The following is a 71,183-nucleotide window of genomic DNA, read 5'->3' on the forward strand; positions in this document are numbered from 1 at the left end:
TTACTGTGCCCTTTCTTTATAGAGTCCAGTCTGGCATTTAAAATAGAACTCAATGAAGCAAGTTGGAGTAGCCAGACATCCATCTACCCTACAGCAAGAACTTGTAGCAATAATTCAAACTGCCTTGCATCTTACATTATGCAAATAAATATTTTGGACTTAGTACATCCAGTGAGCCGGGGTGGGGAAACTGTTGCCTGAACACATGGGGGTTCACAAGGTGTTCTTTTTGCCGAGTTTTCAGATGATCATCCCTCTTACACAGATCCGTCTCTTTCCACTGCCATTGCAAGTTTATATCCTATATTCTCTAACCCTGGCTTCTGACCCACACCCTCTGTCCATCTTTGTTACTGTAATAATGACCCAGTCCTGTTTTATCAGGAAGTGCTCCAGAGTGAAGCGCACAAGCAAAACTGAGCTAAGTGCTTCTATCTAGAAGGACTTTTATCCTGTTGTAGGAAGGACTTTTATTCTTTATCCCTGATAGTAACGGCTAGAGCATTCCTAGGAAGAGAATGTCATCAGTGGTACACTGGGAGAACACTCCTTATAGCCTTTCTGCACATACGATTGATTGCTTAAATCTAACCACATCTTTGTATAAAAGAGTTATTTACATTTGGAACACAGGCCATGCACCAGTGACCATCCCTTCTAAATAATGTCTCATGACTGTATTTACTTGCAATTCATTCAGTTTGTCTCACGCCACAGATTGATCTCATATGTCTTCATGTTCAGTGAACTGTCCAGCAAACAATTGGAAGACAGCAGTAAACAAGCTGCACTCACATATGATCCTGAATTGTGCTAGACACAAACATGAGGTTTTAATTAATACATTTGTTGTTGTCATAGACTGGGTCTCCAACATTGCATGTCTTACAGAGGAAGGTGGTTCCTCATTGTAGAGTTATAAACTGCTCCACACATTGTAGTTATGAAAAAAACAGTAGGAGAGAAACAGTATTACAACTGATGGCACATCAGGCCACTTTTGACCTTGAATGCTTAGTGTCATGCATACATTCCTGGCACCAAATCACGCATCAGCTACTTCCCCCTACCCTTTTAATGAAAGATGAGAAAATGAAATCAAGAACCAAGCCTTGAGTGACTAAAATAAAATGGATGCTTAGGAAGAAGACAATCAATAAAATTGAAAGGTGGAAAATTCAAAACTGATAGTTGAAAATACTTAAAAAAAACAAAAACAAAAAAACCCCACAATTATTTTGTGGAAATAATTGCCACAAGATATCATTGAGGCTTAGAGTTTAGCAGGTTTCAAAAAGGTAAGACATTTATACGGATAATAAGAATAGGAATAATAAGAATAGGAATTGCCAGACTGGATCACGCTCAAGGTCCATTTAGCCCAGTATCCTGTCTCTGATAATAGTCAGATCCAGATGCTTCAGAGGAAGGGGCAAGATACTTCCTAATCCCTAGCAATTACAGATTTGGTTTAAGACAGGAAGCATGAGGTTTAATAAAATATGCATTTTAATACTGCTAATTGCAAGGTCATACATGTAGGGACTAAAAACATAGGTTACACATACAGTCCCCCATCCTATATCTTGGAAGGCTGTGAACCAGAAAAACATTTAGGGATCATGGTCAGCGGTAAAAGTTAGCTGGTACGGTCCAGTATGGCATACCATCAAGAGTCGATATGCCGTGCCAGACTGGCAATTTAAAGGGCTTGGAGCTCCTGGCAGCGGCTGGAGCCCCGAGTCCTTTAAATCACCCCCTAGCCCTGGGGCTCCCAGCTGCCTCTGCGGCTAATAGCTCTGGGGGTGATTTAAAGATTTAAAGGGCTGCCCGAGCCCCAGGGATTTAAAGGCCCCACCTCTTCCAGTTGAGGCCCCACCCCTTGCTCAGGATTCCAGAGTACCAGTAGGTCCTTTAAGTTACTTTCACCCCTAGTCATGGTGGATTACCAGCTGAACATGAACTCACTGTATAATATGGGGACTAAGAGAGCAAATGGAATCCTTGAGTGTACAAGCAGGAGAATATTGAGTAGTAGTAGGGAGGTGATATTACCTCTTATAAAATGGTAGTAAGACCATTATTGGTATACCGTGTTCCTCTCTAGTGGCCATGCTTTTAAAAGAATGTTGGGAAATTAGAGAAGGCTCAGAAAAGAGCTGCTACAAGAATAGATTCAAGATCTGAAAAACATGTCTTACTAAAAAACTCAAAACTAAGAAAGCTCAATCTGTGTAGGTTAACAGAAAGAAGGTTAAGAAGTGATTTGATCACTGCTTATTAGAGAAAGTACCTATGTGGAGAAAGAATTTATGATAGTACAAGGCTCTTTAATACAGTAGACAAAGGCATAACAAGATCCAGTGTCTGGAAGCTGAAACTAGACCAATCTAAACTAGAAATAAGGCACTGTTTAATTTTTTTTTATTACTTTTTTTTGGCAGTGCAGGTAGTTAACCACTGGAATAATTTACCTCGGGATGTGACGGATTCTCCATCTTCTTCTGTGCTGGGCCCTATGTGTATTCCACACATGGGAACACGTGCGCACCATGTGGCTGAATCTGGAAGTTTTTCCAAGCAGAGTCCATTGACCTGCACATGTGTAGTATCTTCCCTTGTACTGCCGACCGAGGATATAAGGGGTGGTGCAGATCATAGTGGAAGTCTTTCTAAAAGATATGCTATGACTCAAATGGAAGTTATAGGCTTGAAGCAGAAACCACTTGGTGAAATTCCAAGGTCTGTGTAATGCAGGAGGCCAGAGTAGATAAACATAGTGTTCAATCTGGCCTTAAAATAATATATGAATATTCCTTCAAAAATTTGTTTGCATGAATGAATTAATCTGGATACTCTTGCTATCCATATAAATGTCCAGTCCCTTTTCGAATCTTGCTAAGTTTTTAGCCTCAATAACCAGAGTTGTTCTAGTAAATACTAAGAGGGGAGGAAAAAAATACCAAGAGTTTTGGAAGGGATTTAAACCCTCAAATTTCAGGGTATAAGCCAGGGGTCAGCAACTTTTCACAAGTGCTGTGCTGAGTCTTCATTTATTCACTCTCATTTAAGGTTTCGCGTGCCAGTAATACATTTTAACATTTTTAGAAGATCTTTTTCTATAAGTTTGTAATATATAATTAAGCTATTGTTGTATGTAAAGTAAATAAGGTTTTAAAATGTTTAAGAAGCTTCATTTAAAATTAAATTAAAATGCAGAACCCCCCGGACCAGTGGCCAGGACGCAAGCAGCGTGAGTACCACTGAAAATCAGCTTACGTGCCGCCTTCGGCACGCGTGCCATAGGTTGCCTACCGCTGGTATAAGCCAATCTCAATTTATTAGGGTTACGGAGGAGAACTTTCTCTAGTGATAAGTTATCCCACAACATGGATTGTTGTACCTTTTTCTGAAGCAGCCAGTGCTGGCAACTGTCAGTGACAAGATCCCAGACCAGATGGACCATTGATATAATCCAGTTTGGCAATTCCTGTGAACTCTGAAATATTTTTACCAAAATGGTAACCTATTTCTAAAACGATCACATTCTCTGTCAAGCGTTTACCCTTCATGCAAGAGTAGTAATAAAACACACTTGACGACAGAAGATCTAACAATTTAAGTCACAGCCCCAGAAGTCAAACTTTTGTGGTTTTAGAGTTTGGTTCCTACAAACACCATATGGGCCACTTCTTCCTCCGAGGTATATCATCTTTTCTCTTCATCTCCACATCTAGTGCACTTAGAGACCAATGCAACTCTGTCCATGGGGAATGGATTGCACCTATCTTGGAGTAGACAATATTTTACCAAAAGATTTTACTTGTAGCTAACGCTGCTCCATTAATTTTAATAATAGCTTACAGTCTGCTTCCAAGATATTGTGGCCCCTCTCTGTGTACTTTACCATAGATGGGTATTTTAATCAGGGTGTCAGGATCTTGGCAGCATTTTACACTCCGGCTGATGCCACAAAAAAAATTACAGCTAATGTTCCCTACCTCTTTCTAGCTTGTGTTAATGCTGTTGGTAAGTAATATACATGCCCCCATGGGTCTCAAAGATGGTGGAGATAATGCTTTTTAAAGTGTGGGTGGGTGGCTTAGCACTGAGCTGTCCAGAGGACAAAACAGGAGAAAGTTGTGTAATATGAAAGCATGTGTTTCTAACGGGGGTGGGGGGGAGGGAGGGCGGCCTGGAGTATACCCTTTTGTCCTTCCTTGTCCTTCCCCAATTTCCATCGCCAAAGCAAGCTACATTAAAGCTTTACACTGCCAAATATTCTGGTAAGAGTGGCTCTTTGGGAACCCCAGACCCTGGGTTGATATTTTTGCAGCTTGAAGTTCTGAGAGAAACTAATAGTGACTAATAAAGCCAAAGAGAGCACCATCCCATCCAAGCCCTTCCAGTTGCTCCTTTCTGCTATGGAATGTGTCGTTACTATCAGGGATGATCCCACTGCACCTTTCAATTCTTGAACCTTGGACCAATCACTTAACCTTTTTAGCTCATTATCTCTGCTTGTGAAAGCAATGCATTGTGGGTATTTTTGGTTTTTTCTTTTTAATTATATTTCTCCGTGTTTACTTTGATCAGAATTGATTGACTGGTTTTCCTGAGGTGTTGCATCGGTTCTTTAAGATGCTGAATAATAATACTTTGCATGCTTGTGTGATCAGCCAAATCTTATCGCATGTCTAATGTGCAGGGTAAAAACAGGTGATGTATGGATATCAGAAACAGTCATGCAGCCTTGTAAAACTCAACATACAGAATTATACACAGCTTTCTCCAAAGTGCTTCTGACTTAGGTGGATTCTAGCCCTTGTGAGACTGCTTCTAAAGGGCTTCTTTAGTCCACATGCAACCCACTCCATGAAGCCAGTCTTACCATGTGTTTAGGGAGTAACTAAAGTAATTCCAGGATCATAACGAGCGTGAAGGCTCCTAAACCCATGTTTCTCTTCTTCAGGGCATCAGGTCTTTCTGAGTCTATTTTTATTATACAATATAAAGGCTGTTTCCCCCTCACCCTATGCATACTGTCCTGTCCCTCTCCCCCTCCCCCCCTGCATGCCATGGAGGATGATATGGGGCCGCATGGGTACGTGCGCACACACATTCTCTTGCTGATTCGCTCCTGCCAGAAAGCCCAGGTTGTGGATTCATACATCACCTGCCTGTGTAAAACGCATGTGCATGCTGCCGTCCTCAATAACCGGAATGTGTTTTCTGTTCTTTTTGTTTTTGTTTTGTTTTTGTTTTTTGTTTTTGTGTGGATTTTCTGCAGTGTGGTTTACCAGGACGGATTTTACGGTGCTGACCTCTATGTAAGTACACACACCGGAGCCTTCTCATCCCCAACCTTCGACAAGCCAGCCTTTTTTTTGGTTGTTGTTGTTTGTTTGGTTGGTTGGTTGGTTTGATTTGTTTTTGTTTTTTTTAAATATCATTTTCTTTAATTTTCTTCTTCCTTGTGGATATATATATTATATATTTAAGAATGCAAGCATGCTTCTCTGTCACTGCGCTTGCCCCTGGGTGCAAGACCTAAGCCTATGGGTTTCCTGATCATTGCCAGGGTCAGTTTACTGGGTGTCCTCTCCCCACATGCACACTGCTACTAATCAACCTGAGAGATGATTAGCAAATTAAAATTTCTCTCAATACTTCTCTCATTTGCATAATTTGGATATAAAAATAACAGGACTGGTTTAGCCTCAGACGTTCCCTTTCCCTTTCCCTCTCCCCTCCCCCTTCTTCTCCCCTCTTGGGGCCCTTTCAGGCTTGATTTGTGCACCATGAACAAGCTAACTGAGCTCTGTGTTTACAAAAGCTCATGTACCATTGGGGCTGGCGAAGACATGGGGCTCATTAAAAATGGAGTCTGAGATACTGGAGTGAAGGTTGACGTCTCATTTTGCTAGTTGAAATAGTACCTAACTAGAATAAGAGTTCTCTTTCTTCTCCCTAGGGGAGTTGTAGAGCACGTATATGTGAGGATGTTTAGATGGAAGAGTCAGCAGCCTCCTGCTTCCTGGTAAATTTCTCAAGCACCGCAAAAGGCTTTGCCCTATCATGTGATTCACCAGCATATCGGTATCCAGAATTCCTAGCGCACTGATGTTTGAAATGATTGAGGGTGGTGTTCCTAGAACAGAGTTGGGCAGGGGGTTCCTGATTGGTAGGTGAGGAGAGCAGTTTTCCTTTGGATGGAAAGTTCCATTATAACAATCACACTATAGGAATGTGCTCTCCAGACCAAAGAACTTTAAATTCACTGTCCCCACCCTCACCCTGCTCAGACTATCAGACTCCAGCAAAGCTGTCCCTTAAATAGGTAATTTTGTCTTGTTTGTGGATATAGTGACCAGAATAGCTGAACTTGGTTTCCATGCTACTTAGGAGATGGTGCCCCTAACATCCAAAGATATACATCTAGAGGTTGGTTCCTGGGTAATGGATAGGGTTAACTTTGGGCTTCTCTGGTCTATATGGAGCTTCAGACCTTATAAAGACACTTTTCTCAACCCAACAGTTAGAAAACATTCTGTCTAAATACTGAGGAACTTAGTATTATGCATATACTTTACCTGCCTGCAAGTAAACTCTCTCACACATGCTCTCATGTGTATATGCCTGCACACACCCATGCACATTAATTTCCTGATTCACACAGGTGCTCCTGCACATATGCTCACCTAGAAATTGATCTGCCTGGTCAAGTGTTCCATGATAATACTTCTTCAGGATGTAGGAAAGAGTTTTGGTTTTTTCTGTCACTCCTAAAGCCTTACTCTAGTCTATATAGATCAGCGAGTTTGGAGCTGACCATACAGTGACTAAGCAGGTAAATGGCAGCTATTCTGTGCTTGGTGGCTTCTCTTCCACAGTCTGGCACATTAAAGCCTCGTTGAGATGGAAATGTTGACTGGGGTTATCCCCTGATTCTTTTCAGAAAGTTCCTTCAGATCTTTAACTTGCACCTTTGATGCATAAAAGGGGCTCATTTAACATCTTAATACCTTGACAGTAACTTTAATAGGACAGAGAATCCCCACACCCACCTCATGTTGCACTCCAGTTTCAGCATTTAATGTGTCTAAGCTCTAAAAAGGGACTAGAACCTGCAGATAAAACCATTTATTTGGCATCTTGCTATAACAGTTCAGGTCCCACTAATGGGGAAAACAGGAATGCAATATAGGGCATCTCTGAAGATAGGTTGGTCAGGTTCATCTCTATATTTTTTATTGCTAGAGTTCTCAAGAGAGATGCATCTCAGCCAAACTTCTAAGTTACCCCACTTTCCACTCTGGACGGACACAGATTGAATGGGGTGCTGATGCCTCATATCCCACTGGATTGTATTCGTTTAGTTGCTATATGAGTGCTGTCCTAAGTTATCGGATGAAGGAACAGGGTTCTTCAGCCACTGAGTGCTGATTTGGGAAGAGAATTCCCTACCTCTTGGGGTGGTGGAAGTTAAGGTGAAGAGCCCTCACACCTGCTGAACTGGTAGGAGTGGGCTGAGGAAAAGCAGGCGGGAGAAGGACCTCCAGCTGGCAGGATGGGGTGAGTAGGGGGAGAAGAGGATTGTTCCAGACTTTGGCTGCTCTTCCTTCCCACACAGGTATCATACGCTTTGATTTGGTTTTCCTCTTCCTCCTCCCTCCTCTTCTTTTCTGGGGCAACCATCCTGCTAGCCACTTTCTTTCTGTTCCACCTCTTGTTGGACTCATTCATGTCTGGCAAAATAACTGAATTTATAAAGCAACCTTCCCCAGGGTCAGTGTTGGGGGAAAACAGCTCCATTTTGGCCATGAGGAAAGACGGTGCTTCTCCTACAATGGGGTCAGTCTGGGACAACAAACCACCCATAAAGACCACTTCCATCTATGAAAAGCGTGCTTGCATCCACTGGAAAGAAAAGGCTGGTGAGCCCCTCTGTGGGCTGTGTTTATATGATTGTTTCTTTCCACAGCTGTGTTTTTTGAACTGCTCTTCCTGTGTTCTGTTATAGAATAGTCTTACAGGAACCAATCATTAGCGCTAAAATACCTCAGGTAGGAGTGCCAGTGTGACCTGCCAACCAATCAGATTGTGGATTGCAGTGGAAAAAAACTGAATTATACTAACCATTCCAGCGCCACATTAGAGATGGGAACAGAGGCTTTTTTTAGGACAGTGCAGACTTGTGAGCATGTGATCAAAGCTCCTGCTACCTCTGGGCTGCACATGTTCAGGTTTCATACCAAGTGGCTTTTCATTCTAAAAATTAAGTGGAAGGGTTAACAAAGGTCATGCTTGTCCCATTACTATGTAGGTTCACCTGGTGCAGTGAATGGTGTTGTTCTGTCACCTCTTTCAGTTCACCCCTGCCAATCCACGGTGCTTACCTGCCAGCTTTCTAATACGGAAATCCTAGAAATCAATTCCAGTCCCTTCTACTTTTTAACTTTCAGCTATAGGGGCATTGGGGAATGGAGAAAAGATGCACTAGGCCTAGAAAACAAAGGGTTCCTAAAATTGGACTTGCAACCCCAAAATGGATAGGGTAGTGAGTATATAGACACATCTGCATGGTCTGTCCTTTTTCTTCATGTTTCTGGAAATACCTCTGACACCAAGAGGTATGCACGTGCTCCATAGTACTGAACCTGAGCAACACGCTTCTCTGTTCGCGCACTCGTGTCCTCTACCACTCCAGAGAAAGGGCACTTGCTAATATGCCTGAATAATAAGGCACAGAAAGAGGAGAGGGGAAGCTTGTTGTATGGTGTAATTGGATTTCCTTATAGTCTGTTTAGTTTATGATTACCACATTTGGCTCTTATGTGTGGAAGAGAGAGAGTGGTTTTTTTGTGCTGAAGAGCAGTGTAGGCAACTTGAAAACACTTGCTATCTGCCTTCAGTGGACAGTTGAAATGTTACTTCAGTCAGACAGCAGCTTCACACTAATATCAGTTGTCAAATAATTTTCAGGTACTTGCAGCAACATACTAATACTGAAATAATCCACATTTTCATTTTGGCAAAGGAATCCAAAGGGGAATGTTTTGACTTATCCTTCTGTTGCTGGGTTATGGCTGGTATCTACTTAGCTTGGTCCTCTGGCCCTCAGAAAAGCAGTTTGAGGTCAGGGGACTTCTGCCACACACCTAGGAAAATGCAATCAGAGTGACAGATGAGGGCAATGGAATCAGCCTGTAGGGCCCTCCATATAGCCACAAAAGAGGAGAGGTTCATTAAAGACAACTTCTCTCAGCACTTGAGACATATTGAGAGTAAAAGAACTCAAAGGAATCTAACCTGCACTTTGCCAAAGCAGTGCCTAGACTGTCTTAGTCTGTGTTCACACATCTCCCTCAACTGAGCCAAAATAGCATGCGCTCTAAAGACCCATGCTGTAGAAGGGCCTTCTCTTTGCAACTGATTGCACACTAAATACATACAGCCCTTCTCCTTGCCCCTCCTCCCTTCTTGTGGTAGAGCTTTGTTACTGCCTTGCTGGTAGGGAGGTGTCTGACATCACATTCTCACAAGAAGTCCAGACCCATTCATTTGTTTTGACACAGTTTGAAGGTTTTAAAAAAAAGCTAACTAGATTGAGGGAGATTGCACAACTGCCTTGGGTATTTAGGGACTATGCCATTGAAGGGTAGGCTCTTTAGGGTCCCTCTGCAACACTAGAGAAGTATGGAGCAGCTATTCAGGAGCTGTCTTTTTCATTGGATGACATGAACATGCAAGTTCAGTGAAAATATCCTGTAGCGACGCAATTTAAATAAGCCAGAATCCCTGATGAGAGTGGCATCAGAAATCATTGGGGGTACGCCCCTGCGAATGGGTTAATGGATTAGCTTTTTACTTCAGGCAAAGTTGTATGTGGGCAGGAATAGCAGGATGGAGAAATAGGTGGGATCTGAGATGCATTGACGGAGCTATGTGTGGGTCATGGGTTTGGAAAAGCAGGAGCTGCTGCTGAGGAAGGAAACTCCCACAGAGCTTCCCCTTGCCTTTTACAAGTCCTAAAACTCACCAGAAATTATTAAGGAATGAAAAGGAGTGAGAAATGGGACCTTTTATTTTTCCCGTTTTAGTGTATTCAGACCTGCTTAGGTAATACTAGATATATCCAGATGTCTGAATCCCCAGAAGCAGTCCTTGCTCAGGAACGTATCATAGTGACATTAGTCCCCATTTTTTGTTTTATTTATTGTGCACACAAAGAATATGTAAACCATTCCAGATCAAATAGGTCTGATTATGTGTGTATATACATGTATCCTTTAATTTTTTTTAATTAACAGTAGCTTCCATTTTGCATCAGTGCATGGTTAAGACCAGTACACGTGTCAGCTGTTTCTTAACTTCATTTCTCCAATGAAATATTTCTCTTGTTTTTTGTTTGTTGTGCAGTTGGCTGAAGAAATGTTAACATCTCACTCTAAATCTCTCAGTGGAGTCTCTGTTCCCTTCTCTGATATAACAGATGGGTTATTGCTTGTTATAATTATTAACATCGTGGTGTGGGCTAGGGTTAGGGTGGGAGACATTTTTATTTTGGGGCGGGATGCGGGGATTGTTAAGGTTTGGAATGTTAACTCCAGTGGTGACTGACTGTTTCCGTAATAGCAGGTCGTTGTGGCTGCACGCTCTAGTAATTGAGGCTGTGTACTTCACCGAGCTTGTGGTAGAGCCTAGGACAAACTGCTGTCCCAAGAGAATGCTGGGATAGATAGAACTAGCCAATATGAGTCTGAACGTGGTGATTTTGCTGGTTGTTTTAGCTCCAGATGTCAGCATGCTTAGTTTTTAATTTGATTAATAGATGTTACGCCATTACCTTTCCCACACCTGATTCCAGTCCCTCTGTCCCTTTTCCCGTTATATGACATGTAAGTTAAGAGTATAAATGAAAACCCTTTTTTTGGTTTCAAACTGCATCTTGCTGTTATGTTCACAGTAACCTCCACTCATATTAAACATGGCTCCTGATGTCCCATGGGGCTAGTAAATGTTCGAGAGAGTGAGAATCTGGGCACATTCTGATGCAGGCTGCTCTGCATGTGATACTGACGTGCGGAACTGCGTAAATTTTGCATCTGTCTGAACATTAGACATACCAAGAATTCAGGAATCTCATAAACTAGGAGAGTACAGTGATGGTGTCAATTTGAAGTTTTGCTTGCATTTGCTGGGGAAGGTTAATATGAATGAACTGGGTGTCACTGTACCTCAGGCACCCTCTCTTTCATGTTTGGGGATCAGCAATAAAGTATAAAAACCCAGCAAATTTAGATGGAGGGACTAAAAAACAGCCAGTTAAGAAGAGTGGGAGGGTAAAAGCAGTGACATCACACCATTTAAAGAAGATGATGTAATGTTTAATGAGTGAAGATTTGCAATATGCTGTATCTCATTAACAGGAAGATCCTATCTTACCAATCCACATTATATCTTCATCTCCTCCAGAGTAAGAAAGCATCTGCAAACTTGTCTTCCATTCAGCTCCCCATCCTTCATTCCAAGTACCTCCACTAATGCAGTGGAAACAAAATAAAAGCCATTGCCTATTTTAAAAAAAAAAGAACAAAAACTTTGAGACAAACTTCACAAGGAAAAGGATCATGTATTTCCCCTCAGATTGAATATGAGCTTGAGGTTTTGCTTTTGCCCTCCTCTGGACAAAAAATTTGTTGGCTAATGATGGCAAAGGTGTCATTAACCCTATGTAAGGTCAGCTTTTGGTCCTATACAACTGTGTAAATGTTTAAAACTGTCTCGGGGGTTTTCTGGCTTTAGTAATGTCTCTCTGTGATTCACAAACTGGAGTCACTGGCTATATTGTCCCCATATGGTTAACAAAAGCCATGTTCAAAGTTATACAGTAAATGCAGGTCAAATCCCCATTTCACCAAGCTCATTATCCTGGTTTCTGACAGAAGCCTCTTCAGATGGGCCTCTGTCTCCACTCTGAGTGGAACTATACCTTTCAATCCATAGGTTACCTTCAATTGCCCCATGAAAGATATAGAAAATCACTTGCCTGACAACTCAGGTCTCTCTTAGCCCAGAGAAGGGGGAAAAGGAAGGAACTGCCTGTCTCTACTTTTCAGGAATTCCACTCAGAGACCCACAAATCTACCTTTGGCTCAGGATTTAGGATGAATTTTGCCAGTTCCCTGGGAGCTGCAACTAAATTTCTGAACAACCTCCTGTGATCTGTAGCATCCCAGCATCTTTTAAAAGGATTCTGTGTATTCTCAGAGCAACTATAGCATGGACAACTGCAACAACACAAGCTTCCCTGATGTAATGCCCAGAGTTCCTCAACATGCCTCAGCCTTACTTTTGAAGGGGCCATCCCAAAGTGGAAAAAGGCTAGTGCAGTCTCTCTAAACGTTTAATCCTTGCTGCCTCTGCCGAGAATGCCAGTTAGTTGCACCTGGTTCAGTTTCTGGGAGTTTCACTAACTGATAATTCTTTTGTGTATCTGAACCAGGTGAATATCTAAACTTCTTGTCCCTCTCACAGCAAAGAAACAAAAGCGGGAATTTCCCTGGGTGATATTCTTTCTAAAGTGCATTTTGCTAGAAAAGAGAACACCTTGTTATGTTCCTTTGCCTGCAACCCATACCTCTCTTCTTAGGCAGCTTCCCCCAGCTCTGACAGAGGGGCATATAGGGGTGCAACAGCCAAATGTAGCTCTTTTCTATCCTGGTATTCCCCTCCTCAACACCAACTGTAATTTCCCACACAAATGACCATATGAGATTTCCTTCAGCCTATGCCTTTCACTAAACTGCCTACTAAGGCTCTCCCCAACCCTACTAAGGGCTGGAACATAGAGGGATTAGAGGGTGACTCTCTTGTGATGGATGTAACATGGGAGCTGATGCAGTTTGAAACACTTCCTCTCCTTGTGGTGTGTGTGAGTTTTTTGCTTTCTGTTGGTGGACAGGTGTCTGTAAAGTCAGTTCTCTTTTCTCCTTCAGGGTGGATATGCAGCCTACAGATATGCACAGCCTGCTACTGCAACAGCAGCCACGGCCGCTGCAGCCGCTGCAGCAGCTTACAGCGATGGGTATGTAAGGAGGAATGGGGCAAGCCTGTTGTGCTCAGGGGTTCATGGAGTACTGCTACTCCATTTAAATACTCCTCTACCTCATTACTGTTGCTCATCTCCCCTCTCCCCCCAAAACACACACACACACACTCTCTTAAGAGGAAAATGTCCAGTTGGCCCATTCCAGTCTTGGGCTCTGTAGCTGTCAGATATAAGGGATAGGGCTCTAAGCCTGGTTTCTCCCTTACCCCTTTGGTCTTCTGTCAAAAGAGACAACATGGTTTTATGGCTAGGGCCAGGTACTGAGAGTCAGGAGACATGGTTTATATTCCAATTTCTTTGTTCTGTGACTGTGGCTAAGTCACTGAATCACTCTGTGCCTCAGCTTTCCCATCCGTAAAATGGTAAGAATTACCATGTAAAGTAGTTTGAGATCCTATAATGAAAACTTCTGTATATGTGCAAGGAATTATTCAGATTATTATCAGAGTGCTTGTCATAAGGTCTTTTATCTCCCTGTACAGTGAAAATTGCATATTAATTCAAATGCATGGTGGGACTTTTCAGTTTTACTAGAGCTGGGGGAAATTTTTCAACCAAAACTTTTGGGGGATGGGGGTGTCAAAAAGGCAAATTGAGTGACACTAGAACATTTCATGGATTTGTGTTGGTTTCGCCAAATTGTTTCAGCCAATTCTCCTATCCCCCCATCCCTCCCAAAAATCAGAAAAAATCTAAATGTTTTTTGTTTTGACATTTGAAACTGAAAAGCTTCATTTTTGGTGTTAAAACCACTTTTTATTTTGAAATTTCCTTCCGTTTTGAAAATACAAAAATGTCAAGAAAAACACTTAAAGTCAAAACAGAAGGTTTTGTTTGACCTGAAACTAATTGTTTCAATTTTTTTTGGAATTGCCAGCAGACTGAAAAATCTCTCATTTATCCTCCTCTAAAACTTGCACTCCTATCTTCGTATTCTGGACAATTCCTCTCTCCCTTCCACTTGGCTGCTGTAATCATGGCAGCTGCCCTAATACCAGTAGTTGCCCTCCTCCAAAATCGCACCACTAGTTGTAGCAGAGACACTAAATGTGATGCCAGCTACCCTCACCACCCTCTTGCTAATTGCGAATAGGTCTTTTGTGTATCCCCTCCTTGCAGGCCTTTCTCCGATCCCATCTCATACAATGTATCCATAGATTCTTCTTCGAGTGCTTGCTCATATTCATTCCAAGTAGGTGTGCGCGCGCTGCGTGCACGTTCGTCAGAAGAATTTTCCCCTAGCAACACCCGGCGGGTCGGCAAGCGCCCCCTGGCGTGGCGCCTTTGCGGCACCGTATATATGCCCCTGCCGACCCGGCCGCTCCTCAGTTCCTTCTTGCCGGCTACTCCGACAGTGGGGAGGCGATGTTTACTTTGGTAACCAAGTACGCAAAACTCCGCCTGCGCCACTGCGCAGATCTTATGGTTAGCTTCGGCTTACCGTCACGCAGAGGACAGCTCATGGGACATGGTTGTCACACTCACAGAAAGCGTCCTACACTCCTCCTGATGGTGGCGAAATCCACCCTGGTGCATGCGGGGTTTACCGTTTCACCCAGGACAGCCGTTCAATTTCCTTAACAACGGACGCATCCTCTCTGGGCTGGGAGCTCACATGGTCTGGTCTCGTCGCACAAGGCTTCTGGTCTCGCTCGGGGAGCTGTCGCTGCACATAACATACAGGGAGCTAGAGCCGGTCCGCTCGGCCTGCCAGGCTTTTTTCTCACCTGCGAGGCCGTTCTGTCTTACTGTCACGGACAAACCCACCGCGAGTGACTATAGAAACAAAGAGGGGGGGACAGCGCTCTCTCCCTCTTTGTCAGGAGGCGATGACGCTGTGGGGAATCTGTGTAACCACGGCATCGTCTGGAAGCCTCTTTTCTTCCAGGAGTCAGAACGTCGTTGCGCAGACCGCTCAGCAGGTCCTTTTCTAGCCACGAGTGTTCTTCGTCCGGAATAGTCCATCTCTTTCCTGGGTGCGGGATTCCCCCGAATCGACCTCTTCGCCTCATGCACCACCGGAAGTTGCCCCTGTTCGCTCCTTCGATGGTCTCCGGTCCGCGGCTCTCTGTCGGCGCGTTCCTCCTTACCCTGGTGACGACCTCTCATATGCCTTCCGCCGTTTCCCCTTGGTGCACAAAGTTCCTCGTTAAAGCTCGCGAGGACAAGCGCCCGGCTAAATGTTCATCGCCACTGCGTGGCACTCGCCGCACTGTCCCCACACGCTGGTTGGACTGTCCATACCAGTCTGGATTTCCCTGCCGGGTCCATCTGGATCTTGAATTATCAAAGGACCACGGCAGGCTTCTTTCACCCCGACTACCGGTCCCTCCAACTGACGGTGTGGCTCCTGGCTCGGCTGAGCTAACTGCGGAGCGTGCGCTGTTCCCCCCAGTGCAGAAAGTGCTCTTGGGAAGTAGGAAACTCGCTACCGAGGGTACCTACCTGGCCAACATGAAGAGTGTTTTCTGTGGGTGTCAGTCACGGAGGCACTGTCACCAGCTCAGGTCCCCACAAGTGCATCATTAGAATATCTATGGCACCTTAAACAACAAGGCTTTGCGCTCTCATGCTGCCGCGTTAGGCTAGCGGCCATTTCCTCTTTCATTCCAGGAGGGGCTCTTCCTCCGCCTTCCTCACCCGATGGTCTCGGGTTCTCAAGGGCCTTGGAGTGCCTGGTATCCCCAGGTAACGCTGTCCGCCGGCCCCTCTGGGACCTCAGTCTGGTTCTCTCGAACTAATGGCCCTCCTTCGAAACCTTGGCAACTGCTCTCTGCCTGTATCCTCATACGTGGAAGGTGGCGTTCCTTGTGGCATTGACATCGGCAGGAGACGTTCGGAGCTTTGCGCTCTGGGATTAGCGGACCAGCAGCTTACGATATTCATAAAGACAGGTACAACGTGTCCGCATCTGCGCCTTGTCTGGCTAAGTGGTTCTCCCCATTCCCTAACCAGGATATTTTTCCTTCCAGCTGTTTTACCCAAACCCATTGGTCTCGAGAGAGCAGAGCATGCTTCACTCGTATAGTTCGTCGGCGCTGCATTTTACATTGACCGCACCCAAACCTTTCTCGAAAGTCTAATATTCTGTTCGGTCGCAGGACAGGATGATAAGGTTCAACCCTGTCTCGTATCACACAATATCATCCTGGGTGACGGCCTCATACAAACCAGCTATTGCTCACACTTCTCCAGGACGAGTAACTGCACATTCCACGAGGGCGCAAGCTTCCTCGATTGCCTTCCTAGCCCATGTGCCTATACAAGACATATGTAGTGCAGCCACGTGGTCGTCAGTGCACACCTTTTCTGCCCATTACGCCTTGGTACAGCAGTCCCGGGACGATGCGGCTCTTGGCTTGGCTGTTCTGCATTTGACAGTCTCCAACTCCGACCCCACTGCCTAGGTAAGGCTTGGGATTCACCTACTTGGAATGAATATGAGCAAGCACTCGAAGAAGAAAAGACGGTTACTCACCTTTGTAACTGTTGTTCTTCGAGATGTGTTGCTTATATTCATTCCACACCCGCCCTCCTTCCCCACTGTCGGAGTAGCTGGCAAGAAGGAACTGAGGAGCGGCCGGGTCGGCAGGGGCATATATACGATGCCGCAAAGGCGCCATGCCAGGGGGCCCCTGCCGACCCGCCGGGTGTTGCTAGGGGAAAATTCTTCCGACGAACATGCACGCGGCGCGCGCACACCTACTTGGAATAAATATGAGCAACACATCTCGAAGAACAACAGTTACAAAGGTGAGTAACCGTCTTTTCTCTCCGGAGTGGGGCTGCCTCAAGCAGGTGTGGGTGGGGTCACAACACCATCCCCCAACCCCTTCCTGTGGTGAAAGAGCAATATCTAAATCCCTCTGTGGAGTGACATTTTTTCTTTTCCCCCTTCCCTCAGTTATGGCAGGGTGTACACAGCAGACCCTTATCATGCCCTTGCCCCTGCCGCTAGCTACGGAGTTGGCGCTGTGGTAAGTATGATTTTCTTTCTGTCCTCCTGCCATTTCTCTCATTCCTACTATGGTGAATAGCTGCCCAGGGCACAGGAGCTGCTGGGAGTCTCTATCGACCACCTTTTCTCTTTAGTCAAGAGGCCTCTCACTGCCCCCTTGTCTGTATTGCCTGACATATCTGTTACTGCAGTTGGAGATGAGCCGTGGCGTATTGTTCTGGTGCTTAGGAGGGGGATGGGGAGAGCAATAGGGTGATACCTGTTAGTTTGGCTTTATTATTATTTGTATGACCATAGCGCCTAAGAGCCTAGTCATGGACCATGATTCCATAGTGCTTGGTTTGTACAAACACAGAAATAAAAGCTGGTCCCTGCCCTGAGGCCCTTATGGTCTAACCAGACAGCACAGAAACAGGGTTGGGGGAAGGGGTCTCGCACACAATCAGAGCGAACAATGTGTTGGTGGCAAACAGCATGTTAGTGCTGTGACTCTTTTCCTTATTTTGGTGGGTACAGTTAGGATGGGATAATTTAAAAGAAAGGGCGAGGGGGACATTGAAAGGAAGGGAGATGAGGGGAATAGAGAAGGGGAAGAAGAGGGGAACAGGGGTGATGCTGAGGCAGAGGGACTGGGGGGGGGGAGGGAGAGGGTTGGAGCCAACAGCCAATCAGAACAGGATGGAAAAAGTCCACTCAAACCTGCAGAAAGTTCTGCAAGGATAGGTCTACTATGTAGTGAAAAACCCACAGCCCTGAGTCTCAGAGCCCAGGTCAGCTGACTTGGGCTCCAGGGCTATAAAACTGCAGTGTGGACTTTGGGGCTTAGGCTGGAACCTGAGCTCTGAGACCTTCTCCCCTTGCAGGGTCTCAGAGCCAGGGCTCCAGCCCAAACCTGAATCTCTATTCTGCTGTTTTATAGCCCTGCAGCCCAAATCCTGAGAGCCCGAGTTGGCAGACTTGGGCCAGCCACGGATCTTTTATTGCAGTGTAGACCTAACCATAAGGACCAAAAGTCTTTGATTTGGCTGTTTCTGCCCTTAACCAGCCCTGCTCTGTAGCTTTCTCCCAAGCCCACGCAAGGGGAAGGACAGAGAGAGACACCTGAGTCCTAGTGCCCCAAGACTCTGTGGGTGGTCTCCCCTGCCCAATTCTAAGGGCAGGAGTACCCCCTGGTCCTCACCTTGGCTGCTTCTGCTTCTACTGGATGGAGTCTTTGGAAACGGTTGTGGTAAAGCTTGAAAGTGCAAGGCCTCCTTTCACCACCACTTACCTTAACTTTAAAAACTGTGTTGCATGCAAAGAATACTAATTCTTGGTGGGTGAGGGAGGTAGAATAAGGTCTTGTCTCTCCTGGGCCTCAGAGAGCTGCCAATGGAGCTGTTGTTCCTGGTTCCCCTTGGCACTAGAATGAGGTTGCTGAGGAGCAACACAATGATTGGCAGTGTGCAAGCTGTCAGCTATGGCAGAATGAAAGTCAGGAAAAAATTAGGCCCTCAGTGCCACCTTTGCACCCATTGCCTTCAGTGGGTTTCCACAGGTGTCACTGCTTGGGACTTAGTATATCATTGTTTTGTACAGGAAGGAATAGATTCCAGTTCCATCGCTCAGCTCTGCAGAGCTCAGAGGAATAAAAAGTAGCAAAAGCTTATCTGGTTACTAAAGTCAGATCTGACTCTGATACATGCAGCGAGCAGGTTAGCTAAGGTAGGAGGAGACATTTTTCTGCCCCTGCATTGCTCTGTAAAGCAAAGCAGAACTACATAGGAAAGATGGCAGGTGAATGGACCAAGGACTCTTTGCAGGGAACAGATCTAGATGGCTCGCTTGGCTCTCCTTTATCTTTAGTGCTTCTTGCATTCCTAAATCCCGAGTTCTATATATTTAAGGGCTCTGAGTGGAAAGAAACCCCCTATAGAAAGGAACATGAGAGCCTTTGAGCATTGGAAGCATTGCAGACCAACACTGCGGTGCATGGGGCTGTGGAATTCCTGGGATTGGAACAGCAAGGGTGTTCCAGGTCAGGAGTGAGTAAGGTGACCACATAGAAAGCGTGAAAAATCAGAACAGGGGGTAGGGAGATGAGGTAATAGGTACCTATGTAAGAAAAAGCCCTGAATATCAGGACTGTCCCTATAAAATCGAGACATCTGGTCACTCGAGTGAGATGCTGGGCAAGAGCTGTGGTGGGGGATATGACCTGAAAGACACAGGTTAGACCAGGTCAGGAATGAGGTGTGTGAGCATCTGAAGTGAGTGGAGCAGCTTGCACAGAACTCACCCTCGCCATGTCTGCTTCCAGTCAGTATTGTACCTCTGCTGTTAAGAACTTTGAAATGCAAGCAGGTTCATCCAAAAAGGAAACATAGAATTGCACTCAGAGATCCTTGAAGCTGTTTGGATTGGGAGATTTGCTCAACTCTACTTTCAACTAACTGGTTGTCTGTGAGGCTGTCCCACCTGCGCCTGGTGTGTTTTTTCTGACTTTCCCATCTCATCTGCCAGTGGGAGGCTCCAAAGGTGGTAGATCTACACCCGGACGCACTCTCTCCGATCCCTTTCACGGAGTTTTTGTCATTGCTTTGACTGTTTCTCTCCCCTAGCTCCTAATCCCCTTTTCTTTTCTCCTTTAACTTCTGCAGGCGAGTTTATACCGAGGTGGCTACAGCCGATTTGCCCCCTACTGAAGTGACGTGAGCCCCTGCAAGTGGAACAGCCCCCCAGTTCATGAGGCCTGGCTATTGCAATATTTACTAGTAGAGGAACTCTATAGCAAGATGAGGAGGAAAAACAAAAAAACAAAAGAGAAAATACTTTTTTATACCTCACTATGTTCTTTGAATATGTATTTTTCCTTTAAATTTCTGCCTTTAATTCTTTTGTTCCAAAGATTGTGCTTTTTTTTTCATTTTTTTTTTTTTTAACTGTGGTAAAAAAAAATGCATTTCCGTGTCTTTATGTTGGTGCATTGCTTATCCTAACAATCACGGAAGAGGCAATTAATGATAAGGAAAGATGTTAGGAACCAATATCATGCAATTAATTGTGGACAAAGTTACTTACCTGGGTCTGATGTTTGGCACCTGTGAGACAGGAGGATGTGAGGAAGAGCCTCTTCCTGCTGTGTTTCTGCCTTTTGGATGGACGCGTTGATTGGCTGTGGCTGGAACCCACATGCTGGTGAGAAATAGTTCTTTGTATTTGAAAAGAAGGGAGATGCAGAGACTTCTAGCATTATATCATCACCTGGCATGCACACACTTGGACCGGTTTCAGCAGTGTCGGGACTGTATAGTTGCCCAAACTTTGCCCAAAGACTTCGGCAATTAACTGCAGTAGGGGACAAGACTTTGAAATGAATTCTTTATATCTCTCCCTCCACACACACCTAATCCTAGTTGATTGTTGTCCACTACTGGACTGTAATTGTCTTTCCTTCCTCTGCTTTCTAAGGTCTTTCTCCTTTACTGCCCCTTTTTCTTTTCTTTTCTTGAGGATTGGGTGGTGTGATGCTGCAAACGTGGGCAGTAACGGCAGAGCTTGAAGCAATGATTGAGAGTGCTTGTTTCTCGGACATGAAGGAGTGATTAGATTTATCGAGTGTTTGCAGCTTTATGAGGAAGAAAGCTGGCTGAAGAGCCCTGCATTAGTGCCACAATGAGCTGCTCTGAGGTTCAGCATTCAAGGTCCCTCTCTCTGTTCACCATGAGCCACGTAGGCATTGCTGCAAATAAATCATTAAAGTAGTGTGAAGACAAAAAATGAGTCATGGATCAGCTGCAAAGGGACAGGGGAGTGTGTGTGAGGGGAAGAGAGAGTTTTATTTCAGAATGCTGTTCCTGAAGTGATTTTGGATAGCTCAGATGTCTGGAGGCAGGCAGAAGCCGTTTGTACAAGCTCTGAAGTCATAGGAACCTCCCATCTCCTAGATCTATTTGAGGCCCTTAAATATTTAATCTAGAGCCCCAGTGGCCATTCACCCAGCGTCTCAGTATCCTACAAAGAGCACCTGGACTGCTCAGTCCACATTTACACTACAGACTGTAAGTTTCTAAAGCAGAGAGACTATTTAGAAGGGCTCCGTGGCTCCCAAGGCCATCTTTCTTCTGCTCTTGTAACTAGAGTGATTCTTCTGTTTTTAAAAAGCAGGCATTTTATAGGTTGCTGCAAGGAGTAGCACTGTGGCAGGGAGTCGTTGCTGTCAACAGCCGAGCTTGATTTTAGAACTCAGAGGAATAGTCTCCCCTCTAGTTGTTAGTTATTGCTATGCTCCGAGCAACTCTTGCAATCAAAGGCAGATTCTCTGATGCTTTATCTAACCCTAGACACTAGAGAAACAGAGAAAGAAGCACAATTCCATTTGGCTCCCTTATCTAGCTGAATTGGTACAGGGGTGACTTTTCACTCCCAGAAAGGGCAGTGTGGGGTGTGGATTTGTAGCTAGAGCCTTTCGACTCCTGCCACCATACACTTGCTTCTCTATCAACAGTTGATATCAGAATAGGAAACCAGATGCGTTGAACTTTAAGCATTGTAAGTGAGCAGGGCTGTCTGGGAGGTGCACTGACCCAGCCATGCACAACACACATCTTTGCTCCTCCCCTCAGCACACGTCCTCCCTATGTCGGCAGGGAGGAGGTGCCTGAAGTAAGAAGGATCGGGGAGACATGAGTTAAGCTAGAGACCCTAAAGCTATTGATTCTGTGGAAGAATAGCTAGAACAAGGGGACACCAAACTGCCAGCCTGTTGGCCACTTTTTTTGTTTTTGTTTGTTTTTTGTTTTGTTTTTTCAAGCCAAAGTTTGGTTTGTTGCAGTTATGACAATTTTTGTTGTTTGTATATAAATATTTTAGTTAGATTGAAAACGGAGTGGGGGGAGTGGGGTGTTGGGGCTTTCACAAAATCAAGGAAATGAGGGGACGGTGGGATTTTTGGCTTTTACTGGTTGAGTGGGTAAAAAAAAATTTCCAGTAGAACTTCTAGTGTCATATTGAAGGGAAGCCAATTTCCATCATGTGGCAGATGGGAGTGGGAGACTCCTTTCTGGAGCTGAGATGCACCAAAAGCCGTAAACGGAGTTCATCATAGCCTAGAGTGGTGGGGGGAGTGAAAACAGGATCTCTCTTCTCTTACTCTCAGGAAGGAGAAATTGCTGATGCTGTGGGGCTACAGAATGGGAGAGGGCAAGGGGACACAGCTTGCTTAGCGCTGCAGTGACAGCGGCTTGAGCTTCGGCCCCTTTCATGTGTCTCAGTTCAGCTGGTTCTGACTGTAGCTTTTGAAAGGTCAAGCTCCACTTTCTCAAGAGCCCTCCTGCACCATGGCAATGCAGCATGTGGTTGGTTGCCCCCTTTCATCTCCATCTGTAGGGAGGGCTGAACACACTTCTGCTTTTAAGCAGGGTCTGTGCTTGGCAAATATAACCCAGCTTAGAGCTGAGAATCTGGGTTCTTGTCACAGAAGTGCCTGGGTTTCGCAGAGGGTGGGTCACCTAATGCTTTAGCACCTACTGTCACCAACTTCTGATCCACAAAGGCCAGGCCCCTAATGCATCAGTGGGGGCTGCCCTGGTCTATTAATCTCTGTTCAAGTCCCCTCAGTGTATTAGCACTTGGGTTTCCCTAATTCCTACTCTGTGGTGACTGGGCTGGGGGAAACTAAGCCCTTTGCCCTGCTGACTACAGGAGTTGGTTCTGTAATTTTAGACATTTACCATCCATACAGTCCAGGTGATACTTTCCAAAACCAAGACCTCCCAGACAGCTTTTACCACAGCTGGATTTTTGTAGCAGGGTTGCGCCTATGAATTTTGGGCCATGGCAAGCAAGAGCTCTTCATCCCTTCCTCCGTCCTACTTGGCAAACACAATGACTCTGATTCCACAGATGACATTTAATGAATTGGCTCATGACACGAAGGACCTATTTCCATTCAGATTAGCCAAGCCTTGAGTGTATCAATCTTTGAAGTATCCATTGTCCCAAAAATTGAGGAAGACCTGTATCTCCCTATGCAGAATTAATTATACTCAGGCTTTTTATAGGGATAGAAATGGGGCAGGCTTTTATCACTCAGAACATCGAGTACTTTTGCCCTGTAATGATCAGTGTTCAAGAGTTTCTCTCACACAGACCTTGGCTCAGCTTCTTAACCACTTCAGTCTGGTCTGCCTCCCCCGGTGTTTGTCCCAGTATAACCAGGTTGGTTAGGGGAGTGATTTTAGTGCTATTGTTATACTGGTGCAATCCTAATGCGAGTGCATTTATATTGGTATAAAGGTGCATTATACCAGCATAGCTTATTCCCCTTCCCTCATGGGAATGAGCTATTATCAGTATAAGGCACCTATATATATATAGAATTGCATCCACACTAGGGGTGTTATGTGACTTTAACTACACTGGCATAGGTAAAGCAGTACAACTTTTGTATGTAGACATGCCTTTAGTGTACCAATTACCAACTTCTTATAACCAGCCATTTGTAGGGCAGGCAGGCAGGCATGGAGGTCCTGTCTACAGTAAAGTTCAATCATGTTAGCCAAAACCATGCTTTTAAATTATATTCTTGTTTAGATAGCCCACTGCCATGGGTAGTATGGTCCAGTGGGATGGAGCACTAGGCTGGGAGTGGAAGACTTGAGGTCTGGTCTGGTCTAGTCTAATCTAGTCTAGCTTCTATCGTTGATCCTGCAATGTGACCTTGAGCAGGTCAGTTCACCTTCCTGTGCTTCAGTTTTCCCCATCCACAAAGCAGGGATAGTGATACTTTATCTTCCTTTTGTGAAGCCCTTTGAAACCATGGATGAAGAGTTCTATATGAGATCTAAGTAATGTCTGAAACCCCAATATAGGTAGGGCCTAACTGGTATAAAATGTTTATAAAACTGTTTCATAGCCTAGCAGCTTTCTGGTGAGAATCATTCTTAAATGAGGTCCTGGCTATTGTGGTTTTTTGAGCTCTGCTATGTAGGCATCTAAGGGGCTTTGCAAATCTTCATATATCGCCCTTGTACCCCAGTCCCCAAGGAGAAGACAAGTAGAGAATAGGTGTGGGGAGCACTTAGGAATTCAAGAAGGGAAAAAAATACTGGCTCTGGGGAACTCTTCTTTTGCTGAGTCCAGCTCCAAAGGGAAACCACACGAGCAGCTTGGAAAATAATTTGCTGCTTATGCCCCTTTAATATGGCCACATGTGAGGAGTCCATGCCTTGGCGGAGGGGGAAGTGGTTTTTAAAGAGTGTGTTACTTGTTTGCACTGTTTTAAAATAGGACAAAAAAAACAAACTAGTGAACAAGGTGAACATCCAATGTAAACTTCGGTGTGTTTTTATTTTGTCATGCTCTTGAAAATGTCAAACATTTTGTAGTATACACCAGTGAGACTTGATTCTTTGTTGCATAAAACACTATTTTTTGGTGATGTTACTGTCTGAAAAGCTCCTCCCTCCTTGTCCCCACCCTACTGATCCCCCCCCCCAACTTACTTTATTCTATAATGAAATCACCAGTTGACAAGGCATGCAGGAATGTGATAGCCAGAGTGTGAAATGGGGCCCTTTCCAAGTAGGCTTTGGGTGTCCTCCAGGGTGGAGTCCTTCCTGTAGCTTGCAGTATGCAATATAACACCCCTCCCCAGAACACATACAGGTTACAAAGCAAATTGAACTAAGACGTCCAATGCCAGAATCGGTTTCCACCACTAACAGTCGAGGGGGACATTCCAGAAGTGTTGTAACCACCTGCAGTTGTTGTCCTACCCATGTTTCTGGCAGCAACTGGTGAAAGCTTACACAGAAAGATGACACATAAGGTCAGTGCCAGTGCAGCCAGTCGGCAAAGACTGGTAGCAGAGTAAGAATACGTCAGCCAGAACCTTGCCTCTAAGGAGATTGCTGATGTGTAAAGCCGTCCACCTGAGTATTCACTTGGCTGGCAATCTGCAAAGTGCCAGTGATCTAAGGATTGATTGATCAATAAATCTCTCTTTTGCCAGATTTTTGGGGGTGGGTGGGAGGGGGTCAGTTTGTTGCTTCCCTGAGGAGTGATCTCGTTAAGGGAATCTGGCCTCCCACACAAATAGTCTCAGCTTCGGTCACTTTCTTCTATTTTTCTCTTGACAGTATTTTTTGTGTGCGCGCGTGTTGTAGTTTTGGCAGCTGGGTTTGGCTGCGTTCTCAAGTGACGAAGTAATCCTCTTTTACCCCAGGGGGTATGATTTGTTTTTCTTTTTATGTTATCAATTCTGCTTGTAAATAGCTGGAGAAAAAAAAAAAAAAAAAACCTGGGGCCGATAGCAAACGAGAACCAGGGCTGTAGAGCGATATCGAGCTGGTGGAGAGTTTACTGACCTCACAGGCTGATCTGCCTGAGACTTGGAGCTTTTCAATGCAAGGCTAAAATTTCACGGAACCTCCAGTGGCAACGACTGACTTCGCCCCTTCATGCAGTCTCCCCACCACCTTTCCATTGCCAGGTACCCTCGGGGCATAGGATGCATCAAAACTGGATGCTTTCCTCTCCCCTGGATCATTTCCTAGGACGCCCAAGCTGCTTGTTCAGGGTCCCATTTCTTTGCTGACTCTGGAGAAGCAGTACCTGCATCCCAGGGCTTTGTGACCGTCTCTAACTTCCTGCCCCCCCTCATTAAGTATCATATTGTATAGTAGCTTTCAGACCATACAGTATTCATTGGGTTACTCCTATTATTATCAAGTAGCTGGAATTGTGAAGGTCGGAGTAGTTAGATCTTTAGCTTTTATTCCTTTTTTTTGTATTACTATCCATGTGTATAAATTATTGATCATGTTGCTGGCTTTTATAAACTCTAAGCAAGGGAGGAGCCCTTCCTCACCCTTTGCAAATGGTAATGAAGCACTGTTTTTAAATAAAAGAGAGAAACACCAGTCGGATGTGTCCTGAGTCTGTGTTTATTGGTTCTCTGTGGTGAACATTGTTGGTTTTCTTACCCATTCCCCTTTGCAGAAGAATTTTGCTGTTTTCACTTTGGAGGGCAGAGAGGCTTTTTTAAAAAAATGATAAATGTAAAGCTCAGGAAAGTCAAGCCGAGAATACTGCCAGAATTCAGGAGAAGCTCTCTCAGCTCTGCTAGTGTACCTCAGCCCTGACCTACCGTGTTCATACATTGGGCCCCTAAAGCTGTCCATATCTCCCAGTCCTGTTCTGCAACACTCCCTGCTATCTATATCCTGTATTTTCTTAAGAGCAGAAAAACCCACTCACTGGGGACATGATTTGAGACTTTATTTCACCTGTAAGTAATCCACATCTGAACCCAGTTTTAGAGGGTGAAAGGCTAATAATTCAGCCCATAGCATCTTTAGGGCCATTTGCCTTAAACCTGTGTACCCAGCCACCCTGGCATTTGTGTTAGCATGGCCTCAGCACATGACTCAGAGTCAGCAGTTCTAGGTTCTAATCTTGGCTCTGCATAGATTTCCTGTGGGAGATTGGACAAGTAATTTTAAACTCTCTGATCCTCTTTGCCCATAAAATGAGGATACCTATTATCGCACACAAGTGTTGAGGTTTAAATTCATTCATATTTTATAAAGTGCTTTGAAATAAATGAAAGACATCATGCAAGTGTATTATTATTAGCCCTCGAAATAGATGCGTTTTCCAGGCTAATGATCCTAAGAATGAGGGAGAAATAATAAATCATAGTGCTGGCAGAATTGCGTGTAATTGTAGAAGCTGACAAAGGAGCAAAAGAATACAAGGAGAAATCTGTGGCCAGCAGCGTTAAGGAAAATGAGGAGGAGTATTCTGAAGTACATCAGGAACAAAAGGAATGCTACCAAAGGTATTTGTCCATTTCCAAATGGAAATAGAATTGTCAATAGTAATGTAGGAAGGCAGAAAAGTCCAATAAATATTTCTGTTCTGTGTTTGGACAAGAGCCAGATGATATATTCATATCATTTAATGATCAACTATTTTCCATTCCACCAGTAATTAAGGAGAACGTTAAATAGCAGCTACAAAAGTTAGACTTCTTTAAATCAGGAGATCCAGATAACCTGTATCCAACTGTTTTAAAATAGCTGGGCAAGGAGCACTCTGGGCCATTAATGTTGATTTTTAATAGGTGTTGGAACACCGGGGAAGTTCCAGAGGACTGGAAGTTAAGCCAGCAATGTGCCAATATTTAAAAAAAGATGACCCAAGTAAGTGACAGCCTGACTTTGATTCCAGGTAAGATAATGGAATAGCTGGTACTGGATTTGATTAATGAAGACATAAGAGGGTAAAACAGTTCATGCCAATCAACATGGGTTTATGCTGATATCCTTTTTCTTTATTACAAATGTAGTTGATGAAGGTGGTAGTGTTGGTGTAATGTGCTTGGACTTCTGTGTGGCATTTGACTAATTACCCAACTACATTTTGATTAAGAAACTAGAGCAATACAACATCAACGTGATACATCATACATAGATTTAAAAACTGGCTAACTGATAGGTCTCAAACAGAAAATCATTACTGAGCAGGCATGTTTCTATTGATGTCCCACAGCAATGGTTCTTGGCCCTGTTTCCAGTGACCTGGAAAAAAAAAACCACACTCGACACTGATAAAGTTTGCAGGTGCCCCAAAGATTGAGAGTCGTAAATAATGAAGAGGACAAGTCACTGATACAGAGCATTCTGGATTGCTTGGTAAGCTGGGTGCAAGTGAACAATATATGTTTCAAATATGGCCAAGTATAAGGTCATCAAGGAATAAAGAATGTGGGCCATACACAGTAGGGGGTTCTTCTCTTGGAAAGCGGTTACTTTGGAAAAGACTTGGAGGTGATCAAATACTCCAGCTAAAAGGGCTAATGCTATCCTCAGCTCTGTAAACAGGAATCTCAAGTGGGAGTAGGGAGATATCACCTCTGTATTTGGCACTGGTGTGACTGTTACTGGAATACTGTGTCCAGTTCTGATGCCCACACTTCACTTGAAAAATTAAAAAAGGTTCAGAGAAGAACCACAAAACAATAAAAGGATTAGAAAACATGTCTTATAGACCCAAGGAGCTAAATCTGTCTAGGGTAGCCAAGAGAAGGTTAAGGGCTGAGTTGATCAGTCTAAGTACCTATATGGGAAATAGAAATTTGATAAGAGGGCTCATCAGTCTAGCAGATAAAGGTATAACAAGATCCAATGGATGGAAGCTGAAGCTAGACAAATTCAATATTGAAATAAGGCACATTGTTAAAAAAAAATGTGGGAAATTAATCTGTGGAACAATTTACCATTGGGTTGTGGTGGATTCTCCATCACTGAATTTTTTTAAATTAAGATTGGTGCCTTTCTAAAAGATCGGCTCTAGTTCAGCCACTGCTATTGGACTGGATGAAGGAATTAATTTAGGGAAGTCCTATGGCCTGTGTTAGGCAGGAGGTCAGGCTGGATGAATGCCATGATCCCTTTTGGCCTTTCACATCTATGAATCTACCGCACTGAGATGCCAACTCTTTAATAATAGGTGATGGGCTTGCTTTCACAGCACTTTGGTGCTGCTAGTCTGTCCTCTAGTGGTTGATAGAGAAAATCACAATTATTCCTGATAACAATGATGGCTCTGAAACATTTTGTGGCCCAGTGGGGAGCACCCTTTTCTTTTGTTCTTTTCACAGATAGTGTTTCTGTTCTGAGAGCTCCGTTCTGAGACAAAAAAAGGACTGACTTTGGAGCACTGGCCAGGAGTTACGTCTTTGCCCTATTGGGTTTATTTCTCATGGCTAGTCTCTCTCCAGAATGGTGCAGAGACTGGGTGCATTCTGCACTCTGGCGCCACATGTTCCCAGTTCACGCTCCAGTCCTATTGTCTCAACCTCTGGCTTCATGTTGGCTGTCAACAACATTGGGTTGTATTGTTTGCATTTCATCAGCTGCGAGGGACCCCACTGAGGCCTTGGCTACACTTGCAAGTTGCAGCGCTGGTGAGGGGGTTACAGCGCTGCAACTTAGCAGGTGTCCACACTTACAAAGCTCAGCCAGCGCTGCAACTCCCTGTCTGCAGCGCTGGCTGTACACCTGGATCCGCTACAGGTGTAGCGAATCCAGCACTGCTGATGCAGCACTGCTCATCAGGTGTGGACACTCACCAGTGCTTTTATTGGCCTCCAGGGTATTAGGACTTATCCCAGCATACCTTTTCAGCCTCTCTGGTCACGCTTAGCACTCCACTGCCCTGGGCTCAGGTGACCCGCCTTTAAATGCCCCGGAATTTTAAAAATCCCCTTCCTGTTTGCACAGCCAGGCGTGGAGTGCATCATCAATCAATCAACCTAGTGACCATGCCTCCACGCCCAACGAGCCCAGCATGGAGTACTGCCGAGCTGCAGGATCTATCAGGTTTGGGATGAGGAAGCCAGTTGCAGCCCCAGGCTTGGTATGAGGAACCAGCAAGGAGCCAGTTCCTGGTAAGAAGTTATTATAAGGATGGAAATGTTTTGGGGCAGGGGGCTATGGCTGCCTGCAAGCATGCCTAATGTGGAAAGCCCATTGATTTCCCTGTAGCTGCTCTTTGCTTTCCCAAGTCACAGAAACCCCATGGATTGCAGAGACAAGCAGTCCCCCCTTCCCCTTCCCAGGTGAGCTGCGTGTGCAAGATGGCTCGAGTACCTGCTGTGGCAGATGTGGGTGGAGGGTTCACTCCTATTTTCCTGTAGCTGCTCTTTGCTTTCCCAATCACAGAAACCCCTGGATTGCAGAGACAAGCAAGCCCCCCCCCCTTCCCCTGTGAGCTGCGTGTGCAGATGGCTCTGAGGAGTACCTGCTGTGGCAGATGTGGGTGGAGGTTCAGTGTTATTCCCTGTAGCTGCTCTCTGCTTTCCCAAGTCACAGAAACCCCATGGATTTGCAGAGACAAGCAGCCCCCCCCTTCCCCTTCCCAGGTGAGCTGCGTGTGCAAGATGGCTCTGTGTTATTTCCCTGTAGCTGATCTTAGCTTTCACAACTCACAAACCCCATGGCTTCCAGAGATCAATCATTCCTTCCCCTCCTTCCCAGGTGTGCTGCGTATGCAAGATGGCTCTCTTGTTATTTCCCTGTAGCAGAACCAATCAGACCCCCCCTTCCCTGTGAGCAGCGTGTGTCGAAACTCACCATGTCAATTGTATCACCAGCCACGTCCAGTCTGTGCTATGGTCACAGTGTGTGTAAATGATGCTACAAATACTCTTAAAAACAATGCTGCCTCTGTATTAACAGTTTCTTCTGTGTTTTTTTAAAAGTGACCTTGAGTACTGCTCCACCAGTGCAGACTTCTGAAAGACTGCGAAACTTAAGAAAAAAACCAAAGAAAACGAAGGAAGACATGCTGAAAGCAGTAATGAATGTGTATTCCACAGAAAATAACAGTTACAAGGGTGGAGGGAGAACAGAGCCTAAAAAGGAGGAAGCTGCAAGAAACCACAGATCGGCTGCTAAGCCTCATGAACGCCACACAGACCTCATGCAGTCAATGGTAGACATGCAGGCAGAGCACTACCGTGGCTGCCTCACCACATTCCAAACTCAACCCATTGTGCTCCACTGTTTTCCCAAAACACCTTCTCCAGCATCCTGGTTCTTACCACCACCACTCCCCCAAACCAATACGTTCACCTCACAGCCCTGAACTACGACCCTTACCCTATGCACTCAACCCCCATCACCAGCAGCATATAATCCTCAAGTGCAGCAGGCAGTGCAGAGCCCTCAAGGAAACTATTCAAACTGTGACTGTACTGCTCATCACCGTACCCCCTTCCTGTTTTATGTACTGTATTTTTATAAAGGATTTATTGTCTTTTAAATTTTTATTATTACAGAAAGTTAAACATACTGTACCACAAGTGAAAAATAGGCACTGCAAATAATTGCAACCACTGCAAGTAATTGCTGTGGGCACTGCACTAAACTGCAGTGGTAGGCACCCAACTTACTGTTTGTTCAGCCTCAAAGTGCTCCTTTAAAGGCATCCCTAATCCTTGTAGCACTGTGCTGGGCTCTCTAGTGCCCTGCTCTCTGCTGGTGCAAATTCACCTCCAGGCGTTGAACCTCGGAGGTCCATTCGTCACTGAAGGTTTCACCCTTCCCTTCACAAATATTACGGAGATACAGCATGCGGTTATAATCGCTGGGATGCTGTTTTACCCACGTCTAGCTTCCCGTAGAGACTTCTCCATCTCCCCTTTAAACGGCCAAAAGCACACTCCACAGTCATTCTGCACCGCTCAGCCTGTAGTTGAACCAGTCCTTGCTCCTGTCAAGCTTCTCTGTATACGGTTCATGAGCCAAGGCATTAACGGGTAAGCAGGTCTCCAAGGATCACAATGGGCATTTTGACGTCCCCACTGTGATCTTCCTGTCTGGGAAAAAAGTCCCTGCTTGCAGACTTCCTGAACATGCCACTGTTCCAAAAGAGCGTGCATCATGCACCTTTCCAGGCCATCCTGTGTAGATGTCAGTGAAGCGCCCACGTGATCCACAAGCACCGGGAGAACCATAGAGAATACCCCTTCGATTAATGTACTCGGTTGCCAGGTGGGGTGGTGCCAGAATAGGAATATGCGTTCCATCTATGCCCTCCACAGTTGGGGAAACCCTTTGTGCAAAGCCATCCACAATTTCCTGCACATTCCCCAGGGTCACGGTTCTTCTTAGCAGGATGCGATTAATGGCCTGCAACTTGCATCACCATCTTCCAACGGTCGACTTTCCCACTCCAAACTGGTTTGCGACTGATCGGTAGCTGTCTGGAGTTGCCAGCTTCCAGACTGCAATAGCCACCGCGCTTCTCCAGTGACAGGCAGCTCTCAGTCTCGTGTCCTTGCGCTGCAGGGTTGGGGCGAGCTCAGCACACAGTCCCATGAAAGTGGCTTTTCTCATCCTAAAGTTCTGCAGCCACTGCTCGTCATCCCAGACTTGCAGACGATGTGATCCACCACTCAGTGTTTGTTTCCCGAGCCAAAGGCGGCGTTCCACAGTGCTGAGCACGTCCGTTACTGCACAACAATTTAGTCAGGCGCGTCAGGCGAATCTATTTCATCATCGCTCTCACTGTCCACTTGGAGCATAAGAATAGCTCCACTGCAACGTGATGTGTTGGCAACATCATCAGCAATGTCCTCAGCAGCTCGGGCTCCATTTCTCTTCTGAAATCACGCGACAGACTCACAATGGCACCAAACGGCTGAAAAGGAAGCGATGCACCACGGGTGGTTGGAACAGGAAGCGGAATGACCCGCACCCTTTCGTCCCCTTCCACAACCCACAGCGACAAAATGGGATGAGGTGCTCTGTGGGATAGCTGCCCACAATGCACCACTCACAACAGCGCTGCAACTGGTGCAAGTGTGGACACACTGCAGCGCTGGTCGCTGTCAGTGTGGACACACTGCAGCGCTGGCCGTACACAGCTGTACGAGCACAGCTGTAACTACCAGCGCTGAAAAACTGTCAGTGTAGCCACACCCTTAGAACGTGGGCTCCATTGTGCTAAGTACTCTCCAGACAGAAATGGATTCTACCCCAAAGAGCTTAAAATCTGCAAGAGAGTGCAGAAGTGCACTTGCAAAGACATACTTGGAATTCATGTCTAGATTAGCAGGTTGGAGGTACACACCATCCACCAGCTGGCATTTGGAAAGGCCTGTTCAAGACTGAGTCTGAAAAGGACCGGGATAGACCTGAAGAGAGCATTGTTTCTAACCATGCACACTCCGCTTCTGTTGTTCTTTGGTGAAAGTGGAGGTGGGAGCATTTTCTTGACACCCAAAGTGCAGTTGCCGATATCCCAAGATGTGTGCCGGAAGGCAGGAACTGACCTTTTATGTTGACAAATCATGCGACAGTTGGCTCCTGCTTTGCTGTGAGCTGATCACCCTTGGAATGGTCTTGAGATTTTGTGCACACATGGGGGAGAGGAGATGTGCAGTGCCTGCACTGAGAGCAGCTGTCCCAGTTTGTGGGTACTTTGTCTTTTTAAGGACATGCTGAGTGCTGCACTCTAACTTTAGCACAACGTTACGGATTGACTTGGCTTGTTTTATTAATGGAAGGATATAAATACATCTGTTTTGCATCTGCCTTGTTCTTCCATGTGCAAATGGCAGGCTTTGTCCCGACTAGCTGGTGATTAAACTCGCCATCTTTTCAATCACAAATCACATTTCCATGTGTCAGTAGGAAATGGAAAGCTACAAAGTCACTTTGCTTTGTATGGAAAGTGCAGCTCTTCAGCCTAACTCAGCTGAGAAGCCACTGATTTTGTGGAGCTCTTTAAAAATATCTTCACTTAATCTCAGTTTGTATCAAATTATCTTTTCCATGAATTGACAGTTCTAGCACTACCGATGCACTATACCTCTTGCCCATTCCACACTATTCCACCCCGTCCCCTCTGGCTCAGCTCTAAAAACCCTAGATCTTTGAGTTAAAAGCCGCAGTGCTTTTTAAAATTTTTACTACTACTTGGTTCTCCTCTGTCCACATGGAAGGAATTCAGACTCCATAAATATCTCATGAAATTGATCAAGTACATTTCACATGCGTGAAGCAATTGACAGTTGTCTCAGAGGCCCTGGTTCTACAGAGCACAAAGTCAGTCACATGCTCAACAGCTGCAGGGGTCGCAGCATGCTCATCGTGTGAGGGGAGATGGCACTCTCCCATGACTCAGGAACAACAATGACCAGCTCTGGAATTAGCTGCAGCCTCGAACTCTGTGACTGTTCAGATACAGGGCTTTTGAGGGGAAGGTAGAAAGGGGGGAAAAAATGGGGCAACCCACCCAAAGCTTACAAAAAATGATGGTAAATATGGCACGAGACTCCACATATATTTGTGTCTCAATGACTCAATTCAGTTAACCCATTTTATATTTTAAAAGGAGCAGGAAGGAAGTAGAGGGAGAGGTTCTAGCTGCCAACCTTGCAAACTCACCGTGGGCTCTGGCAGTCAAGCAGAGCTCTTTATGGCTGTGATATAGGCAATAAATATTCTAATTTATTATAATTTAGTTAAGAATACTGTCAACAATGTGTGAACCAGAGTCAAACCCAGCTTGCTGTCCCCTAGTGAGTTGGCTCTGCAGGGGGAGCAGCAATAGAAAGATATGAAAGCTTGATGAAGACAGAAAAAGGTCTTTGAGGACACTCAGAGGATCAAATCCATCTCTGATGTAATTCCAATGATTACTGCTGCCTCTGGTGACTGAGGCTATGTCTACACTACAGATTATGTCGGTATAACTTACGTCTCTCAGGGATGTGAATAATCCACACCTTGAGTGACATACGTTATACCAACCTAAGCACCAGTGTAGACAGTGCTATGTCAGCAGGAGAGCTTCTCCCGTCAGCTTAGAGCATCTTCACCAGAAGAGCTACAGCAATGCAGCTGTACCAGTCCAGGGCCTTCCCCATCAAGTAGTTGTTGCTGGCTATTACTGGACAGCTATGGGCAATATGAAATTATCCATTGCAGCTGCATATTGTCAATAACCGCAGGACCCAAAATGGACACAAACTAATGTGCTAAGCAATTGATACATTTTCGCCCTCAATGGAAATGTTGCTGTAACACTGAGTGCTCCAAGGCATAACCCTGAATGCTCTGAAAACACAATAGTGCCTTGGGAGCCAAATGCAAAGTTTTCCCTTCCCTCCCACCCCTCCTACCCACACGCCTTTTCAGGCCCCATGCATCTGTGTACCCTAGTCTTGAACTCCCAGATCCGTCCAGGCCCTAAGCTCCCCAGAACCTCATGAACACCCCGAGGTGAAATCCTAGCCCCATTGAATGCAATGACAAAACTCACAGTGACTTCACTGGGGCCAGGATTTCACATGCTATGCTTTCCCTACCTGGACCTTGAGCTTTTACAGCCCCCATTCCTGCCTGTGTGCTCTCATGGGCACACGTGCTATGCTCATAGGTCCCGTCCCTGTTTAGACCCCAACCTGTGATGGTGCCCCATCCCTCCCCTGCCAATCAGGGCCCATACCTCCTGCTTTCATTAGCTGTGGACCTGTGCTCCCATGCATAACTCCGACAATCCACATTCTGTATTCCCAGAGCAGGAATTCACTATCTAGGAACAAATCTTATATTTTCTGTATTGTGACTGTTTGCACACGGGCTCGTTGCTGACAAAGAATTAAGTTTTTTCACCCTATTTCTTTGAAAAGTTAATTCACCTGAGAGTTGTGGTCTTGGATTTGGCTAGGTGCTAGACATAATGGTATAGACATTTTGAAACCTGAGGGATCTGGAATGACCCCTTGAGCCATTAGGCAATTCAAGGAAATTTTAACTGCCACAAGCCATCAGGAAATTTCCAATGCATTTGCCATAAAGTATCAGATTTGCCATGTAAACTCAGGATCCCAATAATGTGGACATGCACAATAGACTGGGCACTGTACTTCCCAGAGTGTGGTGTTTTTGTCACAAGTTGATACTATGTTGTTGTTTTTCCTTCAAGTGATTGTGTACATACTCATGACTGTAGGGTCATGGAATGTATGTGTGCACAATACAGCCTGCAGAACAACAGTTATTGTACATATCTGGTGAGTAACAGATTCTTGGTTTTTTGCAATAGCAGTCCTGGGTTTCCACACATTGTGATAGGTGGTGTTACCATGTGGGTGTGTATCTCTGAGTGGCTTTGTTCCTCAGTCTAGCACCTGCCTTCCTTTACTAGAGCACCACCCATTGAAAAAATCTTTAACTTAGTCTATTTTTTAAATACCCCCCTTTTTTTAAACCAAGAATTTTGCAGCAAGTTCAGTGGAAAATGGTGCCCTGTAGAGAGAAAGGAATTAGAGGTTGAATTTAGAGCTACTGGAAGCAGGTGAAACTATATTGCCTTTGCTGGAGCTACACCTAATTCTAACAGCTGGAGTTGTGACCATGGCTGCTGAAATTCTAGCAGTGCTATACATTTTCAGTGGGTTCACTGGGCTGACAGCAAGAGCCCAGCTTGCTCAGCAGTGGAAGGTATCAAGCAAGCTCCTGCTCTGTTTACCCAAGTTGGTTATCAGGTGTGATATCCTGATGTCTGCCTCAACATGAAGGGTGCATATTATGTATCATCACTGGGTGGAGAAGCATAAAGTTTCCCTTAGAGTGAGTGAGGTACCATTTAGCAGCAGAGTTTGGCCCCTTTGTCTTCTTCCTGTACAAAAAAGCTCAACCAACTTGTTAATTTTGGTCAACTCTAGAGCAGGGAATGAAATGAGGCCAGTATGTACAGTTAAGACCATGCATAAGTCTGTGCTGGATTGGAGCCTTGGGGCATAAAGGAGACAGGGAAGAAAGTTTATTTTCAGACTGTTTACAAGACCGCAGAGGGAAGGGTCAGGTCCTGTCACCTTCTCAAGTCAGAAGTAATTGTTCCTTACAGAGCATTCAAGTCTACATGTCCTTGCCTCTGAAAGCAGGTGGATGTCCAAATCATTAGCTATTTCAGACACTGACGTCCCAGTGCTCACCGTGTTATTTTTGGACAACGTTGTAAGGGAACCAGCAGCTCTGATTTTTGTCCGTTTGATTATAAATTTGTCAAAATCACAAAAGTCTGAATAAGTGGCAATAGAGGAGGGAACTGATACTTTTGGTGGAGAAATAAAAGGAGACTCACCCACATGTAACGTTACTGCTGTATTCCCACACTTAGTACCTTGGATAACCTGATTCTGTCTAACAGTGACTGCCTGTGACGTTATGAGTATAATATAATATCTCATTGAAAGGTGACAGGGCCAGAAAGAGTTAATTAACTCACCTCACTGACTGACCTGTCCCATGGGTGAACCTTAGACTGGTTAGGAAGATATGTGTAAATGAATAGAGCTTTGAAATGCAAGTCTGCATTGTTAGAGGTAGAAGGGGAGGTGTTGTTGCTCAGGTCTTGGGATGTAAGCAAACAAGTCTTGTCTATTGCTATAGTTTAATGCAAAGATCAAAAAAAAGGATTAACATTTAGATGATACTTGAGTGAAATAGTATTATTGTCTATGTGTCTCTTTGAAGGTTGTGGTAACCTGTATCTGAACTGTTTAATGGATAAATTACCCTGTGCTAATTGCCAGGATGTTTGGGAGAAGGAAAGTTAAGCCTATTGTTTTCTCAGGCCAAAAGGCTGCTGGAAATGTATAAAGAAGCCTGGGACACGATCCTTCTTCATCTCAGATCTGCTTTGGGTTTCAAGGGGCACTTTAAGGGAACTGCGTGGTTTAAACTTCTAAGTAACCAGTGAGGTACTATAGAAGCTGTTTTGTGCTGGCTTGGTAAATCTAAGTAGTGGAATAACCACCAGCGTTTGGGATTTGTTTGCCTTGTTTTGTTCGCAGTTCACCCTGATTGAGTGATCTCAGTTGGCTCCCACGGGCAGCACCGTCACACTGCCATGGATCCAAAAGTTTGTCAACCTGGAGCAGAGAGAAAGGGCATCCTTGTCCTGAGTCACAACCTGGATTAAAGGGGCTGGGAAAAAATCCATTACTGCCTATTACAGCCAAGGCCTTAGTTCAGCACTAATGAAGGCAAGAGCAAAATGTCGCTCTACAAATCCACATTTACAGGGCCAAATTCTGCTCTCAGCTACACTCTATAGATCTAGAATAACTCCAGTAATTTCCATGAAGATACTTCGGCTCCACACCTTGCAGCTAAGAGAAGAATCTGGCCTGTCAAGTTAAAAGTAGTGGCGCCAACCCCATTCCACTCTGTTAAAAGCTTTGTTAGGCATGAGAAGACACTCCACATTTTGTGAAATTAGACACCGGTAGAAATTTTCAAACTAGGGACCATACAATTAGTTACAGAAATCCATACTTAAGCACCTAAATAGAAATGGCCTGATATTTAGAGGCACTGAGAGATCCAAATTTCTGTTGAAGTCTGTGGGAGCAACAAACAATTTTGACTGGGAAATCCACATTTAGAGTATTTCTCAGCCTCAAGTTTTGCTTCCCCAATCAGTGTCCTGCTGCCTGACTTTTAATAACCTATGCACATGTACCAGTTTCTCTGTTTTCCAAATCCAATGGCATTTATAAAACATCACCTCAATATTTGATCAGAGTAGATATGTTTAAACAGTGCAAACTGCCTGATATAGGGATTATAGGATGATGGAGGAATTAGTATTCTGTCCTACTCCGGGTGTAAGCAGACTCTTAAATTGACCACATTATCCTTCATTTCTCTGGCCTCCTCTTTGGATCTAGTTACTTGGGAATAATATGGCCAAGAGATGGATCCCTCTTCACAATAAGGCCAGTGTCTCTGCCCTCTGACACTCAGTGCATGTCCATTTGAGGGAAATAACTTTTTCAAATAACTATTTAATTATTCTGGTGTACTGAAAATGTATTAGACATTCATCCATTACCATGTGTTCTGATTAATAAGAATAATAATAATGTAGAAAAAGCCATTTTTTCCTGTTAGAGTCTGAGATTATAGCAACATTTGGATGCAGATAAAATCAAAGGAAGCACCAAGATACAACCTGTTTACCAGAACAAGAATACAGATAATTGGAATCACATTGACCGCAAAAATAAAGTGAACAAGTTTTCCAGTCAAATCCCCAAATCAACCTTTTCCCCTAAGAAAGAAGGGTAGAAAGAAAGAGAAAAGGATATATCCAAAGCTCAGACATCTTCCTGCATACCTATATTATTTATAATGATTTTAAATCCTACATGATAACCCAATATATTAAAAGAGGAAAAAATATTTCTTTTGGGAACAGCTGCCACACTGAATCCTTTAAAACAGAATCTCTGGTCTTTTCTGTCCTCTTGGGTAGCTTCTCCACTCTTCTTACAAATCAGAACACTCATTTTTATCCATAAATGGCATCTTTTCCTTGAATAAAAAAGTGTTTCATTTTGTGTGTCTTCAGTCACTAAGTGAGTGGAGCATCCACACCACTGACATAAGGTATCAGTTTGTTGGGCACAAGCCAGCTCAGAGTGAGACGTACGGCCTCATCAGGGGAGAAGTCAGGAATTAATCATCAATATGTTATTTGGTAACAATAAAAGAGGGAGAACAAAGCACTGTGAGGGCCAACCCATCAGAGTGTCAAAGTTTGTCCCAGAAGATGGAAATACTTAGCTAGGCCCATTAGTAATGAGATTAGGTGGCTGGACTTTCTCCATATTTTAAGAGAGAGTGAATTAGCTGCAATCACAAATTGACTTCCAAGAGCTGAAGTCATATACAATTTATGAAGACTGTTGTACTAGATTTTATGGACCTAATCAAGAAAACCTAGAATATCTTGGCTATGTTCTTTTGGTTTTGTGTTCACAGTTGCCTTTGCAGATAACCTCCAAGGCTTTCCATACTCTGTTACTGATAAATATTTTAGAGAGAAAGCGTGGGTGAGGTAATAACTTCTATTGGACTAACTGCTGCTTCACAGTAAAAGCTATTATCTTACCCACTTTGTCTCTCTAATATCCTGGGATCAATATGGCTACAACAACACTGGAAACAACAAGTGGTTTAGATTCATTCAACATTTTGTAGACTTGATGTTAGACCTTTGCAAAGGCCAGTAGATTGGATAATTAATTTAAGTGGGAAAAGAGAATAACATTAGTTCCACACATGTGTTTTGATTCCATGCCTTAGTTGAAAGTAAGCAAAAATATTTGGAATGAGGATGACGACAATATAAAAAGCATGTCTTAAGGGACCCTAGCACACCAGCATAGAAAATGGCAGCCAGTCATCTGATAAACCATGACCAACTGCATGGAACGAGGCTAAATCAAAATATTTTTGTTTTTGTGACTGAGGCAAAGAGGGGAAAGGGATGGAGTTTCACAAACAAATTCAATTCAGGTGGGGGCGGGACTGCTTACAATGGCTTCACTGATTGGGGAGATGGCTTTTGCCCATCAATCTGTGTGATGAGGCTCAATTTTATAAAGAGCATGTTGAATATGATGTAAAGCGTTCCGTCCCTCCCAGATGATCCTTCACAAATCTTAATGGGAAAGCATTGTTCTATACCAGTAGTTCTCAACCAGGGGTACATATACCCCTGAGGATATCCAGAGGTCTGCAGGGGGTACATCAGCTCATCTAGATATTTGCCTAGTTTTACAACAGGCTACATAACAAGCACTAGCAAAGTCAGTACAAACTGTAATTTCATGCAGACAATGACGTGTGTATACTGCTGTGTATACTATACATTGAAATGTAAGTACAATATTTATATGCCAATTGATTTTATAGTTATGATAAAAATGAGGAAGTGACCAATTTATCAGTACTAGTGTGGCTGTGACACTTTTGTATTTTTATGTCTGATTTTTGTAAGCAAGTAGTTTTTAAAGAGGTGAAACTTGGGGGTGCACCAGATAAATCAGGCTCCTGAAAGGGGTACAGTAGTCTGGAAAGGCTGAAAGCCACTGATCTATACCATGGTTTATATTTAGGAAGCTAAGGTGCCTCTCCTGCCTTGTATCAGAGGGGTAGCCACGTTAGTCTGGATCTGTAAAAAGCAACAAAGAGTCCTGTGGCACCTTATAGACTAACAGACGTATTGGAGCATGAGCTTTAGTGGGTGAATACTCACTTCATCGGATGCATGTAGTGGAAATTTCCAGAGGCAGGTATAAATATGCAGGCAAGAATCAGTCTAGAGATGAGGTTAGTTCAATCAGGGAGGATGAGGCCCTCTTCTAGCAGTTAACACCAGTGACACCATCACAGGATCTAACCGGATCAGCCACATCACCAGTTCATTCGCCTGCATGTCCAACAATGTAATATACGCCATCATGTGCCAGCAATGCCCCTCTGCTATGTACACAGCCAAACTGGACAGTCTTTACGGAAAAGGATAAATGGACACAAGTCAGATATTAGGAATGGCAATATACAAAAACCTGTAGGAGAACACTTCAATCTTCCTGGACACACAATAGCAGATTTGAAGGTAGCCATCCTGCAGCAAAAAAACTTCAGGACCAGACTTCAAAGAGAAACTGCTGAGCTTCAGTTCATCTGCAAATTTGACACCATCAGCTCAGGATTAAACAAAGACTGTGATTGGCTAGCCAACTACAAAAGCAGTTTCTCCTCCCTTGGCTTTCACACCTCAACTGCTAGAAGAGGGCCTCATCCTCCCTGATTGAACTAACCTTGTTATCTCTAGACTGATTCTTGCCTGCATATTTATACCTGCCTCTGGAAATTTCCACCAGATGCGTCTGACGAAGTGGGTATTCACCCACAAAAGCTCATGCTCCAATACTTCTGTTAGTCTATAAGGTGCCACACGACTCTTTTTCTCCTGACTTAGAGCACTTCAGATATTCCAAGTGCATTTGAAGATCTCTGGCCTGCCGTATAAACAAAGTTGAATAACTTCTCCAACTCCACCCCATTTCTGTTGAAAGGGGTAATTTCTGGAAGACAGGAAGAATAAGGGGGGAGGGAATAGCCATTTTTATTAGATTAATTGGACCCATGAAAGGGGGAGTGGACATTTGTCCCACCTTAACTGGCAAAATGTGATGCCTGGATGCTGAGGCTAAGAGGACATCAGAAGTGTGAGAAGTGGGTAAATCGTCCCTTATTTTATGAAAGAGTGGTGGTCTATTACTTGTGTGAACAATGGAGATACATGAAGGAAATGTAACTCCTAGGTTGGGCCAGTTTAAATGGGGCATAAGAATGACTATGGAATCCCTGCAATACCCACAAACTGTGGCTTCAATGCTGAGTAGCACTTATTGACACAAATAACCCTAGCAACGGGGCTATAGATTCTTCTCAACATAAGTCAGAGTGTCAGAACTGAAGGAAATGTTAAACGCTGAGAATTTTTTTTCATATTTTGAAACCGAAACTAGAACTGAATCTGGTATTAAAAACCAAAACCAAAGCCCACCACCTCACTTGGACTGCAGCTCTTAGGGGCAGGGATCGTCTCTTACTTTGTGTTTGTACAGTGCCTAGCACAGTGTGGCCCCTGTTACCGTAATATATATAATGAGCCGCATAAAATGCCATCTTGATTGAAGATGGAGATGCCTTTGATCCTATAAAACTAGTGCTCGCTTCAGCCAGCAGTTCTACTGCAAGAATAAACAGAAGGGGATATTTAAAGTATGATTCTTCATTTATGGTGTACTGAAACTCTGTTAAAATTGTAGGCAGTGACTTTAAATTTCAAGTTTTTATTCCTGGTCCTGCTTGCAAGCCAGGGGACTCTGTAGGAAAACATGTGATCAGTCAGTCTGTAGCTAGACAGTCTAGACTCTAGAGTATGGTGGGTGAGTTGTGCCTCTCTGTTTTAGGGAGCAGCCTGCTTTGTCCCTTTTTGTTTTTGTGTGAATACAAGTTACTTGCAGGTATGTCTCATTTAATCATTTCCCTGCTGTTACTGGGGCCTTCAGCACCAGGGCACCTCGGTCCCTCTTGTTCACTGCCTGTGGCACATAGTAGTCTAGTCTCCTATGGGCTGTAATGCTTTGGTCTCATTTCAGTTGTTGGATTTAGGGTGCAGGTGCTGGTTGATGTCGATGACCTGTGCTATACAGAAGCCCTTTTGTTTGTGTTCTGTTTAAACTGATTTTTTCCAAAAAATTCCTGGGTTTTAGAAAAAGTGTTATTCATTTTTTCCCAGTTTTCACCCTACTTTTGTATCATTCAAATATATAAAAATAACTTATTAGGAAAATACAATACTTTGCATGAGATATGTATTACGATAGTACATTAGTCTGTGTGTATATGCAAAGCTGCCTGTTGAAGTAAGGCTATGTATTAGTCTAGAAGATACACACAATACGCAAACAGGCATGCACGCAAGCTCTGAAGTGCTTGCGCATCTGAATATACTGAAGATTCTCCTGTCCACCACGTACACGTTTCAAGCTGTTAGCAGATAACGGTTTAAAGATTTGACAAACTGAAATGGGAAGAAAACAAAAATTTGTCTCAGAATACATTTCAGCAAACAAGGAAGTATTCAAAAGTTTTTAAAAAAAAAAACAAAAACACAAACCGGAGAAAAGGATGAAGTTGAGTGTATGCATTGCAAATGGTGTAGCGCAATTATTAAATGTAAATATTGTGACAAAGCTCCGAGCCAGTATTTGTGGGTCCCACACTTCCTGGTGGATATAGTGGCCTCAGAAGCTTGGGATCACCTCTCTTTCCCAGTATGGTGGCAGAGGTTACCACTTACTGAGCTATTTTCATCACAGGCCAGTATGAGATGTGGGAAGGTGGAATACCCACAGTCTTTGTTGCTCTTTAGGTACCACTTGGTCTCCTGCCTGGACCAAAGTCTATTTCCTCTTTTAGAGGGATCTCTGTAGAACATGCGGGGGGGGGGGGGAACGGCGGGAACCCGGGCCCACCCTCTACTCCAGGTTCCAACCCAAGGACCCTAATGGCAGCAGCTGTTTGCAGCTTCCCTCCTCCACTGACACTGCGTTGCTTCCCTGGGCCGCTTCCCCATGCTCCCCTTTTCCAAGCTTCACCCTTACCTCAGAGCTCAGTAATACTTCCTTTCCCCTAGGCTCCTCTCCAGAGAGGACTGGCCAGGAGAGCTTTTAAAACAGTATAATTGGTTCCAGCTGTCTCCATTAGCCTATCAGCCTAAACTGACCCTTTCTCAGGTAATTGAGGTCAGGTGCCAGCATTAGCCTAACGACCTTAGCTGGTTAAATTGGCCTCAGGTGTTTTGATTGGCCTGGAGTAGCCCTTGTTAGGCTATCCAGGGAATAGGGCCTTGCTCCTTCTGAGGCTGATCTACCTGCCTTCCACTCTTGTAAGGCTGGTTCTCTGGCTGGTTGCCCCCCTGGCTGCTGTATGGAGGACCCTGCAGGTGTGACCCTCAGAGAGGAGAGCGAGGCCCCACTTTTTCCATTGTTTTTGGGGGGCCCCCTGGCTGGGTTGCTGCTGCCGGGGAGTTGTTACTGTTGCTGGAGCTGAAGAGGGAGTAGAGGAGGCTTTGTTTTGTAGGGTGGGGTTTGTTACATCCCTGCTTCTATGATGGTAGGTGCCTGAGCTGGGGGAGTGGCCTGGGGCCCTCCCCCTAGTCCATCTGCTCCTCTACTGCCACCACCACTGCCCCCTCCACCTTTCAACCTGCCTTCTGGCTCTGTTCTCTGCTCTCCGCCCTAGCAGTTTGTTCTGCCCCTCTAACCATCCAGAGAACGTAGCGGCAGCAAACAGGCATTTGTTTTTCAGATGCCTGTGGGTGCTCGTTTCCCTTCCCTTCCTTTAGGTCTTGTCCTCCCGTCCCTGCTGCATTCAGCCGGTGGGCCCCCTTTTCCTCTGCCTCACCCACTGCCCTGTTCTTGCAGCTGCTTGCCCCCTCTCCCCTTGCTGCCTGCCCTGCCCATCCCCCTTTTAGCCGTCCTGTTTGCTCTGGTTTGCTTTTTGGTCCTTGACTAGTTTGTTTGCCCTGCCCTTGTCCCATGGCGCAGGCCTGGTTGCCAGCCCCATTCCCCCTTTTTTTGGTTTGGTTGTTTTTGACCCCACCCTGTTCTTTGCTCTGTGCCCGAGGCACACATGCTTTAGCCCCCTTCCTGCATTCTGCCCCCTTGCTTCTTGCCCTTTCCCCGGGTTGGCCCTTATTGCCTGTGTGCCCACGTTCCGCTGTTGGTGTTTGAGATTCACCCCTTCTCCACTTTTTTCATTGGTTCCTTCACTGACGCGCTCTCCTCCATGATGTCTTAGTTTTCCCTTCTTTTCCTTAGAGCGGCCAGGGGAGCCGGTTTCTTTTTCATCTTGTGCTGGAGTTGTGTTCCTTGTTCCCCTTTGTTCCTTTCTGTTGGTGCCCCTCCACCCTGCTTTCAGCTTAGCGGGTGGGGTGTGGTAGCTGCTCTTCCCCTCCCTCCCTTGCCCTTCCCTTTCCTCTCTCCCCTTCCTTCCATTCCTCTGCTCTAGTGGCCGTCACCTTCCCTCCTTTCCTCTGGTGGGCGATTCGGGGGGTGGGACTTCCCTGGATGCCCCTGAAGTTCCTTTGGTCCACGTCCCCATACCCTCACTTACGATGGTTGACTCGACTGCTGCTGCCAGGCTGCCCGCCATTGCTACCATTGAGGCACTGTCAGGCAGGGATAGGGGCTCCCGAGACTCCGCTGTTGCTGCTGCGACCTCGGCTGCCTCCACTTCTGAGACTGCTCCCTTGGCCGGTGGGAAAGGCCAGGGGACGAAGAAGGGCAAGGGCCCTGCCCGGAAGATGAAACCTGCCGTCACAGTGGTTCCTTCTCCCACTGTGGCCTCGTCAACAGCTGCAATCCCTCCTTCTCCCTTGCCCGTTGTTCCCTCCACCGGCTCTGGGGGTGCCGCTCCCTCTGCCCCCCAGGGTGTACGCCCAGGTGGCTGCAACCCCTCCGCTCGCTGCCTCGCCGTCTGCTCCAGCCGCCTCCCGGAATACCATTCCTGGCAGCTGGGGCCCCTTTCCCACCCTCACCAGGGAGCGAGGGGTGCATTGCCTCCTGGTGCCGGCCTCACCCCACGTGGAAACCTATGTGCGGCGTTGGCGCAGGTGGTGGGGCTCATGGCTGCAGTGGCGGCCTCTAAGATGTTTGGGAAGGTGGTGATCTTCCTGGCGTCGGTGGCTGCTGCCCAGGAGGCAGTGGAGAGGGGCTTGGCGGTGGGGAACGTTCATGTCCCCCTCGAGCCTTTGGAAGACCTGGTATCATAAGCATAATTCCTAATTCTGAACCTTAGAGTCCAAAATGTGGGTGCCTGCATGAAACCTCCAAGCTTAATTACCAGCTTGGATCTGATAGCGCTGCCACCAGCCAAAAATTTCCAGTGTTTGGCTCACTCTGGTCTCCCCAAAACCTTCCCTGGGGGACCCCAAGACTCAGATGCCCTGAGTCTTACCACAAAGGGAAATAACCCCCCTCCCCTTGTCTTCTCTTTACTTCCTCCCCAGGCTTCCCCTCCGTGGGTTATCCTGGAAGATTACTGTACTTAAACTCCTTGAATTACAAAACAGAGAGGGCAATTTACCTTCCCACCTCCTTCTTTTTCCCCCTCCCAGTCTTTCCCTGAGAGAGACCGTAATCCTGGCACAGGGATTTCTATCCCCTAGAGCCTCACTTAGAAAAGAAAATCCAACAGGTTTTAAAAAGAAAAGCTTTATATAAAAAGAAAGAAAAGACATAAAAATGCTCTCTGTATCAAGATAACAATATACAGGGTCAATTGCTTAAAAGAAAAATATGAATAAACAGCCTTATTCAAAAAGAAATACAATTTAAACATTCCAGCAACTACACACATGTAAATACAAAAAACAATAAAAGCCTATTGATTTACTACCTTTGTACACACAACTTGGAAACTGAAGATTAGAAGCTTGAAGATAGAAAGATCCCTCTCATAGCCGAGAGACAGACAAAAGACACACACAAAGGGACACACACACAAACATTCCCTCCCTGAGCTTTTAAAAATCCGGTTTCCTGATTGGTCCTCTGGTCAGGTGTTTGGTTCCCTTTGTTAACCCTTTACAGGTAAAAGAAACATTAACCCTTAGCTATCTGTTTATGACATGGGCGTACAGGTGGTTCTCTCTTCTGTTCCTCCCTTCCTCCCCAGTGCCGCCCTTTTGCCATTCCTCTCCACCATGGGAAGGCCCCTATCCATCCTCAGCCCCCTTTCATTGGGCTGTAAGGACCCTGCCCTCCGCCACGTTTTGTCATTCCGCCGGCAGGTGCAGGTTCAAGTTCCGCTGGCAGCAAGTGACGAGGAGGCTTTGGAGGGGTCCTTTTTGGTGCCCCCTCACAGGGCCCAGTACCGGGTTTATTATTCGTCGGGGGTGGCCCTGTGCTTTCTCTGCCAGGTGGCAGGGCACGTCCGGAGGTACTGCCCCCTGGCCCGGCTTGGAGGGGCATCTGGGACCACTGATACCCGGAAGGGCGTAGGCTCTATCGTCACCGGCGGCCCTGATCGCCCGGTCCCTGGGGTCACCGTTCCTCCATCCATGACTGTTGTCAACTCCACTCAGATCTTGGGGGAGGCCCCTCCGACGTGCCCAGATGAGCGTGTGGGCCTCTCGCTGAGGCGGAGAGTAGACTGGGGCCCGCGGAGGAGAGGGTGGCAGGGCCGGTAGCGGGACTCGAGCGGGGCTTGCCTCAGGGGGAGTTTGTTCCTTTCCCTGTTGTCCAGCCCTTGTCTTCCCTTGCCCTCCCGTCATTGCCCTCGCTCTCTGGCCCTGACCCAGCTGGCCAGCCCCCCTCTTCGGGGAGCTGGGAGCTTGTGCGGGGGAGATGCTGTAAGCGGGGACCACGGGCCCAGCACCCCTCCCTCGCTGGCGAGTGGGAAGGGACCCCTGTAAAACTATGAAGGGGGTCGCTGGTGCTGGGTGTTCCGTTGCCTCCCCTGCGGATGTTCATTGTTTGGAGTTGGCCGAGGTCACTGCAGCTACAGAGGCTGGTAGTACCATCTCTCCTATGAAAGCAGCAGAGAATCCTGATAGCCGTGTTAGTCTGGATCTGTAAAAGCAGCAGAGAATCCTTGGTAGCCGTGTTAGTCTGGATCTGTAAAAGCAGCAGAGAATCCTGCTACCCCTCTGATACATCTCTCCTATGGAATCCCTCCCTGAAGGGGTTCCAGACAGTGCCCCCACTGCCCCGTTGCCATCTGTGCCCCCTGTCGGCGCCACAATGGCTACTGCCCCGGCTGCTGTTGAGGGGGAATCTGTAGCTGCAGATGGGGAGTTTGCCTCTTATTTTTGCCAAGATCGAGGGCCTGGGCTTGACCCCAACCACCGAGGGAGTGGAGGCCCCCCTGTTGGAGGGCCTTGGTATGGGCAATTGCTATCTGGTGCCTCCATTCCTCCCCTTCCCTCCATCTCAGGTGATTGCCCCTGTTTTGGCCTCTGCAACGCCTCTGGCCCTGACCACTTGCCTGGGCGCGACTGGTAATCTGGCTGACGCTGCCGTGCCCATTGTGGCGGCGGCAGACACTGAGTGGCCAGGCTTTGAGCCCTTGGGTGCCCTGCCCCATGAGACGGGACCGCAGTTTTTGCCTCCCCTCAGCGCTGTAACTGTGGGTGCTCGTTTAGTGAGGCACCTGAGCCTAGCGCTGTGGAGGCACCCCATTCCCTTGCTGTCTCTTTAAGTGCCATGTTGGGTCAAGAGGCACCATGCTCCGGTGGCTCAGTCGCTTGGGCCCTAGATTTTGTCCCTGTTCCCATCCTAGATCTGTGTTCTGTCCCTGTCCCTGACCCTGTTCCAGCCCTGTTCCTGTCCTTGACCTCTCTCCCCTCCCTCCTCCTGTTGCTGCCATCCCCGAGGTTGCCTCATTTTCCTTTCATACAGGCCCCCGGGAGGCGATTTTTGTTTTTCCTTCTTCCAGCCTATCTGGTTCTGCAGTTCTCCTTCTGCCATTGTCTTTGGGGCTGAGTGTTGCATCAGGTGGCGTGGTGCTGGACGGATTGGCGCAACGACAGGGCTTTGATCCCTGCGTGCCTGTCTCTATAAGCCACAGGGCTGGCAGGGGGGTCCAATTGGAAGATGCCCCGAGGTCCGTGACCCAGATCCCAGTCACGCAGAGGAGTGAGATGCACTCTGTTCGTGGAGCCACAAGTGTCCTCCAAGAAAGAGCGCATCTCGATTTTCAATGCTGGGGCGATTTCCATCTTGTTCTCCAGACTGTTAGGGCCATTATGGAGGAGGGCAAAGGGACCGGGAAACGGGATGCTGCAGCTTACCAGCGGACCCACTGCTTCCGTGACGCCCTGCTGGCAGGTTGCAGAGTTTGATTGGCGTCAAGGCTGCCCCCTGCCAAGTCAGCTGTACGCTATGGCCATTGAGCCCTTCCTTTGTCTCCTTCGCAAGAGGTTGACGGGGTTGGTGCTCCGTGAGCTGGAGGGGCGGCTGGTTGTGGCAGCATATGCCACCAACGTGGTCCTTGTGGTCCAGGACCCAGATGACCTGGTGCGAGTGGAGGCTTGTCAAGCTGTTTATTCGGCGGCCTCCTCTGCCCTGGTCAACTGGGTCAAGAGCTCTGGCCTGGTGGTTGGGGCCTGGTGGCGGGCGAGCCCCCTCCCACCCGCGCTTCAAGCCATTCAGTGGAGCACGAGTCCACTGCTCTATCTTGGTGTTTATTTCTCAGCCACGCATCCGTCTCCGCCAGAGAACTGGCACGGTTTAGACAGCAGGGTGACTGGGCAGCTGCGGAGCTGGACGGGACTGCTCCGGTGCCTCTCCCTCCTGGGGAGAGCGCTGGTGCTTATCCAACTAGTCCTGTCCATGCTCTGGCACCGACTCAACACCCTGTGCCTGCCCCCGGTGTTCCTGGCCAATCTCCAGAGGTTGGTTCTGGGTTTTTTTGGCCGAGACTGCACTGGGTCTCTGTGGGTGTTCTCCATCTCACCTTGGAGGAGGGTGGACAGGGCCTGACGTGCATGCGCACGCAGGTCCATGTCTTCCGCCTCCAGGCTCTGCAGAGACTCCTTTATAGTGCAGGTGGCTCGGTGTGGAGCACATTGGCGCACGCCTTCCTCCGCTGCCTGCGAGGGCTCCAATGCGACCGGCAGCTCTTCTTTCTCCATCCGAGAGGTCTTCCGCGAGACCTCTCCGAGCTGCCGGTCTTCTACCAGGACCTCCTCCAGACCTGGAGGCTGGTTTCGGCAACCAGGTCCTTTGCGGTCACCGAGGGGGTTAGATCTCCTCATGGAGCCCCTGTTACACAATCTCCATCTTCGTGTACAGGTGGCGGTGTCCTCCTTGGTGTGCCGGAGGTTGGCCCTGGTGGGAGTCACCAAGATCAGAGATCTCCTGGACTACGACCTGGGGAGCTGGGTGGATCCCTAGGCGCTCAGTCGACGCATGGGGCTCTTCACCCTTAAGACCCCTCGGCGCGTATTCCAGGTGTGCATACTCAAAAGGACTACCCTCTTATATCCCTCTGGCCTGAATCTGTCACAATATTTGTAAACTAACAGTTCTAAGTCTATAACAGTCAACTGTTTATTCAAATGAAAAGTTTTATTTAGGTATTAGAGAAACATTGTTTTCTTAAATTCAGAGGTGGCGTGTTTTGAGTTCTGTTTTAGTTGTGCAGCAAACTTACATTGATTAATGGAATTCGAAGCATTAATTTACAGAATACTCCTCTCTCCCTCCCCCCGTCTTTCCATCCACCAAAATAAACCCCACTATTTACCCAGTAAAATGATGAATAAATAGTCTTTTGCACTGATTTTCACCTGTTTTTGTTACTATGGTAATAAACACTGATAAATTCCTGGGAAAATAAACACTGAAAATGAAGGGCCCTAGCTACAGAGGAGGTAGGGAGACCAGACAACAAATGTGAAAAATCGGGAGAGAGGGTGGGGAGTAATAGGAGCCTGTACAAGAAAAAGACCCAAAAATCGAGACTGTCCCAATAAAATCGGGACATCTGGTCACCCTAACAGGATGTCAGACTGCATGATCTAGTGGCACCTTTTGGCCTTAAATGCCATGATTCTAAGACTAACCCTACACTTAAGCCATGACTGCAGCACAGTTGCACAGCTTCACTGTAGACACTCACTAGAGTCGTAGGAGGGGTTCTCCCATCGCTGCAATTAATCTACCTCCCCAAGAGTATTCTTCCATCAACCTACTGCTGGCTCCACTGGGGGTTATGCTGGCTTAACTCTGTCTCTTGGGTGGGGTGGATTTTTCCCACCCCTGAGGGACGTAGCTATGCCGATGTAACTTTTCAGTGTAAACGTTCCCAAAGTAAAGGGAATGTTATGTCGTGTTATGTTGCATCCCTCTAGCAAAAGTATTTGTTTTTTATCTAACCTCTCCATCTGTATGCCATGAATACTATATACTTAAAAGTTTGCTAATTTGCGCTGTCTATCAACCAGGGCTGGCTCCAGGGGTTTTGCCGCCCCAAGCAGCCAAACAAACAAACAAAAAAACCCCCAAACAAACAAGGCCGTGATCGCAATCTGTGGCAATCCAGCAGGAGGTCCTTCGCTCCCCGCGGGAGTGAGGGACCCGCCGCCGAATACCCGAAAGTGCCGCCCTGCTCCGGAGTAGCTGCCCCAAGCACCTCCTTGATAGCCGCCCTTGCTATCAGTTCCATATACGCTGTATACAGCAAACTGATAGCCTCAAGTTTCATTTCCAGCTTCTTAGCTATTTTTCTTATTTCAGCTCCAGTCTCTCCCTTACCTCCCTCAGCTAAATGTGTGAAGTCTTTCTTAAGTACACAGGCTTTGTTTATGATGGCTGGTATTGCTATCACTATATCCAGCCAGTTTTCTTGGGACACCGCAGGTGGTGTTTCAGCTGAGTCACTTCCCTTTGCCTTATGCTGTCTAGTTGTCCTAGTGCTGCTCCTTCCTTCGACCCTGAACTAGGGTTAGGTTTTTGTTGAGCTGATTGGTTTAACTTTGTAATGTTTCTCTATAATCCTTGAGCTGAACCAGCAGCAGAAATGAAATCATTCATTTGGTCGCACAAGGCCTCAGTCTTCTGAAAACCTTCTAATCTACAATCCTCTTCATTAGAAATTTTCAGGTAATTCAGGCTGTTTTCATATTGCTTGTAGCAACTCCCCAACTTTATCCTTTATCTTAGAGTTGTTAGGAATTTTACATATAACTCTGGAAATATTTGCAACATCACCTAATTCCTCCAAACCAAGACAGAGACAGCCACAATATTTTACTAGATTAAAATAGCCTGAAATAAAACCCCTGGTGTTTGCTGCAGTACTTATTGTGGCACATTTCTTAGGGATTTCATCTGTGTTGTCCACTATTTCCTCAAGGCATCGTATGTAGCTTTCCACCTTCTTTCTTTGCTCAGGAAACTGCATCAGGAAGTCACGGCTACTTTCTTTATTCCTGTTGGATGACAAAGTCATATGTTTATATTTGGTGCCACAAGGTCAGTCAACACATGAGAGCTGGTAAAAGGCTTGGCTGGAATAATCAAATACGCAAATGCAGAAGAGTTGACTACTGGCTATCCATGGACAGTAAGTGCCCCAGTCAAACTCTGTTCTATTCAGGTTCTTATGCCGCAACCCCTCACCTTGTATTGGAATGTGAAGATGTTGAAATGACCGAAGATAGTAAACTGCAGAGACGTAGCTGTTGGGGGAGTGTGGGATTCTATGAAGCTTCTCCTCCTGGCAGGGGGTCTGGAACAATTTTTATAGTATGGGGATGCTGAGAGCCATTGAACCAAACTGAAAACCCTGGATATGGTGGAAACCACTTCAAGCCTGGAGGTGCGCCATATGCGCCGACTCTGTGGGTGTTCTGGGGCTGGAGCACCCATGGAGAAAAATTTAGTGGGTGCTCTGCACCCACAGGCAGCCAAGCTCCCCTCACCCCCGCCTAGGGTGACCAGATGTCCTGATTTTATAGGGACAGTCCCGATTTTTGGGTCTTTTTCTTATATAGGCTTCTATTACCCCCCCATCCCGATTTTTCACATTTGCTGTCTGGTCATCCTACCCCCGCCCCACCTCCTCCTCTGCCTTCACTCCCTGAGTGTGCTACGTCCCCACTCCTTTGCCTACCTCCCAGCCGTTGGCGGTGTTAACAAGCTCTGGGAGGGTGGGGGGAGGAGTGGGAATGTGGCGTGATTAGGGGAGGAAGTGGGGAAGAGGCGAGGGCAGGGACTTTGGCAAAGGGGTTGGAATAAGGGTGGGTCAGGGGTGGAGCTGCATGGAAGGAGTGAAGTGGGGGTGGAGGCGGGGGCAGGGTCAAACACCCAAGGAAAAGCAGGAAAGTTGGCACCTATGGGTGCTGCTGCACCCCCCTCACCTGAAGTTCCAGCACCTATGCCTCCTGGTGAGTCTCCTCTAATACTGATCTCAGCCACAGTGCCTACAGAACAGTCAATGAGGGTTAGATGGCTGGTGTGCAGTGACTGCTGCTGAAGATGCTCATTCTAGTGTTACTTTCCCTGTCCCCCTCCCCCTCCCCCTCGCCTTTTGCTGTATCCACTTGTTCTCCTTCTAGCCAAGGTTGTAAGCTCTTTGGGACAGGGACTACCTTTCTATTTATACATGTGTGCTATATCTAATGCACTGGGAAACCCAAACCTTTCCTGAGCCATCTAGATGCTACAACAATAGCAATAGCTGTAGCTCTCTTGTCATTTGGAAGGGCTGAGACACGAGCTCCCCCAGACAGCTAGTGGCACGGAATCAGCAGTGAGCAGTAGAATGAACAGGAACTTGAAGCTACCTGCTCTACCCGTGTGCTTGAGACCTAGACAGTCATTGGGATGGTAGTGCAGAGAGGTTGTTGCTAGCCAAGAAGTTTGACTGAGATGCCCGAACAACCAGACTCTGTGCGCAGAACAATCTCTGCCTGGACACCCAGCCCACACAAGCTCCTTGTTTGGAGGAGGGGTAAGGGAGTCAACTTCTAGCACAGGATATGTTGCCCCTAGGTTGCTTTCTGCAGAATGGAGTGGAGGAGGGGATGCTCCATTTGCTTCTCAAGAGGAGCCCAGCTGAGCAGAAGCACCCAGTCCCTGGCCAGCTAGTGATCCCAAAATAGCTCAGCTACTCGAGGCATTGGCCAAGGAGAGAGAATTTTAAAATGTGAATGATCATATTTTAACCACTGCAATATATCAGACTAGGGTAGTATCCCTTTTCACAGTCCGTGAGCCCCCTAGTGGTATTCCCTGTGTTCTGTGTTTTAGAAACCCACGGACACCAGCACCGTGTATGTGACTAGGCTGCCTCCCAACTTATTGTGTATGTTAGTAAACATGGTTACTTAGGGCCCAACTGTGCCCATGTGGTTTCTTCATGTAGTTATTGTGGGAGGAGCAAAAGATGAAGCACCTACATGTACTGAGATGGGAAGTATTGTTTGCTATTGGGAATGGGGAAGCACTGGTGGGATTTATTCGGAAGCACTTTGAAAAGTCACTGGAGGCAGAAGTGAGCAGCACTGCCCCTTGACTTGGAACACCTGGAGTGACCCATAGGACACTCCAGCCACTTCCCCAGTTTCTTGGTGTTCGCTTCACGCCTAACAAACAGGATTTGAGCCAGTCATGCAGCACTGCTCTGAGATATCACCCTGAACTGTGTAAATCAGTGCGCCACATGCATCAAAGGAGGAAGGAAGTTGCTTTGCTTTACTGGTTAAATCTCTCTCAGGGTGAACCTGCACTTGACAGTTTCTTAAGATTTCCCACCATTGCCCTATATCCCACCTCAATGATCTATTTGCTTTAAACAGTGAACGGGGAAAGGGCCAGAATCTTAACTGTTAAAATGAAAGCTGAATTCAGGCTGAACGTGTAACAGTTGCGAGACATAGGAACTGCCAGGTTGGATCATACCCTAGTTGTCCAGCTACAGTAGTTCAATATCCTGTCCCTGACAGTGGCCAGCACCAGATGCTTCAGAGGAAGGGGCAAAAAAAACCCTGCAGCAGGCAGCTCTGGTATAACCTGCCCCCAGGGAAAGTTTCCCCCTAAACCCCAATAGTTAGAGGTTGTCCTATGCGCTGAAGCTTGAGAGTGGGACATCTTTCTATCCTAAATGGCACCTGGAGACACTCTCACTCCACATAGTGAGGAACCTGACTTTGATTAACATTGATGGACTTTGAGTGCAAAGGATAGCCTTAAAAATACTAATCCTAGGCACCAATTCTCAGAAGCCCTGCTTATGCTAGGGAAATTTTCTAAAAAATTCCCACTCTGTCCATTGTCAGTTCAGCTTCACAGACGTTAGTAACATTGAGAGCCCCAGCTCAGGACTGATGCTGCTGGCTTTAATGTTGTCATGTAACCCCGCTCAAGGCAGATCTAATACATTTTCAGTACAAAATAATACATCTGAAATGTTTCACAGACTATGCACAGAACTGGAATACCAAAGCCTGCATTTTTCACGTAACATGGAACCTTGTGCAGTACTAAAGGGAGGTAAATTAAAGCAGATCAACTGGCTAACTTCTGTTAGTGAGAATTCTTAACTGACCAAAATTTCTGTGCATTACCTCTCAAGATAAATCAAGGCCTGATTGACCATCATGAAATCTTCAGCATTCAAATCAGTGACAAACTTTTCCACCAGTATCCTCTTCAGATGCATTGATATTTCAAGGTTGTCATCGAGATTTTCTATATCAAATTTAAAATAGGTAAACCAAGTATTCTCTTGTGTTTCGCATGACAGTCAAGTTAAGAGGGGGCAGGAAGCTACAGGCAGTGGTTTGTGCACTGTGCTGTGGTATAGGAGTTTAGAACTCAGTTCCAAGTCTTGATCCTTCATTCCCTGGACTCTCAAGACCTGGAAATGCTCCTCATAATCATGTAGAAGACCCCGATTTGGGTCTCAGTGTCTCTCACTGCAGGCCAAGTGTAATTGAGAGTGTTCTACAGGTTACCTGGGTGACTCTGCTTAGGGTCCCAGTCTCTCATGGCCAATGGGATCATGAGAGAGGAAAGCAGGAAATCCTGGCCCTGAAAGGGTATGTTAAGTGTGACACACTAGTTCTGAACAGTAAAAAATAGAGAGAGAGAGAGACTGAGAAACAGCCTGAGCTGCAGCAGATAATACAGGTACATTCAGAAATACTGGATGCTCCTGAAGACATCCTGGAGGAAAATACCCTCTGAATCTTCTCTGTTGAAATCCTTCAGGAGTATCTTGTTAAAGGTGACTCAAGAGAAGACCGAGGTGGCTGGGTGGAATGACTCAGAATCTAGTCCCTAGTGGGAAGAGGTGCCTGTATTATAAAACTAACAGTGGAGTCAAAATTGACATGATCTGTCTCTTTGTTGGTAGACTCAGGGATTCCACGGACAACAGTCCCACCCCTGAGAGATGTAGCTATACTGAAGCCCTGGTGTAGACAGCGCTAGGTCAGTGGAAGAATTCTTCTGTCAACCTACCTACTGCCTCTCGGGAAGGTGGATTAACTAGGCCAATGGGCGAGCCCTTCCTGTCAGTATAGGTAGTGTCTACACTGAAGCACCATGGTGACATAGCTGCAGTGATGCCACTGCACCATGCAGCATTTTAAGTGTAGACAGAGGCGATGCATGGAGCGGCCTGTGGGGTGATGTGCTTTCCCTCTCCCCAGATTTGCTGCTTGGCTCATACTGAGCATGCTCACACAGACTGACTATGCTCAGTAACATCTGCTGAAGCTGATGCCCTCACTCTGCCCTCCTCCCCTCGCCCCCTCCATGGGCAGGCCTCTGAGTGTAAACATACCCTGAATGCCTTTCCAAGAGCTGAGGCAGAGCTTGTCTTTTTCACCAACGGAAGTTGACCCAATAAAAGATGTTACCTTGTCTTTCAGTTAGTTTGTTATTTTGCCTTAATCTGGCAGATGTCAGATTGAAATGCCATTTGACTGAAACATAAGGCTGTTCTCAGTGTGTAGAAGGCAGAACACTAATAAATCTTCAGTGCTCCGCAGAATCTTCTTTGCAGTAGAAATAAAACAGATCACATTTCTGGCTGGGATTCTTATCTGTAGATGCTAGATGAAGCACAAGAAAATATATCATGAGGAACAATCTTGTGCTAGCAGGACACGAGAGAGGAGTGGACTCAATTATCTTGGTAGATCTTTTTCATCTGTAATTTCTTTGTTCCCTTACTTTAAAAACTGGTCATTTAAAGTGCTCTGGGCGGCTAATTGTCTTGGACTCAGTAATTTAATTTAACAACTCATGTTCAGAGCCTTGTAAGTGTGTCCTGGTAACGATGTGGGTTGGGTTCAAGAGCACATCGGAGTAAGGAAGATAAAGTTAATACTAACAGCACTACATTAGGACGACCATTTGAGAGAAGGAAAGCAAAGTGAATCTGGTTGCTGTGACCACCAGAAACAGTCCGCCGTAGGTTTTCTATAGTAAATAGTTCAGGTTTTACTAAGAATTTCAGCTCCAGTGTGTTATGTTTGCCAGCAGGAGGCAAAACAGTAACACCTTGCTTGATAAAGATAGAAGATCTAAACCAATAGTTCAAATGAAATCCCATTGCACTTACCTCTCGGGCTGCCATTTGTTTGTCTGTGTCATGATTTGTATGGCTTTCCCTCTCCACTGACACCCAGGCTGTGCTGTGGGAGGACAAAGAGCAAAGCTTTAAAAAGAAAGTGGAACCAGGAAACTGATAAAATAGAAACCGAAAGCAGATCTGATGGGGATTTTAGTGCGTGTTTTGCAAGGTTAAATTAAGGTCTTGGGGCTCTGGTTAACAATCCTGCATTAAATTGCCTTTCATCATATGCAGAAAGCCTGTCTGTAGAGAAAAGGTTTATATTGGAATGAGCATGGAACTCCTGGGTACCTCTTACCACCCAGTTCAACATTCAGCCATCAGACGGCTCTCTAATCCTTCTAGAGTCCAGCACAAGAGAGGGAAGGAAGTTGTCACTGGGGGATCTGGCTCAAAAGAGAGCTGAGGGCTCTGTGGGAGGAGCTGGCAGTTGAAAGAAGTCCAGGCAGCTTGAGAGCTGGGTCTGGATCAACAGCCTGTTGCTGGCAAGGGATCAACACTAGCTGCTGCCACGGGTACATCAGGTAGAGAGGTTACACCAAGACTCTTTCCTTCAACACCTAGTACTGGGCTGTCCTTGGCCTTGGAGACTCTTGAGTTAGGAGCTGCTGAGCTGGTCATTTATCATCTCTTTTGCCTGTGACTTTAAAGCAATTGTGCTGAGTTATCCTCTATTAATAGAGTTATCCTCTGTTATCGCAGTGAATGGGTGCTCACCGAGGGCGACAGCTGAAAGAACCCAGTGCTTGAAGCATCTAAAACATTCACCTCTCGGGGTGTGGTTCACCCAGCGTGGTACCAGATACCTACAAGTCAGTGATCCACAGCACTCAGCCACGCCCTGCACTAGGCTTTGGATACAGTGTCCCATGGCTTGCAAAGTACAGCTCAGACCTGTGGGGGCTGCCATCTTCTAATCCTCAGCTCTGCTTACAGAGCTGTGAAAGATCTGCCTTGCTCCCTGATGGACAGAGCAGTGTGTAGTGTGGACGTGTGCTGAATTGGAGGAAGATTCAGCTACAAAGGCGCAGGCAAACCTCCTGTCGTTGCTGTTTTTTTTTTTGAGCCTCGCTTTTGTACCAGCATGTGAGTCCCTTACGCTGTCACCGGTAGCTATCTTTAACATCCCTGGCTTTGTCACTACATGGAACTTTCTGTGTTGGAGAGATTATTTTGGTCGGTTTTAGCATGAAATGAATCTGCACTTAATGCATCTTTTCGAGCGTAGCCACCAGATGGCTTCAGATCATGCCAGTGGCTAGAAATTTGGACTACGATAGCAGTACCAGCAGGAACATAACATTTGAATATGGAGGAAGAGCTTCAATGCCTGTCAGTTCAGTTCAGTACGATAGTTGGTTAGAGTCAGATACACATGACTGGGAAAATGCTAGACACATAATGTGAAAACTTCTAATGTGAAGCCTTGAGAGAGACCAGAGTCTGTTCTGTGCAGCCTAAGCAGGCTAAAGGGAGACAACAGGGGACATGGTTATTTGGAGGAGGGGGACTTGGGAGGTCTGACTGTGGAATGAATGAGAGAGACACAAGAGCCCAATGCTGTTTCGGGCCTGAGGCACATTCTGGGAGTTTGGAGCCAGGGTGTTAATTCAGCTAATTAAAGGGCTGGACGCCTCTGCAAACTGCAGACTTGGAACTGGCCTTCCCAGGAATGCGTGGACAGTTGGGCCTGGGATTTTGACTTGGGCCTATTCCTAGTTCCTGTGTGTGGGACACTGCCTAAGTAGGGAAAGCAGGACATGCTGTGTTTGGAATGAAACCTTTAGTAGAATGTGCTGACTCTGGCTCAATTTGTGTGTGAATGTTCAGAAACGAGCTCCCATCACTTGTTAGTAGAAAGGTTATTCTCTCTCTCTTTGCAACCTGTCTTCCACCTGTGATTTTGATGTCACAATAACGTAGCTATTCTGAATATACCAACAGCCTGGAACCCTCCTCAGCCTGCTAGGAGTTGAAGGTCAGGCCATGGGTCATCCTCCCCAACTCTCCCCTCTCCTACTCCCCCAGTTTGCAGTAAAGTCTTGGATTTGGCTTGTGACTTCAATGTCATAACCATCTGGGCAATCTGTTCTGGGAATGGGCATCATATGAATTGTGTGTGTTTTGCCATATTGATCCTAGCTAGCACAATGGGCGGCTGAATATATTCTGGAGGCTCTGGGCTCTACCGCAGTACAAATAAGGATGCGCTTTCTGAACAGCAGGGCTGGCTTTTAGGGGTTTCTGTGTATGTTTTTGCCACAGCAACGTGTATTTTTAAATTGGAAACAAAGTGCACTCGATGCCCTCAGTGCTCCTCCATTTATATTATCAGTAATTTTGAAAAAGCATTTTTTAATTTCCATGTCTGCTCCTTACAGTTTTATTTTCCAGCTGGATTAATTTTTTTCAAACACATTTTTAATTCATTCATAATGAGTCAGGAATGAAACTGCATGTGTCTAATGGGAAATACATGTGCACAGCTAGGGTTTCATATGGCTGCCAAGTTAGCTCTGCTTAGTCTTAACTCTTCATGGCATAAAATACCAATAAACCCCTCTTTTGCCAGGTCTGGTCTCTTGGTCTCAAAGGCGAGACATGGGAGCAATGTCACAGCTGCTGTACAGGGTTTGGCTTTCTCTTGTTTTCCCTTCAAGGGCTGATACAGCCTTCTTTTTTCTCTAAGTTATTGTCTGTACATCCTCTCAGCTCCCTCTTGATACTCTGGTCCCAAGGGTATGGAGGCACGTGTATTGGTTCCTGGTTAGTGCTGGCTGAGCCCATAAGAACTCATCAGCCTCTTCTCTGCTAGAGTGAGGGTGTGCCCCTCCCCTGAAATGTAAAAGGTTTGACTCTCCACCTTCCGGACACTGCTTTGCTACTGTCCAAGCTAGTTCATGGCTGTGTGGTTGGTTAAAGCACGCTGGCTAGCCTAGAACTGCTAGGACTCCATGGCACGGCTTTAATTTCAAATGAAGGGAGTTGGGAGAATCTCCCTTTCTCCAGATGTTCTTGCAGATGGGGGTGAATTTCAGAACTTTGGAGAAATTTCTCTCTCCTTCATGCCTTTTCTTCACACCCAGCCCCAGTTTCCACTGAGTCTGTACAACACCCAGCATTGAGGCACGTAGGTGCTACTCTAATATAAAAATAATGGTGGCAAGGCACAAATATCTCAGGTATGGCTATCTATTTGCTGAGGTGAATTAAAATGCTTCATTGAGTGTTACAGATGTGGGAAAGGCAGCTAATACACTCAAAACAGAAAGGAAGAAGTTTAATGCTTTACAAGTTCATTTGAAAAGCAGTTACAGCTCTTGTAATTTCACTCCTGAGCAAATCTCTCACACATGCATGTCATGGTTTAATTCCCCACTCTGAACCTTAGCGTCCAAAAGATGGGGTACCAGCATGAATTCCTCTAAGCTTGATTACTAGCTTAGAACCTGTAGCACTGCCACCAACCAGGAATTCCAATGCCTGGTACACTCTGGTCCCCAGACCTTGCCTGGGGAACCCAAGACCCGAGACCCTCTGAATCTTTAACACAAGGAAAGTAACTTTCCCCCACCGTTGCCTCTCCCAGACTTCCCCTCCCTGGGTTAACCCTGAAATCAGTGTGATTTAGACTCCTTGAATCTTAAACAGAGAGGAAAATCCCTTCCCCGCTCTTCTCTCTCCCCTCCCAGAACTTTTCCCTGAGAGAAGAATCCTAAACATAGAGAGAAAATTAACCTCTCTCTCCCCTTCCCTCTTTCTCCCACCAATCCCTGGTGAATTCCAGACCCGTCCCTGGGGTTCACCAGAATAAAAAAACATCAGTTCCTTAAACAAAGAAACTTTAATTAAAGAGAGAAAAACAGTAAAAATTATCTTTGTAAATTTATAAAATGGAATAGGTACAGGGTCTTTCAGCTATAGACACTGGGAAACCCTCCCAGCCTAAAGTATAAAAGTCAAATTAAAATCTGTTCAGCAAAATATCAATTTGAACTCCTCCAGCCAGAAATGCACACTTTGCAATAAAGAACAAAACAAAGCCTAACCTCGCCTTATCTAACCTAGTACTTACTATTTTGATATTAAAAACCTGTATCGGAGAGATTGGAGGAAGAACTGGTTGCAGCGTCCTGTCCTCTGAGCCCCCAGAGTGAACAACAACCAAAACTAACAGCACACACAAAAACTTCCCTTCCTCAAGATTTGAAAGTATCCTGTCCCCTGATTGGTCCTCTGGTCAGGTGACAGCCAGGCTTACTGAACTTGTTAACCCTTTACAGTCAAAAGAGATATAAAGTGCTTTGGTTCTACTAACTCCTACTATCTGTTTGACACATGCATACAGCATATTGTTGCTTTCTCTTAAGCATAGGCAAAATAGGATAAATTCCTAGCAGGATGATTCATGGTGTCCCGGGTTCTGAATTAACAAAATGTTCAGTAGCACGATGTCTCCTGATCCTTTCACTGAATTCCAAACACAGGAGTGAGTAAATTATGGTATCAATCTCTTTGAACTGTTCAGATTACTTAATGCTTTTGGTCAAGGTGGAGCTGGCATCTCCCTGTTAGTTAGCATCGTGTGTAGCTTTTGCAGGCTTTTGACTTCCTACCACAATCTCCCCTCCCCTTGTGACTTGGTTCTTCTCCTGACCCAGTGCTGGAAATGGGAACTTGTGTCTCATCTATTCATATACCATGCCTTTCAGCTCCTCGTACAGTTCACTGAGATTCTGAAGGTCCTTTTCAAGTTGGCTAGTTTTTTCTCTTATATCTGCTGCGGCCTCTGCCTTCGCCCCCTCAGTTAAATGGATGGAGTCTTTCACGAGACTGTAGGCATCAAACACAACAAAAACTCCTGCGGCTGCGGCACCAAGCACCCTCGCACTTTTGGACATGGCAAGGGTGGTCCCAGCTAAGGCTTTTTGCACTTGCTTGGTCCCCTTTGCTGTGTTCCGGGCTGTACTCCCGGCCGCGGTGAGCCGTTGTGCTAAGGCCTTCAAACCAGGGTTAGCTTTCACCACTTTGAATGCTCTTACATTGGTTCTTATCCCCTTAACGCTTTTGTATACTACCTCTGGAATTTTACTAGCGGTGGAAAGGACGTGTGTCAGGTGGTTGCCCATGGCCTCGCTCTTTGGGGAGACTATGGGTCTGAAATCCACTTCATCGGAGTGGGTCAGTGTTTTCAGGTTGCTTTGGCATTCCACCAGCAGGTCGTTGGCTTTACTCCTTTCTTTCGAATTGCTGACATTCTCATATATGCCGACAGAAATGCTGGTAGCCGCTGCTGCTGCCCCTAAGCCGATCCCAGTTGCCGTGAGAGCCAAACTCCCCCCTGCCGTCAGTGGTGCTAAGGTCAGCCCAAGGATCGTCAAGATGCCAGACGCCAGGCTCGTGGAGTTTGCGGCCATGTTGGCAATGGTGCAGTTCTTATGGGTCTCGTCAATGTTGTCTGCCATGTCCTTAAGGCATTGGATACATTTCTCTATCTCCTTTCTCTGCTCAGGGAACTGCTTCAGAAAGACCATGATGTCTTCACTGGCACTCTCTTCCCAGGGGATGATGCCTTCAGACCTGTTAGAAGCCAAAAGTATATTTTGGTCACTGCAACAGACCTTACAGTTGTGCTGTGAAAAATGACTGTTAAAAATGGCCCCTTCTTCCTCAGCAGATCTGTTCCCTTGTGTGTATCAGAGTCATTGCTATGCCTTGCAGTGAAAATATTTTCTGACCTATGCAGAGACTGTGTGTTCTAATGGCTGAGGTACTGCACTGGGACTTGGGAGACACCTGGTTCTTATTTTGGCTCTGCCACTCACTGGCTGGGTGACCTTGGGCGAGTCACTTTACCTCTGGGCCTCCGTTTCCTCACTACCCTTTGCCTTGACCGTAATCTCTTTGGGGCAGGGATTGTCTCCTAGCTTGTGTGATGCAGTGCCCAGCACAATGGCACCTCAGTCTTGGTTGGAATCTCTAGGCGCTATTGGAATTCAAAAAATAATGATACCGCCAGCCTTGTAAACTCAGAGAGTATCCCGGGGCTAGTCTACACTGCAAAATTAGATCAACCCAGCTCCATCGCTCAGGGGTGTGAAAAATCCATCTCCCTGAGTAATGGAGTTAAGCCGACTTAAGTCCCCGTGTGGGCTGTGTTAGGTTGAGGGAAGAATTCTTCTGTTGATCAAACTACTGCCTCTCAAGGAGGTGGATTAACTAAGGCAACAGGAGAGCCTCTCCCCTCACTGTAGTAAGAGTCCCCACTGAAACACTACAGTGCTGCAATGATAACATTTTAAGTTTAGACATAAGACTCTATCTCTTACCATAGGGTGGAGCTGACTGAAAAGCAACACTCAAAATGGCGCTGTGGGTTTCCTCACTTACTGTATTTTTATGATCACCATAGAACTGGATGCCTCCTATTCTTAATGTATTTATCCTCCCTGCACCCCAGTTAGGAAGGGCAGTGCTGCACTGAGGCACAGTGTGAGTTGCCCAAGGTCACACAGGCAGTCTATGGCAAAGCAGGTAACTGAAGCCAGATCTCCTAAGTCTCAGGGTCGACCCCCTAACCGCTGGACCATTCTTTGTGCATTATTACCACAATGAACTATGACAAAGTTCCTCCTCTATTTTGGGGGGTCCTGTGCTTATTGGCAGATTTGCTCACCTCAGTGATCTTCCCCACAGTCTGGGTCAACTCCTCCTGTGTCTGATCAGGAGTTGGGAGGTTTGGGGGGAACCCGGGCCCGCCCTCTACTCCAGGTTCCAGCCCAGGGCCCTGTGATTGCAGCTGCCTATAGTGCCTCCGGTAACACCTCATGACAGCTACACCTCCCTGGGCTAGCTACTTCCCCATGGCCTCCTCCAAACACCTTCTTTATCCTCACCACAGGACCTTCCTCCTTGTGTCTGATAACGCTTGTACTCCTTAGTCCTCCAGCAGCACAGCCTCTCAGTCTCAGCTCCTTGCACCTCTTGCTTCCAGCTCCTCACATGCACTTCCTCTCCTCTGGCTCCCCCCTCACCTGACTGGAGTGAGCTCCTTTTTAAACCCAGGTGCCCTGATTGGCCTGCCTTGATTGGCTGCAGGTGTTCTAATCAGCCTGTCTGCCTGAATTGGTTCTAGCAGGTTCCTGATTACTCTAGTGCAGCCTCTGCTCCGGTCACTCAGGGAACAGAAAACTACTCATCCAGTGACCAGTATATTTGCCCTCTACCAGACTCCTGTACCCCCTGGGCTGGGTCTGTCACAGAATGTTCTGCCGATACTACCCTCAGCTACTGCTGTGCAATGCCTTGTCTTCCAAAATGCTGCTCTCAGGGTATGGCTATACTTGCAGTTGTACAGTGCTGTGAGTTAAACCCGTCTTCATACAGCTGAGCAGGGAAAGCGCTGCAGTCTGTCCACACTGACAGCTACCAGTGCACTGTCGTGGCCACATCTGCAGCATTTGCAGCAGCATTGGGAGTGGTACATTATGGGCAGCTATCCCAGCGTTCAAATGGCTGTAACGTGCTTTTCAAATGGGGGGGGTGGAGTGTGACAGGGAGCGTAGGAGGAGAGAGAGTGGGTTTTTGGAGTGCTGAGAGTGTGTCAGCACGCTGTCTTTTAAGTTCAGACTCCCTTCCCTTCCCCACTCCCTCTCACTCACTGAAAGCAAACAGCTGTTTCTTTTTTCCTCATAGACCAGATAAGGAGCCGGTCACCGAAATGGACCCCAACTCCCCGCCCCCTCCTGCGCCGCTCTCTCTTCAAGCAAACATTAGCTGTCGGCGCTCCAAGTGGAGCTTTCCTGCCTGCCTCTCACTCATTCAAAGCAAACAGTAGCTGTGTTTGTTTTTTTGATAACGGCACTTCCGCGTCTGGAGTTCATAACAAAACAAGAGCGGTTGCTTCAGTTAAAAGGATTATGGGGCATTTCCGGAGGTCAATCAGTGCATAATAATGTTACTCCCTGTTTACACTGGAGCAGCAGCGTCTCAGACAATACGCAGCAGCCGTTATTCCTTTCGGAGAGATGGAGTACCAGCAGCGCTGTAGCCGCAGAGACACCGCACTGTATGTGCCTTGCCAGTGTGGACGGGGAGTGAGGTACAGCGCTCTGGGAGGCCTTATTGTGCTGTAACTGACAAGTGTAGCCAAGGCCTCAGTTACACCTGTGCCTTCAGGGCAGCTGCTCCGGTATAATTAAAGGGTCGTTTGAAGACTAGTTCCACAGGTGGCACTGCAGTTGGGTTTACTGAACAATGATGGGTGAGCCTGAAAAGAATCCAGCTTGCGCTCTTGGAGCTGTGCTGGTTCTGCAGGGCTAACAGGAGTAACTTGCCATTGCTTTTATTTGTATGCTGAATAACATTTTTTTTTCCTGGAAATCATAAAAATACAGTAAGTGAGGAATCCCACAGCGCCATTTTGAGTGTTGCTTTTCAGTCAGCTCCACCCTATGGGTGCTACTAACTAGTTTCTGGTGACTTCGTACCTTCCATATTAGGGAAAATCAGGGGAATGATCTGTTGGGTTTTTCAAATTAATTTTGTCCGCAGGGAAAGTGAGAGAAAACAATCAGAGCTTTGTATTTTTTCAGCCTCTCCCCTTTCCTTCCTGTTTTCTTGGCAGCAGGTCTGGTCTCTCTGGGTGCCATGGGCAAAGAAGTCACCTGCATTTGGCGCAAATGCAAATAAATAATTGACCCTGTGGCTGTGCCCGCTCCATCAAAATGGGTTTGAAGGGCCGGTCTGTAACCTCCACCCTCCAATGGCCCCCTTCCTGTCAATCTTCTCCCCATCACTGTTTTTCCCATCCCTTGGTGGGAAGACGCTGCCAGCTGGAATCTGCCCAGTGAGCAGGAGGGAAACCAAGCCACCATGGCTTCCACTTAGCTTCTCCACAGCCAAAGCCATAGTGAAGGAGAACAAGGGAGAAGATGGAGGGGGAGGCTTCCAATGAATGCTGCTGAAGCTAGACGTGTTCGGACTGGAAATAAGGTGCTGTTTTTAAGTGATGGTAATTCACCACTAGGACGGCTTGCTTAGAGTCGTGATGGAGTCTCTGTCACTTGAGTCTTTAAATAAAGGTATGTGCTGTCTTCACTGGGAACCGTAGGCTTGATACAGCAATTACTGGGTGAAATTCCATGGCCTGTGGCATGCAGGAGGTCAGGCTAGATGATCACTATGGTCTGTCTGGTCTTAAAATACATTAAGCAAAACCAGATCAGACAGAGACTGAGGGAAAAGTTAGACAGATAAAGGAGAAAATAGGAATCTGATGAACAAACAAAGGAGTCTGTAAGTGAGCTATTGTAATTGTGTCATGAAACCCTTCATGAAACTATGTTACTAAGAAGATATCTGTGTATATACCAGGACAGGTCAGAGGATGCAGCCCTGTAGAGTGGGGGTGCTGGGAGGTCTGGCTCTAGCAGGAGATGGAACTCCACTGCAGCCACAGGGAGCTGCAGGAGGGCTGTGCCTGTGGATGGTCAACGTAAACAAAACGTCTCGCGACCAGCCAGGAGATTACCCTGATGGGCTGCGTGTTGATACTGCTGCAGCCTTAGTTCCTCTGAGGCAGAGTTTCTCAACCTGTGGGTTGGGACCCAAAATTAAGTCACCAGAATGTTTCAAAAGGTCGTGTGACAGCTCCCTTGGTTCTGTCCCACAGGGCTCGCTGGGCTCGCATCCCTGCTCCCGGCACTGCAACCTCTGGGGTAGCAGCGCCACTCAGGTTTGGCTCAGTGTCATGGTGACGAGAGTCCAGGTAGGCCAAATTTGAATGAGAGGCACTGCAACCCCATGAGGCAGCTCACAACTCCACTCACACCAAACCTGAGTGGTGCCGCAACCCCAGAGCTTGCAATGCCTGGAGCAGTGAGTCAAGTCTAGGCAGCCCCACAGCACAGGAGGTGCAGGAACTGCCATTGTGGGGTGAGTGTGGGCAGGACTCAACCACTGGGGGGCAGGACCTGACCAATACCACCCCAGGCTATTTACTGGGTTGTGACTGGGCATAAACATTTACAAATGGGTCCAAAGCCCAAAAAGGTTGAGAACCACAACTTTGAGGCACTGGGTTGTTCTCTCGGGCACCCTCTATTCCTCTCTCTTGCTCTGCTTAGCGATGAAGCTTATCCTTTCCCTGAACTGAGGCTGCTGGCAGAGAACCTTTTCTGCTTTACACAGCCTCACTGGTGCTAATAAATCTGAAATTGTTCACCAATAACAAATACAATGGAGGAAATACCCGGGGCTGTCATGGACGAAGGCAGCTGGGTGCTATTCAGTTGGGGGTCAGGTGATATCAAGAGACAGCTGACCAGCCTCTGTGTGTGAGAATTCTCTTTTGACCAAGATTTCTCTTGCTTACCTCTCAAGGTCTATCACGTCCTGCAACATTTCCTCATAGTTCCACCCTTCAGGAAACAACCTCTGCAGCTCCTCACTATATATTTTCTCCTGCAAAAGCTCTGAGATCCCCAGGCTGCCATCATATTGCAAATCGTGGTCATCAATGTTTTCTAAAATTAAAAACATCATCAGCCTGGAGTGTCTTCAGACCGACTTTCAAAAGGATGCATGCATTTCCAGTTCTGAATCATGAAAATAGAAGGAAAGAAATAGTGCGGGGGCAGGAGCAGGGATACCTTCATAAGTACTGAATGTTCCCGAGGCCATCTTGTCTAGTGAAAATACTAGGTGCAATTTCTGTGATTTTGTTTACATTCCAGTCCTTCAGCACCTCTCATGCAGAGAAGAAGAGGGGCTTCCACCCTGGTAAAGGGAAGAGTAGGAGAGAAACGTGATTCAAAGTGAGTCAGCAGAAGAAACAAGTGTTGCTTGTGGAATAAGTTTAGTGGGAAGGCTGGGTCCCATTTTAGTTTGCTAGTGGAACATGCCCAGACACCACAAAATCATCATCATAACAGGCAAAAAGTCTCCCTTCTGTTGGCAGCCGCATGGATGTTGTGGGAAATCTAGCTGTTGATGCTGCTAGCAGCTTGAAACCTGCAACACTTTCATTGCTAACTTGCAATCAATTGGTTATGCAGGGGATTGATGTTACTGCTCTCAGTAACCTCTAAGTTAAATATCTCTGTGAATTTAAAATGATTCTTCCTGGCCTGACGAGAGGCTAATCTATGAAATGGGCACATGGATTTAGCCGGAGGTCTGCAAACACAGCAAATACACAGTTGTGTTTTGCTAAATAGGGTAATAATTGAATGTATTTTAACCCTTATTGTAAACTTTGCAGATGGGTAAAGAGGCCTGGAAGAAGCTAATATAGAAATTTGAAGATCTAGCTTGGAATTGCTTTACAGTCAAAAAGCTGTTAAGGGTGTTAAGGGTGAGGGGTGCAGGCTCTGGGAGGGAGTTTGGGGATAGGAGGGGGTGCAAGGGTGAGGGCTGTGGGGCTGAGGATGAGGGGTTTTGGGTGTAGGAGGGGGCTCAGGGCTAGGGCAGAGGGTTGGGGTGTGGGGTGGGGCTGGGGATGAGGGGTTCATGATTGCAGAGGAGGCTCAAGGCTGAGACAGAGGATTAGGGTGCAGGAGGATGAGGGCTCGGGCAGGGGCTGAGGGGTTTGGGGCATTGGAGGGGCTCAGGGCTAGGGTGGAAGGGCAGGATAAGGGCAGCCTGCCCTGCCATTTTATGGATGGGGGCACTAGGACTCTGTGGCAGCAGTTGATGCCGGGAGCTGGCAGAACAGAGTCAGCATGAGCTGCAGGCTCTGGGGCAGGGGAAAGTGAGTTGGGGCAGCAAGTGGGGGCTGGTGAATACTTGGGGGAGGCACGTGGGGGCAGCAGACAGGGCTGGGGGAGAGACCCAGCCCCAAACATTGGTGGAGCAGGGCCCCCAGGCCCTGAATATTGCTGAAGCCCGGGCACCATGGGTCAACACAACTCGCCACCCTGGGCATGGGATGCCCTACACAGCAGTTTCTTCAGGAAGAACTAATCAACCTTTATAGTAAGTACATCTAGAAATCGTTAGGTTAATTCGAGTGTTAGAAATAAAGGGTAAATAAATGATTACAGTCATTTTAACAAATGGCTAATCAGTCGGTACAGAGTCCAAGGGTGCTTACGACCAACCTTGTATCAACGTGCATATCACCAGCTAGAACACATGCTGCTGAGATTTTCAAAAGCACCTTGTTTGTAACATGCTTACGTCATCTCTTTACCCTTTATAATGTACCCTTAATATACAATCTGATCAGAAAAACTGGTGAGTACTCAAATTGAGCAACTAAGGAACCTAGGCCCCAGTTCAGCAAGATGCTTCATTAGGAAGATGCATCTACAGACTCCAAAGAGTTAAGATGTTGTGTAGTGTTGTATTGGTTAACAGAGGCATTGAACTGCACCAGTGAAGTGACTCAGAGCAGTATAAAACTGCTGGGATGTAGTCCGGAGAAGGCAATTACAAGAAAATGGATGTAAAGAGAGGCCCTAACGTATTTACTTGTAATTAAGGAATTTTTTTTCTGTTTTTCTGGGCAGTGAAAGTTCTGCTGTGCCAAAGCAAGAAGAGGACAGGATCGTGAATTTTGAAAGCATGAAACCTGGCTTACCTTTGTGGTAAGAGCCAGAACCGGGATGAAATTTGAGCAGATGCAAATGTGTCTTAGGGCTTGGCTACACTGGAGAGTAACAACACTGATGGTGGCTTTACTGCACTGTAACTTACTCCCTGTCCACACTGGCAAGGCACATCCAGCGCTGTATCTCCCTGGCTACAGCGCTGGCTGTACTCCACCTCGGCCTGGGGAATAACGACTATAGCATCGCTCTTGCAGCGCTGGGGTGCCAGAGTAAACAGTGATTAATCTTACTACGCTGTAACTGACCTCCGGAACCTTCCCATAATGCTTTTTAAATAAAGATAACACTCTTTGTTTTGTTGTGAACTCGGGGCTCCCGGAGCTGCTTATCTAAAAAACAAACACAGCTACTGTTTGCTCCAGCAGAGGGGATGAATGTCCACAGCAAGTGTTTGCTTAAGGAGAGAAGCAGCACTGATTGCCTTTTGTAACTTCCCTGAGGATCGTGACCCCCCACCAGCTGAGAAATTCTAGTCTAGTAGGTGAGGATCTGGATTGAGAGTCAGGAGACTGAGGTTCTATTCCTATCTCTGCCACTGATGTGCTGGGTGAACTTGGGCAAGTCACACCCCCGTGCCTCAGTTTCCCCTTTGACTAGCTTGTCTGTATAGTTAGCAGATTATGCATCTGTGCGGTGACTAGCACAGCATAGTCTTGATCTCATCTGAGCCGCTAGGCTGTACCGTAATGCAAATAATAATCTATAATGGAATGTAGGAAATAGAGGATTTAAAATCTCAGCTCAGTGCTAGTCTCTTTGGCCAAAGAATTTCAGAAGTGATTTTGGGGGCCCAACGTGCGATGCCTTAAGGGGGCTGATTTTCAGAAAGCACTGGGCATCCTCCTGTGAAAATCCAGCCCCTTTAAGGGACTGCAAGTTGCATTCTGAAAATCACCAGATGCTTTAGAAGCTCTTGGCCAAGGAGAGCAGTGCTGGTCTGAGATGTTTTAAATCTTGGCCTTTGTGTTTTGTCAAGTGCCATGTACATCTAGTTTAAAATTTTTAAAAAACGGTTATTTTTAGAGCTGATTAAAATTCTGTGTACATGAATATGGAAATTAGGTGCAGCCCCGGGGCTTCTGGCAAGCAGCAAGCATGATTCTTAGCACTGCAAAGGTCGGGCAGCTCTGCTGGTCAAATGAGCAGAGCCCAATTTATAGTAAGAAAATTCCCTGTTGAGCTTGTCCAAGTGCTTCACTGTAATTAGCATCTGTCACACTGCAAATCAAATAAGTGCCTAGAAGGATGCAGGGAGGGGCAGCAACCCAGCCATGGGAAAGAAATGGTGATGAGGGATCTACTGGATGCTGGCAAGGCTGCAGAAGAAAGGGACTTAGGAGTTGCATGACCCAGGTCCTGTTCGTGATTCCACTCTGGCCATCCTGTGTGCGCTTCAGCTAGTCACTTAACTGTTCTGTGCCTCATATGCTCCATCTGCAAAAATAGGGGTCATTCCTATGCCTCTT

General features: G+C 46.3%; 2 protein-coding genes and 1 long non-coding RNA gene across 18 annotated transcripts in view; 1 reads left to right on the forward strand and 2 right to left on the reverse strand.

Moving 5' to 3' along the window:
• RBFOX2 (RNA binding fox-1 homolog 2) overlaps window positions 1-23,716 on the forward strand; it is a 287,040-nt gene extending 263,324 nt beyond the window's left edge. For 7 of the 16 annotated variants that reach the window (XM_075068567.1, XM_075068580.1, XM_075068545.1 and 4 more), the window contains 5 exons: window positions 5,291-5,330; window positions 10,423-10,499; window positions 13,002-13,090; window positions 17,019-17,091; window positions 19,712-23,716. In XM_075068567.1, coding sequence (XP_074924668.1) covers window positions 5,291-5,330; window positions 10,423-10,499; window positions 13,002-13,090; window positions 17,019-17,091; window positions 19,712-19,766 — 334 coding nt within the window. In that variant the 3' untranslated portion in view covers window positions 19,767-23,716. Of the gene's footprint in view, window positions 1-5,290; window positions 5,331-8,023; window positions 8,067-10,422; window positions 10,500-13,001; window positions 13,091-17,018; window positions 17,092-19,711 lie in introns of those variants that run through there. The other 9 variants (XM_075068573.1, XM_075068564.1, XM_075068571.1 and 6 more) reach the window with 4 other exon arrangements.
• A 3,624-nt stretch (window positions 23,717-27,340) lies between these two features.
• Window positions 27,341-57,478, reverse strand: LOC116821571 (uncharacterized). The gene is made up of 3 exons (XR_004372947.2): window positions 57,395-57,478; window positions 57,092-57,159; window positions 27,341-27,637 (listed from the first exon to the last, which is right to left on the reverse strand). It is a non-coding gene; the product is annotated as an uncharacterized LOC116821571 (long non-coding RNA).
• Window positions 57,479-61,443: 3,965 nt separating this feature from the next.
• Window positions 61,444-71,183, reverse strand: part of APOL3 (apolipoprotein L3) — a 16,794-nt gene continuing 7,054 nt past the window's right edge. Inside the window, exons 2-4 of the mRNA XM_032774902.2 lie at window positions 67,756-67,882; window positions 67,479-67,629; window positions 61,444-62,683 (exon numbers count right to left, since the gene is read on the reverse strand). Of these exons, the coding sequence (XP_032630793.1) occupies window positions 61,792-62,683; window positions 67,479-67,629; window positions 67,756-67,786 (1,074 nt within the window). The 5' untranslated portion in view covers window positions 67,787-67,882 and the 3' untranslated portion in view covers window positions 61,444-61,791. The remainder of the gene's footprint in view (window positions 62,684-67,478; window positions 67,630-67,755; window positions 67,883-71,183) is intronic.

Source organism: Chelonoidis abingdonii, chromosome 1 (assembly GCF_003597395.2).
Source record: "Chelonoidis abingdonii isolate Lonesome George chromosome 1, CheloAbing_2.0, whole genome shotgun sequence".
Taxonomy (NCBI): domain Eukaryota; kingdom Metazoa; phylum Chordata; order Testudines; family Testudinidae; genus Chelonoidis; species Chelonoidis abingdonii.